The following is a 71,050-nucleotide window of genomic DNA, read 5'->3' on the forward strand; positions in this document are numbered from 1 at the left end:
ATTATACAATGTTCAACGCTTCAACCATCAAGCAGTCCCAGTTTCAACTCCCCCAAGATCTGAAGATGAAGTAAGCTTCTTCCCTCCATGTTGCCCTTAGCAAGTGAAGTCCTAGTTCCTAAGTTTCCAACAGTCCATAAGCGTTTTAGGGCTTTTCATTTTCAAACGAGTTCTTTTACATCCCTTATAGGGCTCAAGAATTGAATCAGCTAAGAATAGTCCTGCGACTCCACCACTGAACAAAGAGCAGCCACGCAACTTTGTGCGACCAACAGGAATGGGCTACTCTTCATCAGATTCCCTAGACCATCAACCCATTCAATCCCGTCAATACTATGACTCAGCTGCACTTGCTTCAACACCAAAACTCTCCAGTATTAGTGGAGCCAAGACTGAGACATCATCTATAGATGGCTCTGCAAGGAGTAGTTCATCAAGAGAAGCAGATCGTTCTGGAGAGCTCTCCATCAGTAATGCCAGTGACATGGAAACTGAATGGGTTGAGCAGGATGAACCAGGGGTTTACCTCACTATTAGAGCACTTCCAGGTGGCTCCCGGGAGCTTAGACGTGTCCGGTTCAGGTATGTAACTAGTTGATTGCTGTTTTCTTGGTTCCAGACATGAGAATGGATGTAATAAAAGCCAAAATGTTATTATGGTCTTATGTTTTCGTGCTGATTATTACCAACCGGTCATTTGATCCTTCTTTGCTCTGGAGTAAGCTTTGTACCATTTAGGATAGGCGTTATTAGTAGTAGTCTTAAACTCTAAAATTGAGATTAGAGGCCAAGATCCCTATTTGCCAAAGGAAACTGCTGAAATGCTTGAAATTCTGATTCTCTGACTACTAGAGGTAATGCTAGTGAATTAGTTGTTCTATGTCATTTGTGAGATGGTCATGGGTCAAATAAAAATAGCATTGCACTTTTCGAAACTATGATAAACAGATTGTATGTATGTTAAATCTAAAATGCAGAGTAGACCTAGGGATTCAGCTTGCTCTTTGTTTATTTGACTGAAGCATGAGACCCCAACTCTTCCTTGCTTTGAGTGAAGAAATGGAACAATGCTGACAGGAGCAAACGATTAGATTGATTAGTTTGGTTACTGTGGGAGTGCTACCAACTTGTGTAGTGCATATGATCCAAAAACCTAGTCCATATTATTGCTAGTATGAGTTGGATGCTGATCCCCTCACCTCCCTGACCCTGCTTATCCCGCTATGAGTTTGTGGGCCTTTTGAAGAGCCAGGAGTCAAATTTTCCGCTTCTCTACAGCTCCATTTGCAAACAGTAGAAGAGAGCTTAATATTTGATTCAAGTGTTAATAGTAATAAAAAGAAATCAATTTTTGTTTCTTGATATGTATGACTGATGCATTGCAGCCGAGAAAGGTTTGGAGAAATGCAGGCAAGGATGTGGTGGGATGAAAACCGAGCCAGGATACAGCAACACTACTTATCGTGAGATTTAGCAAATCAATGGATAGTGGCAATTTGTCTCCTTTTATGGTGGTACTGTTTAGACTATTCTGTGTGCTTTGGGCACAACTAATCACAAAAGCTTGTCTTTTTACATATATCAACTCTGCTTAGTGTGAGATTTAACAGCAAATCAGTGGGATAGTGGCAATTTGTCTCCCATGGTGTTTAGCAAATCAATAATTTGTCTTTTCTGGTCCATATCTGCCTCTTCAATGTTTCCAAATGTCAGCTCACTATTTCGTAATCGTCCAAGTTTAGTTCAACCTTACTACTTATTTTTCCTCTCACGCAACTATATTTTTTTCTTGTCTCCCAAGCCACTGTTTTTTGTTTTTATTTTTATTTTTTGCATTCTAAACATATAGAGAGATTCAACCTAAATGTGTGACATTCTCCATTTTGATCCCAAAGTTATATGATTTTGTCTCATAAAATATAACTCAAGGATACAAGTGATCATAATATATAAATAATATTTCTTGAAAGTTATTTGCTTATGTAAAAGATTCTCGGAATTTGGGCTCTTTGAAATCGGCGGTGAGATTAACCGGTTGATTGTGATAAGATTAAAAAGTAATATTGACGGTGAAATCAAAATTAGTAATGTAACATGTGTTTAGATCTATAAGCAGTTGGAGCGCAAATACGATAAAAAATGGATTCTAAATGTATCAGTTTAAAATATAATAATAAGTAGTTTTTTTAACTGTGTTATTTTGAAATATATATATAATTTATTTTAGGAAAATGTTTAAATTAATAAGTGATATTATTGAGAGAAATTTAAAATAGATACTTCAACATGAAATAAAAAAGATAGGAATATTTTAATTTATTAAACTGATAGAGCAAATTCCATAAATTGATAATATTGTATGATTATTTTTATTTTATTATATTATATAAATTATATAAATTTAACCATAAAATATAGACCAATTTTATTTAATAAATAGAACACACCACAATAAATAATGTGTGAAAAAGAATAAATAAAGAGACACGAGGGTTTACATTGTTTGGCTTCAAAGCTTACATCCACGAGTGACAAGAAATTTCACCATACCAAGAGGATGAAGATTACAAGTGTTTTGACACTCAAAACACAACCGGAAAAGCTTACAAGTCTCACTCAAAAAAATTACCCAAGAGCTATTATACATTTACTCTCAACTTAGCCACTCACTAGTTAATTCACTCTAAAAGATGGTGTATCTCATGGCTTAGAACTAAGGATTATGTAATTTTTGCTATAGTAAAAATTGGTGTATCTCATTAACAAGATAATTAAAGTGTTTTAACCGTAATATTTGAATTAAAATCCGATTTTAGCAGAAATTTATTTAGATCCAGGCATTATGTTCCTATGTATCTTTCTATGCTTTTGTTGTATTTTATCATTATAAATTACGTTTCTTTTTGTTTGTGTTGAAGTTTAATTGCATAGAGAGGGAAAAAAGGGAAAGCGAGGGGGAATCTAACTTTGGTGTGGGTATAGCCATAGGTGCTTTCTTCCTTGGGATCACCAACACTTTTGATGACATGCCTGCCTACTGCCATTACCATACATACCTTTCTATGAACTGAGCTTCGTTGATTGGTGGCCCTTACTCACAATCCTCCATTTAAGACTAAGCACGAAGCCAAGAGGCCGTACCCCACTCTTTTCTTCCTTTCTTAATTCTCTTGGATGTGGAGGAATAATGATCTTTTCTTTATGCTTTATCTCCTACCAATGCCAATTGCCTCTCCATCTCTTTCTTTCATGTGGAACTTCAAATTCTCACTACATTTCAAATGCACTCCAAACTAATATTTTCGTCCATTTTTATGCATGTAAGTAATATTTTCGTCCATTTTTATGCATGTAAGTAATTAATTGATTAATTTATCTTTTAAAAAGAAAAAGAGAAACCTAAACCTTAAAATGGTTGCAAAGTGTCAGATCCTCTGAATGACAAGAAAGGATTTAAGTGCTCTTTCTTTTCCCACCAATGTGTGTTTCACGTGTCATTGGCTTTACTATATGCTAAAAAGTTCGATTAAGGCAGCCAATAAGCAGATAATCATAGCTACTCCAGCTTCTTTCCATACACTGTGATTTGAACGTTTTAAGATTATGATCCACTCCTTTTCTTTTTCTTCCATTAATACTCTTACTAAGCTTTCCCTACTCCATGTATCATTTACACATCACAAACCCTAATTCTTCCAATTATATCCATCCCAACTAGCTCTCTTTCTTAATGAAACAGAAATTTGGTTCGCCCATTTCATGTTCATTACAACGAGATCAAATTTCTACTTGGGTTATGGGAAGGTTTCAACTCAATTGCCCAATTGTTGCTAGTTGTTTATGATCTACAAAAAGTGTTACATATTTGACAAAACATTAACATGGTTCGGCTAGGACTCTCAAGAGTTTCAATCTATCCTTGTGATGGACATGTGATTAATTGGATAAGGATTGAACTCTTATCATTATCACTTTGTTGAATGGGAGATTAATTAAGAGATAATTATCATATTTTCTCAATGAATTTTTCAAGGATTTATTTGTTTTTTAGAGGAGGTTATCTTGCTGGTATTTCAGCCTATAAATAGGCGTCATTCTCCCTTGGTGATTCACAGCTTGGAGAGCTAGAAATTTACAACACTTTCAACCCACTTTGTTCTTTTCTTGTGTTGAGGTTTTAGTTTGTTTTGTTGGTTGTTGGTGAAAACTCTTTAGTGGAGTTTGAGAGTTGCTTTTGATGTGTGTTGAGTGAACTATTGTTCTTTAGTGGGGTTGCATGAACTTATCTTATAAGGGGTTATGAGCTTTAGTCGATAGAGACGGATTGTTACAGTTGTTTGATTTGGTGGCCGAATAAGAGCATATCTTGAGTCAAATTTAACCCTCAACATTTACACATTGTGCAAAAAAAAGACCAAATTACACAATGCGAAAACTTTGAGGATTAAATTTTTTAGAATTAAGACTAAATTGGCACAATGTACAAATATCAAGGGTTAAAGTTGCTATTATGCCAATTTAAAAGTTGTCATGTCATCTTTCCGTCAACCATTTAACAATTGGTGATCAAAAAGAAAAAAAATCGAATAACTAGGTGACCAAATTTATAATTTTTCATAATTAGATGATTATATATGTAATTTACCCTAAATTTTAAGGAAATTAAAAGCTAAATTTTTGTGTAAAAAATTAATTAAATAACTGGACGTAACAACTTTCTTTCCATTGCTAAATTATCTTGACTCTATAAATTCTTTCGAGACATAAAACTTAAGCCAGTTCAATAAGGAATTAAGGTATGACCTGTAGTTTTAATGAAGCTGAACATTCTTCTAATAGACATAGAGTTATGACCTGGCCCGGCCTTAATAAAATTTTAGGCCTGGTTGATAGGTCTGGGTTCGATTTGGTTTGAAAAATGGGTCTAATTTTTCGCCTAAACTCGACCCGGATAAAAATGTTAAAACCCAGGTCTAACTTGCCCGTGTTAAATTTTTGCATTTTATTTTTTTATATAATTTTAAAAAATATATAATATGTAAAAAAAACTAAAAACATTAAAATAAATGTTTCTTAACAAATTGAAATTAAAATTTAAAAAGTTACTTAAATAACACTAACATACGTGCAATTTAACAAGCAAATGTCTCTAAAATAGTAGCAAAATTAACAATATAATAAGAGTTATACAATATCCAAATATAGTAGCAACAAAATAGTGAAATTACAGCAAAACAGTAGGAAAAAAATAGCAAAACAATGGGAAAACAACAGTTCTTTTTGCAAATTCGGGTCGTATGGACTTACACATATTTATGTATCGTAATTTGTCAGTCCAATCTTCATTGTACTGGAGGCTACACCATGAGTGTTTTCATATCATAAGATGCCATGGTCTCAACATCATGGTCTTACACTTGTTTTCATATTGTGATCTGCCAATCTGGTTAGCAATATAACTACCCTACCAGAGGTTTCACAGAGGGGCATTGCTCAACATTCACTTACCCAGAATTGTTTGCATTTCTGACTGATCCATACTTTTTGTATAACAAACTTTTCCTGCATGCTTATCAATCAACATTCTTTTCAAAGAAACTTTATACATACCATTATAACACATATCTCATCTTTACTATATTCATACACTTACCAATTATCATAGATGTCATCATCCTTTATATATATACTTCTACTTGAACAGTTCACATAGAAGAGTCAGGGTAAAGACTCACATGATACTCACCTACTGTAGTTCGAAGCTCCAGACTCAGACATCTATCTTGAACCAGCAGCAACAACTGCTTACAGAACATAGAATTACCAAATTAAAACTCATTTACATACAAATTACTATCATCTCAATCACTGATAACCTCCATGCAAAACCTTGTACTTACAACTTGTTGTTCATATATCTCTTACAGGTTTAAACCTTTTAGAACATAACATGTAGAGTTGTAATACTTACCCGGAGATGGAATAATCACTTATTAACTAAGAATTATAGCTTCCAGCTCAACGAGGAAGAGATACAATTAGACTTAAGAAAAAGAATCAGAGAGTAACGTTGAAGGAAGAAGAAGAACCTCTTTCGGAATCTTTCTCACACATATAAATATGACCCATCCTACTTAGTGGAACTTAACAAGTATCACAAACTTCATAATTTGTCTTTCTTAATGGCCTACAATTTCTGAGAAAAACATAAATAAGAATCCTACATTATAGATATCAAACTGGTCTATCCTGTTGGTTCCTAACTAGGTTACTTTACAACCTAACTAACATAGTATTTCAGACAAACAAGGCGTACTAGACATTAACTCGCACCATAATTACCTTTTCACTTAACAAAACCTTTCTTTGTAAATAGCAAAATAGTCTGAAATGGAATCTTTACTTACTTACACTACGATTACTATACGCCCACACGTATGCGCTGAAAGAAACAATTGGGCAGATTACACTTCGCCAAATAGATTATTTTACTAGAATACGCCCAAATATTGGACCCGCCAAATTCGGGATGTGACAATTTTAAGTTCATATCCCGTTAGGGAGGTATATTTTTTACTTTTAATATAAAAATCTAAAAAAAGATAAAAGGCACTCTTAAAATAATATAAATTACTTTATAAAATAATGATATTTTATTAAAATTTGACTTGTATTTTGATCATTTCCCCTAATCGAGAGAGATGTAGTTAAATATATTCTGTTTTATTAGGGTTAAATCACTATTTGGATCTTAAACTTGACAACCTTTTCCACATTGGAGTCTGAAATTTTTTTTTTGTCCAAGTTAAGTCCTGAATTTGACAATTGTTCCTACATTAGGACTAGATATTGGCAATTTTTCTCATTTTGGCGCATGAACTTTTTTTTGGTCCAAGTTAGGCATGGAACTTGACAATTGTTCTTATATTGGGGCATGAACTTAGAAATTGGGGCCTTGAACTTTAGGATTTTCAAGGACTAACTTAGACAAAAAAAAAGTTCAAGTTAATGTGGGAACATTTGTCAAGTTCATGGGCTAATTTGGACAAAAAAAATTCAAATCCCAATGTAAGAACAATTATTAAGTTTAAGACCTAATTTAAACCAAAAAAAATTTAATCCTCAATATAAAAATATTACCAAGTTTAAGCCCAAAATGTGATTTAACGGGTTTTATTACTACTCCGCAAATGTAATCACCCATATATATTAGGAGTGAATATTTTCTCATAAATTGTACTATTGAACCTAATTTACAAACTTGTTTAGGATTTTTTTTAAGAAAGAAAAATGAAAAGAAAAAAAATTATCATGTAAAATTAACTAATCAACTTTACTTATGTATCAAATAATCGATTTTTTTAATCTATACGGAGAATATTGAATACTGTTTAAAAAAATAGAAGCTTAAGCAGGAAATTAATACATACTAGCATTGCTGCAAACTATACATTTGAATGTATCAAAAAAAATAGGAAAATAGTGTGGACTAGACCTGTCCATAGGTCGGACCACTAGAATCGGAGGCCTGCCTGAAAAGTGAGAGGGTTTGGGTAAAAATATATACCCAGAAAATGGACTTGGGCAAAAAAAAGGTCCAATTAAAAAATGGGTCTAGCTTCGGGTAAGACTTTTTTGACTCAAGCCTATTACTAACGCGGACACAGGTTTATCAAAATTTTTAACTTGAGAAATTTGAATATTGATGTAAGTTAAAATTTATAGTAAATTTAAAAAAAAAATTAATAAACCTGAAAATTTTTGATGCACTTTTTGAAGCTCACGGTAAAACTTCCCAAAAGGCAGAACTTAAGCATGGTATGCATTATTGCTGATCTTCGTATTGTCTCGTAATCTTTTGCAAAGCCAAAAGGGTTATATCACATTTTGGAACTTGAATTTCGCAATTTTTCTTATATAAGGATTTGATTTTTTTATAGATTAAGTTCTAAACTTGACAATTATTCTCACATTAGGGTTTAATTTTTTTTTTGTCCAAGTTAAGCCTTGAACTTAACAAATATTTTCACATTGAGACTTCGGTTTTTTTTATTGAAATTAATTCTTAAAAACCCTAAATTTCAAACCTTAATATAAAAATAATGATCAAGTTTAAGTCACAATGTGAAAAATATTACCGAATCCAGATCTTAATATAAGAACAGTTGTCAAATTTAATATACCTAACTTGAACTAAATGCAAAAGAATTTGTGTGAATTTATAGTCCAAATAATGAGTTAATTACCGAAGTCAAAACACCCATTCAGCCTCATTACTTGACTGTAGACTGTAGAGACAACTAGTGCTAGAAGTAGAGCAGCAAAGGCTAAGGCAAAGCAACCACAAAGATCTACTCCTATATATATATATATAATAGATAAATGATTTGAAAGATTAATTTAAGGAGAATAGTAATAAGAAAAAAAGAAGGCAATTAAAATAAATGGACCCAGCAGATCAATCTTGGCTTTGCTGTTAGAATCAACAATCAATATCTATCCATCTATATATGCAAGCTTAACAATCATGATGCCCATTAATCACATTTATTTATCTTTTCTTTCCTTTTCATCTTTATCTTTTGCAAAGAAAAGCAAGGATCTTAGGTCACTTCATGTGAGGGGGGATTTATACAAAACTTCAGGGTGCATCTCATTTTTAATTAACAACACTTCAAAATTCATCTTTTAACATTTAATATATATATATAAAAAGTATTGATTAATCAATTAAGTCTTAATTTGATTGGCATGAACATTATTGTTAATGTAGGAGGATGTAAGTTCGAATGAGTTGAAATGCATTATCCTCCTATTTATGGGTTGGAGAGGGATTATAGGTAGTTCTAGGTATTGTGTAGAAAAAACAAATAATCAAAACTTGTAATAATAGTTAAAGTTAAAATCTTTTTATATAACCGATTGAATATTAGTTCGATTGATATAAATATTGTTATTAATACAGAAAAATATGAGTTTAAATATACTAAAATATATTAGCTTTGTATTTATGAATTTATGAATTGGAGAACATGCAGTAAAAGAAGAGTATGATTTGTTGCGGCTAGGACCCAGTTGGCCAAGTGTGTGCGAGGATTTACATGTGCTTGCGAAAGAAAGAGAAAACACAAATATTTGTTTGTATTGCATTTTAGGCTTTCAAATCATCTCCTCTGTATTTCTGTCTCGAGTTCAGGCCGGCTTTTGGCTTTCATTACTCTCTCACTCCTTTTTCATTTGGAAGCCACCATCAATGGAAATGTATGCTTTCTTTTTCTAATACTAAATATATGTCTCCTTTTTTTCTGCAAAGACAAAGAATGAAGTGAGTGAGTCGGTTGTCTTTGTTTGTTTCACATATGTAATATAAATAACTCATCGTTGCCGCTGCCGTTTGTAATCTCTTTCTTGTTTCACTTGGTATTCAGCTTATTTTGATTTCAACCCATAAATCAGGCATGAATACGTGGGATAAGCTACCAAGAGAAGATGGGTACCGAAACAGGAGAGAAAATCCATCCTTCTCTTCAACTCTTCTTGATGCCATCTACCGTTCCATTGATGAATCCAATAATGGCAGTACTAAGGGAGAGGGAGAGCTGATTTTGTACGGGAAGAAGCACGGCAGTAACCCTTCACTGAAAGAAGATAAAATGCAAAGTGCTTGCATGGTCCAGAAATGGATGGAAAAGAAAGTTTGTTGTGATAGACGACGAAAATCCATGGCGGATTCTGAAAGGATCTATCGAAATGAGTTTGATGATCCCATGTTCACTTCCAGCTCTTCTGATTCTAGCTGCGTTGGTAGGTTTTCTTCCTCAGAATCAGATTCCTTTTATCGTGAAAAATCAAGGTCATGGTCATCATTATCGTCAAGTCATTACACTACTCATAGTCATAGCCATAGCCATAGCCATAGGCCTAAGCCTATTCGGACGAGCGTTGAAGACAGTTTCCATGGCCATGCAGCTGCTAGTGCTACACAAAAAAAACCAAAGCATGAAGGGGGTTTTGTGAGAACAAAATCCAAGGCCTTGAAGATTTACAGCGATCTCAAAAAGGTTAAGCATCCAATATCTCCAGGTGGTCGGTTTGCAGCCTTTCTTAACTCACTTTTCACTGCGGGGAATGCAAAGAAGAAAAATATTACATCGTCGGCAGGAGGATACGAGGAAAGGAAGTCAAAATCTGAGCAACCAACATCGTCAACATGTTCTTCAGCTTCCTCGTTTTCAAGATCCTGTTTGAGTAAGACTCCATCTTCAAGAGGCAACGGGACAAAAAGGTCAGTCAGGTTTTGTCTTGATCATGAGGATTATTCCAGGCCCCGTGAGAATAAAAATGATCACCATCAAAGTCAAGCATCCATAAGAAAACCAATCGACAAAGAGCTAGAGTTGCGCATCATGGAAGAAAATCGTCGAGTTGTGGAAGCTGCTAAGGATCTTTTAAAGAATTACCAGAAGAAAAAGGAAGAGTACGGCAATATTGAAGAGTATAGTGATGATGATGAGGAGGAGGAGGAGGAGGAAGACGCAGCTAGTTACGCAAGCTCCGAACTTTTCGAATTGGATAATCTTTCAGCTATAGGTATTGAAAGGTATCGGCAAGAGTTGCCTGTGTATGAGACTACCCACCTCGATACTAATCGAGCCATTGCAAATGGTTTGATTGTGTGATTACCCCTAAATGCATGCATACAGCAACAAAACTATTAGTACTAGTTAACTAGCTAGTTTTATTAATTAAATTAGTTAAATGGTTTGGGGGGTTTACATCTAGAAGTAATACAAATTTCTGTTTTGGTAGAGCCGTACTGAAGTTAATTTACCCTCTTTTTTGTTGGTTTTATATGATGGTTGCTTTATTATGCGTGATTCATTTTGGTTTCCTTAAACAATGAGCAACCATTGATGAGCAGAAACAGAGAAAAAAGAAAGAGAAACGATATGATGATGATTGTCTAAAAGAGAAAGAAATTAAATAAAGTAGCTAGCTAGCTAAGATAGAAACAAGTGATTGAAGATTCTGAAACCGTGTTCACACGCAACGCAAACAAATCAACAAGTAAAAGAGAGAGAGAGAGAGAGAGAGAGAAGAAGATGAAGATGAGGAGAAAAGCAAGGGCAGATTTTCTACTCAATTATCATCCAACTGAAGCCTTTTTCTTTTGCTTGCTGTCAATATGAGTGGGTCCTTCATTGCTTCAACATAACACCACTCTGCAACCATACATCCATTTCGGGCATAGTGAAAGAAAGACTGTTCATGCTTCAATATTGATTATACTCATTCAAACTTTAAATAATAAAATTTTGCAATGGCAAGGGAAGGGGATAGATACATGGTCGCAAAAGCAGTGGACAAAAGGATATCATGTTTGATCCTCCAAGGCCTTCACGTCAAATCTGGTTAGCTTCCAAGTTATGTGATAGAAAGAGAGGGAGCACAAAATGCTTCGGCTTTCACCTGCTAATGTATTCCTACTCCAAAACCCCCCTCCACTTCAACCCAATGTATATTATTCAATAAATCTAATTAGTTTCTCTATTACTAAATATATCATTTTAATTTCTATACTATTAAAAATAATCAAATAAAGTAAAGGTGTAACAAAGTTAACATCTACAGTTAAAAAACGACATGAAAATTATTCCTTTTCATCAGTAGTTCATGTGACACCCCTTACCCAATCCGATCACCGGGTCGGAGTTACAGGATGTCACATTCGTTATTGGAGAAACTACAGTTGATTGCTATACGATATAACCATACCAACATGCTAACAAGTATAAACACATTCACAAAGTGTTGTGCAATCATTTCTAGATCTTATACAAGCTTACAAAAACTCTTTTGCTAACCCGAGGTTGGTTGAGGACTTAATTGAAAAGTTATCAAAATTTACAAGTTGGCTTTGCAACATCATGGCTATCACGTCGCGACTTCCTCAATCAGTGAGTTTCGTTGTGACTTCAGAAGTCTCGACGTCGCAACCCCTCTCACTATTGATCTAAGTCGCAATGTTGGGAACTAGTTGTTGCGACGTTACCCTTGTTTTAGCAAAAATCACATTGGTTGGAACAACTCGATTTTTAGTGGTGTCGAAAAAAATGATTTTGAAACCCCATTTTCGTAAACCAGGTCCATAAATATTAAATATATATTTATATTTAAGGTATAAAAGAATATTAAAGTTTAGTCCTTCAATTTTGCCTACTAATTGCTTAATTAAGGTATAGGGACTAATATTGGATTGAATTTTTTTTAAAGGTTGGATTGAATGTTTGAGTTATTTAGCATGATTTGGTAAGCTTTGAATCAAGTAAAAGTGATTTTTTGTTGATCAAATTGATAGGTATGTTTGGAAGCTTTGAAATATGTCACACCCTGAAATTGGGTTTAGTAGTTTTGAGGGTATTTTAGGAATTTTATATCTAGTGTACTTGAAAATTTCGAAGCATGGTAAACCGAAAATGTCTTTGTCCATGGTTTTTTAGAAAATCAAATCAATTTTTGAAAATGGTGTTCAAGAGATCTTTAATTTTAAAATAATGATCGTTTTAAAAATGGGGTTAAAACTAGGAGTACTAAAAGGGAAAATAACCCAAAACTTTAAAATCAAGCTAATATTTCCCCCCACCTACAGGAACTTACGAAACCGTTCCCTGTTATTTGTGTTTAGCCGTCCCTTGCTTACCCAAGTTTCATTATCTAATTTTAATTTTCAAACTTCAATTCCTTTAGATTTCTACCATCATTCTAGCATTAAACCTCTTTAGAATTCCATAAAAACCATTAAAAACATCATTGATTTCACCATTGCTCAAATTTGTGGATTTTTCGAATTTGCAACCAAACATTCGTTTTCCCCCCATAGGGGGTAACAACTCATTTTCCTATTAGTTTTGATGTTATCTAATCTTTTAAATAGAGTTTTTACCTATTGAATCGAATGTTTTGAATAAATGCCGAAAATTGGGTCATTAATGGTGAATTTCGGTATTTTAAATAAAAACGATGTTTCAAAGTGTTTTTCAATTAGTTTTGATGTGATTAGAAGGTTTCTAAGCATTCCTTAAAGTTTTGTTAAAGAATTCCAATGTTTTTTTAAATTTACGTGTAAAATTGTCATTAGTATGTCAAAATTTTGAAATTATGAAATTGTGTAGTTTTGAGTAGTTTAAAGGTTGTGAATTATTCTTAAATGTATAATAGGCCAATTGGAATCGGTTTCATGTGATAAGAGCGAGTAGGTGTTGAGATTTTTATGTTTCGACTAAGCTTGTCGAAATATTAGTTTCATGAGAATTTAGTTTAGACTTGTGTTTTTAGTTGATTTTGGTGAGTCCTTGGCTGAATGATAATTGTGTGTATTGTGTGAACTATTGTGGTGAAGCTTCGAGTAAAGTGAAAGGTAAGGAAAAGCTAGTTTAAGCTTTCGGCGATAAGGCAAAAACACGAACGGTGATTGTTTGGAATCGATGCTTGTAGACACTATTCATAGTGTTAATTGGGAGCTTAGGAGTAGTCTAAACCCCTACTCTAAGTTCCGAGCGTAAGCTTTTTTATACCCCTTATTTATTTTGTGTGATATGTGGTAATGTGATGTGGGTTGTGTAACATGATGTGCTAATATGATATGTGACACATGCTAGAGATAGTATTTGTGCAATATGTTAATTATGGGCATGATTTTTATTTTATACAAGATTTTCATTTTATTCAATTTAGCCCCTAAAATCGGGACTAACATAACTTTCAACTTAAAACTTCAAATTGAAATTAGATTTCACTATTGTCCATTAGGGAACTTCTATTTCTTATTTTTACATCTAATTTTAGAATTTATTCAATTTGGTTCGTAATGTACGAAACTATCAATTAACTTTACAGTTTTATCTTTTTTAACATCTAAGCTTAAAATCTATCAATTTTACACCTAAAATTTTCAATTCTCAAAGATGGAAATTTTCAAAACTTTCATAGTTTTACAAATTAATACACGAGCTAGCTAGATTAAGCTCTCATAATATCAAAAATATAAAAAAATACAAGAAAAAGACTAAATTATACTAACAAATTTTTGTTGAATAAAAGCTTGATGTTCGGCTATGGCGTTTTTTTCCTTCAAAATTCTCTCAATTTCGGTGGGGAAGAAGATATCTTCTCTCACTTCCCACCGATTCCAATATATATACCTATATTAACATTATTATTATTAATTTAATGAGTTATGTTTACTTTTCATTAATTAATTTTAAGCATAGCCATGTTATACCTCCACTGAGGATTAATTTAACATGGTCTATTGGACTTTACAATTTTTAGCTATTGGACTTTACAATTTAGTCCCTAAACCCTAATTAACTATTAATTGAGAAAAAAATACCTATCCAAAGTTCAATTCACCTATAACAAATCCCCGTATATATTTAACGGGATCCTGAAATTGCATTTTCTGACACCACTGACTTTTGGGTCGTTACATTGTCTCTTATATTAATGGGTTATTTATAGTTTGGTCCCTGAAGCTCAACACTGTAAATAACCTATCTATTTTAGCATTTAAAATTATCTCAATCCCAAAATCATTACGCATCAGAGAAGTTAGATAGTTTTAGAGAGTGTTATTTATAATTTTCATTGTTTTCTCCTTGTTAAAGTGAGAGAAGTTGTAATTCTTAGTTTTCTCATAGTAAAACTCTTCTATCCTTGCCCGTGGTTTTTTTCTCTATATTAATTAGGGGTTTTCCACGTAAAATTTGTGTATTCTTTATTCTCACTATTATTCTCTCAAAATATCAGTTGCAGTTAATTTGACGACCACATTCGCAACATTACCTAATTAAAACTTTTATTTATATTCATACATTTTTAAATTGGTATAATGAAAATTTTACCTCCTAATTTTTGCTTTTTTTTTTCATTTTTATCATAATTCTTTTTCTACCATTTTGGTTTCAACCTTTAAAATTTAATCAAACTGTTTTTTGTTAGACGAAAAACTAATTGAACTATCAATCCCGAGTGATATCTATGTTTACATCATTTCTGACGTGGATAATTTTTTAAAAAATTATGAATTTTTTAAAAATTCGTTGAGTTTTTTAAATATTTATAAAAAGAATTATGAAATACACTTGAATTAAGTTGTCATGTTAGTGTAATTCAAATTTTAATAATTTAGTCGATTTTTTATCTAACAAAAAATAATTTGACTAAATTTTAAAAATTAAACACCAAAGTAATAACAAAATCAAAATCAAAATCAAAATCAAAATCAAAATCAAAATGACAAAATAGATAAACATTCCGGTTAAATTAATCATTACATATTTTAAATCTAAATTGATAAAATAATTTTATTTACTAAGTTGTAGTTTGCCCTCAAAAAGTTTAGTTACATAGGATAGAACGATCCTAAAACCATTGTGCATGAAAAATCTCTCTCTTTCTCTCTGTATTCTATATGTTGGTGTTCTCTCTTTTGGGTACAAATCATTACCCCTCTAAAAATTTAAATAAGCGTTGAGTGTTTTGTTGCTTGTCTTTTCGGTAAGGGAAATTGAGTATTTATATGATATGATAATTGTTTATTGAAATGACGTTTTAGGCATGTTCTATGCATGTCAACATATATACTGTTTTAGACTTAACATGTGTTCATCGAACTACCCACTTGACTTCGTATCCTCTGTGTGCGAACATCCAAGAACATGCGAGCCTGGGGTCCAAGTTCCTCCATATCTGCTCGAATTATAAATTGATATAGTTCGAAGTTATATTTGAATCTCGGATCGGTAATGAGAAATACCATAACAATAAGCAAGGTGTTGAAGATACACTTAATTAAGAGAACCACCTAGATCTTAACAGTATTGATATCCTAATTGATTAAATTAAGGCAAAATTTTTGAACTTAGCTTAAAGAAATGAAAAGGCTGTTCTATCCTACCCTATATTCAAAAAGTGTTGTAGGCTCTATATTGCCTATGCAACTATATATATATTACCAACAAAAAAGAAAACAGTAGTAATTATATTCAGGGGTCCATCAATTTTGTATGGTAATAACTAAGCATAAGACATGGCATTGTCAAATTAAAGCAATTTATCATGCAACCACCGATGTGTTGTTGGGGGGTTTCAAAGAAAATAATATTTCACTATTACTTTACATTTTTTAATAAAATTAATTGATTGAGTATCTAATTAAGATTTTCTTTGAGTTTAATAAATTTTTAATTAGTTTTCCTTCATGAAATATTTCTTTACTTTACAAATGGTTAGTGAGGTGGGGGAAATAAGTAGATGACGACAATCATGAGATGGTGGACGTGCGTCCTTCAAGCTTCAGCTCTAACCATAAACCTTAATCATATATTTGTTGAGTTGAGGCCAACTAGTTGCTTGTTTTTAGGTGCTCCAAAGTCCAATGCTTGTTTTCATATATACATATTGAGATTGATTCGAATTGTCATTATCGAAACATATTTTTATTTTTAGTTTGGTTGTGTTTTAAAATATATTGATCGGGAGAATGAAGGGAACCCCTTTGAATTTATTCGGATAGCGAAACAACACAAATCAACTAATAAATAGAAGGATGGAATTGTAACTATCATCAGCTTAATTAGGGCTAGGTAGATGTAGACAAGCCATGTCACTCACCAACCATGCATAAACATATATTAGGCACCGGAGGGGTAGGTGGCACCTTGGCTTGTGTAGCCGATATGGATTAACCAGTCCCAACCAGTTTGGGATTAGATTAGGGGCGGAGTTCGCCACAAATTGCTTTCATAATTGGCTCGACAGCCTTTATAGCTGTCCATGCAAAACGGGTGCATAGTGTGGTAGAAATCGTTTTTTGTCTCCAACCACGAGTGAGTTTGAGCCTTAGATTTTGTTGGTATTTTGCTTTAAGGTGTTAGGTAATTTTCTGTTCCCCTCCTTTCTTCTCAATAATTTGGCAACACTTTGGAGGTTTTGTTAAGATTCAAGTGGTCAGCTTTGTATTTTTCTGAACTCAACATAAAAATATTAGGTTTAAACCATAAAATTATACTGTTTTTCTTAAGTTGATATTTTTTTTATCACAAATCAGCAGTGGAGCTAAGGGGTTGGCAAAGACCTCAGCTTCCCTTAAAATAAAAAATTTCACCTTTAGTCTTATTATAATTTTAAAAAACTTAAATTAGTATATGATAAAATTACACTTTGACCATTAAAAATGAGAAAAAAATTAATTTAGTCCTTTAAAATTTTAAAGATATAAGCTATTAAAATGGTAAAATTTCACTTTTGCTATCGTAAAAATATACAACTTAATTCCGGCCCCTGTCACAAATGGTACCCAAACTATACTCTATTACACCAAGTGGTACCTAAACTATATTTCATTACACAAATTACCTCAGCCATTAAAAAATATTATTTCATCAATCATTTTGTGACATGTGATATTTTTAAATTAAAATTAAATTAAAAAGATAATTACTAATAAAGTAATTCTCCTCAATTCAAAATTGCTTTTATATACATATTATAGATTATATAAATTATAGATAGATTTAGCTTGCCAGCGGATAGCAGGGAGGTGCATTTGACCCCCTTTTTTTCAGTCAATTACATCGTAGAACCCAAATCCGTGCGCATTGGATCATCAAATCAATTCCATGGGCTAATTTAGTTACTTGTAATGGCCAAACACATGCATGCGGGCTATGCTTGCTTAAGATCGAAAAGGAGTGAACCTTAAGCAGAGTAATCATGTAATGCAAAAATAATGCACAAGATTTCCTCAACTTGGCACCCAGCTACAACCAGGAGATTTCCTCTTTCCCTTTTCAGAAATCATCTTCTTCAGTTTCTCTGCGTCCTCCCATTTATTTAATGAAGCATAAATATTGGCCAAAAGCACATAATTTCCAGCATTTTCAGGCTCAATTTCAAAGAGATGACTAGAGGCAATCTCACCCAGTGCAGCATTACCGTAAACCTTACAAGCTCCAAGCAAAGCACCCCAAATTCCAGCATCCCAGGCATCTCCATATTCAATGATAAGATTATATGCCTTCTCAAGGTGGCCAGCCCTTCCAAGGAGGTCAACCATGCAAGTAAGGTGTTGACTTAAGGGCACTATGCCAAAAACAAGTGTCATTAGCTCAAAGAGTTTGCATCCTTCCTCAACCAATCCACCGTGACTACAGGCATTAAGGACGCCTATGAATGTAACTTGGTTTGGTTTGATTCCTTCCTTGTGCATCTTTGAGAATAAAGCCAAAGCTACCTGGCACTCTCCATGGTCAGCAAGGGCTGTGATCATTGTGCTGTAAGATACCACATCCCTCTGCTTCATTCTACAGAGTTCCATCCAGGCCTGCTCCATGCATCCACATCTTGCATGCATGTTTATTAACGCATTTGACACAAAGAGCGTCCGACCTGTATTTATCATGCAATGAGGAAAAAAAAAAGCATTTAATTATAGTACCACACTAGCAATTACTAATACATACAAGCACGACTTACCACAGCATCCTTCTTCCAATTCCTTAGCCAATGCCTCTGCCATACTAATATCTCCAATTTGAGTGCAAGCAGAAATAACACCCACCATTCCAACCTCCGTAATTCTGACATTTTGACCTCTCATTGCCCTATAAATCTCTATAGCTTCCTTTGCATATCCATTCTGTGCATAGCAAGCCAACATTGCTGCCCAACATGAAGCGTCTGGCTTTACTATTCCATCAAATGTTCTTCTAGCCTTACTAACATCACCGCACTTCCCATAGCCTGCGATCATAGCAAGCCAAGCAACCGAATTCTTCTCCATCATCCTGTCATACAAGTCCTTAGCTGCTTCCATGTCACCATAATTCGCATATCCAGCAACCATAGTTGTCCAAGAAACCATATTGCGTCCCTCCATGTCATCAAATAAGAACCGCGCTTTATCCATTAATCCCACCTTAGTGTAACCACAAATCATAGCTGTCCAAGCAACCGCATCTTTCTCTTCCATACCATTGAACACTCTTTCGGCGTCCAACACGAATCCACACTTTGCGTACATATCAAGTAATGCTGTTTGCACAACCTTGTTCCCCAAGAGTCCTGATTTTTCGACTCTCGCATGAACTTGCTTGCCTTCGAACACTGCCGGGACGCGAGCACAGGCATTAAGAACAGAGGAGAAGGTGAACCCAGATGGGGAAATGCCTTTACACAGCATTCTAGAGTACAATATGATAGCTTGGATAAAATAACCGTTGAAAACATGGGAGCGTATGAGGGAAGTCCAAAGGAATTGGTTTCTACAGTTGGGTATTTGATCGAACACGTGGCGGGCGTAGCAGAGATTGTCACCAGATACATGTAGTTGCTTATCGAGGAAAAGAGTTAAGAAATGGGAGCACTGGGGCTTATGCACAGTTTTCAGAAAGAAAGCATGGGTTTGCTTTAGTTGGTAAATTGAGTTGCTAAATTCGAGGTAATGGAAAACGGCTGAAAATCGTTTTCTTGTTGCTGTGAATGAGCGTTGGGACATGACATGTATCCTGAGTTCATTTACATGGATTGGGTGGGAAAGTCGTTGGCCTGGCTTTCATGGATATTGATGTTTGATTTGATGATCTTTCACCGTAAATTCAAGTGTAACTATTGACATTTTTTATTAAATTTTTCAAATAAAAAAAATTATTTGGTAGTTATGTAATTAAAAAATAATTTTTTAATTAACTTAAATTTAATAAAAAAATTAACAACGTTAACTGTTAGACTTAAATTTTAAAATTTAAAAAGTAGAAAAATTAAATTTTATAAAATAAAATTATAGGGATTAAATTCTTAATTTTTGAAAAATACATAAACTTACAACATATTTTAACCTTAGATTGAATTGTTGTCTTAATTTGATTGAGAAATTTTCAACTTTTTATAAATTAAATATTTAAAATTAAAAAAAAAACCTAATAACATCCAAACTTAAATATCAAATTTAAATATTTTAACTTTACCCTAACATTTATTACATAATTTTTTTCTTAAATGTGTCATAATTTAGTAGTGTTTTGTTAAAATTTAAAAATTTAACTTTTATTTAAAAGAAAATTTTGACCCAAAAATATTCGTAAGAAGTAATATTAATCTAAACCTTTTAACAGTTCCCGGAAAAAAAACACCTTAGCCTTAGCAGGAGTGTGGTCCTTCCGGATCCCCAAACAAGTAGTGCATTGACGGGTTTGATGGACTCTTGACCAGTTGCCAAATATGGAGCAAGCTAGTTATCAACTGATATGGGCCGGCCCACCGCCTTCAATTTTGTATCCATCGGATCCGGTCCGGTCAGTTCAGGATCTAACTCTCTCTCTATCAGACTGACTTCCTCGTATATCCCGTGTCTATCTCCCTCTAGCTCGCCGTCTGAGGCGGACACTGCTGCAAGCCAACTGGGTTTTGTCTGTTCTCTTATTAAAAAGTTGTTCTTTCATGGTCGTGCAAAACTGTTTACTCTTTTGGGACTTCCAAAGAGCAACCGACCAAGATGGATTCCATCATCACCTCAGCTCTGGAAGAAATATGCTTCCAGGGCCAGCAAGGCATTTCTCTTTCCTCTCTCTGCACCAAACTCGACATCCCTCCTCCTCTCAAAGCCTCCCTTTGGAAAAATCTCCTCTCCATCCCCGTTCTTCGGTTCAAGCCGCGAAACGCCGAGTTTCTTAGCCCTACCGATGCCTCCATTCAATGCGCTGAAGGTGCCGAGAAACTCGATATCATAATCTTAGCCCATGAAACGCTTAGAAATAACTTCGTTGGCCTTTATGATGAAAATGTTCAAATCTCATCTCAACAACGTCGCACTCTGGAAAGACTCGCTATTGCTAGGTTTAGTTTCCTTTGGTTATCTGATTTTTCTTTTTGGAATCTTGTGAAGTTACTTGTGATGCTATGTTTTTCTGATGAATTTAGAGGATAAGATTTTCAATTGATTAGTTGGACAAATTGCGAGAACAGAAAGCACATACTATGCATAAATTAGTTAAGGGGTTATATTCCCTCACATTGCAAAAGGTATAAGAAGGTGAATTCCAAAATCTCAAATAATACTTATTTAACATTTACCATTCAATAGGCATCATTCAGGGAAAATAAATTTGAAGGTACTATTTATGTTTGTCTTGTCACACAATTTATACTAAATTTGAAATCTAAATACCTTCTCTCAAATTGAAGTTCTCAAGGTAAGCTAATTTAGAAATTGGTGGGTTTATGAGAATTTTGTATTTAGATTGTCTAGGATGAACTAATAAGTTATGCAGATTATTCTGATTAATCACCTTGGAATTCAAAATTCGGTGTATTGCAGCTATATACTCTTTTAATTATTAGCTACATGACGTGATTCTTAAAGTACTACAATGTAAAGTGAATTCGTCCTTTTTATTTTTATATGAGGCTCATGTAGTCCTTTATGACATGGATTGAAAAGTAGAAAATTGATGGAAAGAGGGGAAGACTAATAACTACTGGAAATAGATAGAGATATATAATTGTTATGGACTTCAGAAAGTGTTATTGCTTTAGGGTTTATGATTTTGCAGTTAGTGAATAATATTGGTACGCGTAATTTGGTTGGTAAAATCTTAAGTCTTATTCACTTCTTTGTGAAGCCACATTTGTAGTGATGTTAAAGAGAGATAGGTTATTAACAGATGGTACTTGCAGAACAAATGGAGTGACACAAAGTCAGCTTGCAAAGGAATTTGGTATTGAAGGGAAGAACTTCTTTTATATATTAAAGAACCTTGAATGCAGAGGGTTGATTGTGAAACAACCGGCACTTGTTAGGAAGAAAGAACATTGCAGTGAAGGGGACTCCAAAAACAGTTCATCTGTGACCACCAATTTGATATACTTGCATAGATACGCGAAGCGTTTGGGCTCTCAACAGAAGTTTGAGATTAATAAAGAAGAACAAACTGTTGAAACCCTTGCATATGGTGAAGAAAATGCTTCTGATGACTATGGATTTGCTTCAGAAAATGGGAAAGAAAATGTTTCCGTGACTGATTATCTACCTGCAATGAAAGTTGTTTGTGATAAACTGGAAGAAGCCAATGGAAAGGTGAATAATATTCAGAATGCTGTTAGATTCATGCATTTGATGTTATGCCATTATGCTGATTTTCGTTCTATTGAAGGTTCTTGTTGTCTCAGATATTAAACGAGACTTAGGTTATACAAGATCCAAAGGCCACAAAGCCTGGAGAAACGTAAGATTTCTATCTTTACTTCTCTCTCTCAAAGGGGCCGGGGGGGGTGCTTCATTTTAATTTTGTCTAGTCCACAATCTGCTCCTCTCTAGTGATTTTTTGAATTTGTCTTCCTCATACCATGTGCTGCATTGCATATATGCCATTAGATCTACCGCAGGTTAAAAGATGCTGGTCTCGTCGAGGATTTGCATGCTGTTGTCAATGAGAAGGTGATGTAAACTATATAGTTCTTAGTTCATGCTTTTGCAAGATTCCATTTTACTTTTTCTTCATTTATGCTGAATAGAAATTTCCAGAAAAAGTTATGTTGATGGGCTTACACCTTGTGAGGATTTGTAATAAGCTTTTCTAGAAAGTCTTCTTCCTGTCTCTTTTCTTTCTCTCTTCTTTTTCTGGTTGAAGTTTGTCTATTTTCAAATCATGCTCAATTCAACTCATCTAAGTTTTAAGCATTTTGGGGCAGTTAGTTAAAATGGATTCTTTCGTTCTATTCTCCAACTGGTGAGGAGCTGCTGAATCCTTCTTTATTACAACCTTTTCTTATTTTATTCCTGTTTATATATGTTCCCTAATAGCTGATATGTAATTGTTTAACCTTCTATTCCTGATTATGTCTTTAACGTTGTGTATTCTTTCTAACCTTATATAACTTTGTTACTGTTGACTAATTAATAAAATTTATTCAATATCATAAACTTTAAATATACTAAGTGAACGAGGTTATACATCTTTTATGAAGAGTATTTTTTGCCTTGATGCGCAATATAAGATTTCTTTTATATGAAGTTGATGAAACTATTCCATGCCTTTGGTCGTGCTTTCTTGGCCAGTATTACCAATACAGATCCTTGCAGTCAATTATACCATATAAAATCATGTAAAACATTCTAGATTATATTTTATGGAAAAATATTCTGTCTACTTCTGCACTATCTAAGTGAGTGTTCATTTGTGATTTGTTTCTATTTTCTTTAGGTTGAATTTTGCCTAAGGTTGGTGAAGAGCTTTCCTGAAAAGAATTTTGAGCCAAAAATTCTCGGGTGTGATGATAATCTTGACAAAGGACAACAGCTGAAGTTTGGAAAGTCAATTCTGAATGTAGACCAGATTGTAGAGCTTCCCATTGATAATCAAATTTATGATATGGTCGATGCTGAAGGATCTGAGGGTTTACCGGTTATGACGGTGCATATATATTTTCTTGACTTTTCTTTGTTATGATCTTGTTGATCTTAATGGCTATGATGCTGTGTTTTTGACAAATATTAGTTTGTTGTAAGCTGAAGAGTGGATCTTAAAATGTAAATCGAGGCCTTTAGATATTTACTAATCATGCTTTAAGAAAGATGAAATTCAATTCAAATATGTACTGCATGCTGTTAACGGAGTCGAAAAAGCATAAACAAGCTGTTTGTTCAATCAAGTCTTAGCAACTCTTACAGCTTGTTCTTTTTCCAACTTAGCTGAAGAGATTCACTTGGATTTATGGTTATCATCTAGTTCAATTATGTTAAGACTCTTACTTCCATCAAGATGATGATATAGTTTTTATTTTTCTTTTGGTACATTGGTTAATTGGGGGATGGGTTGGGACACTAGGGTTCGAGCCTTATCTCTAATACCACACAAGCTTCTTCCCACTAGGCTAAGATTTTGTTGGCAGGGAATGGTGATATTGATCAGCAATATACTGCCTCAATATAATTGTAGTGTCTTTGCGTTTGATGCCACACGGATGATTCAAAACTCGAAATGCATGTATATTATGCATGACATGTGTGTGCTTGGCAGCACTAGTTGCTATCACTCATTTGTCCCAAAGAAGCATACTGATTTTAATGTACTACAGTATACTGATTTATGCCTGAAAATGCTGTCACTGGTAGATAGCTGTAATGATCTATTTTATAGTTATTTCAGCTTTTTACTAGTTTTCTTTTTATGTTTTAATCATATTATTGTGTGTAGTTTTAAACTTTTAATTATCTGTGCCTTTTCAATGTCTGATTTTGCATGAAGTTCCCTCAAATGTATGTCATTTGTTTCCAAACTGGTAACTCTCTCATGTTCATATATGGTACGAGCAGGTATGTGAGAGGCTTGGAATTGACAAGAAAAGAAGCTATTCTCGATTCTTTAACATGTTCTCTAGGTTTGGGATGCACCTGCAAGCTGAAAGCCACAAAAAGACTACAGCTTATCGAGTTTGGACATCTGGGAATTCTTGTAAATCATCAAATGCATTTTTGATTAAAGCAAAAAATGCTGATGATGAAAAACAGACCTCTAATCTTGATGTTGGCCATTCAGGAGTTCCTGATGAACTGAACCAAAATCTTCTAGAGTATAATCCTTCAGCTTCTGCAAGTGATTCTTTTACTCCCGTGAAAGTGAATGATTTGGAAAATGATACTGAAATTTCCTGTGGCTCCCCTGGAGAAACTAACCATATTGTTCTGTATTCTGACAACACACAAGGGCTTCCAACTGAGCAAAGTAATACTGCCTGTGAAGCAGAACTTGATTTAGTTAGTACTGAAAGTCAAATATGTGCTGCTCCACCACAGCCTATAGGACTTGATTTGTTGAGGCCTCCTGATTCTGGCTCATATCAGACATATTCAAGTCAAGTTCTGACTGCTGATGGTGCTCGAAGGGAGCAAAGGATGCTTGGACGTTTACAGGTATTTTCTCCAGGCACTTGACTGAAGGCTTAAATCGAGATCTATGTTATGCGAACTCCTCGTTTTCCCTTGGTACCTTTATTTGACAGCTCTGTCTGACACATATTTGGGCTTGAGTATGGGGGTATGATCCTCCAAATATATGAAAAGCTAAGGAAAAATCAAGCATACCTATGTTTGAGACATGCCTCTATTTTACACTCACCTCTGAGTCAGGCTAACGTAGTTTGAGATTATAAACTTGTTTACCATCCTTAACAATTTCTAGAAATACAAATTTCATTCTAGTTTTCTTATACAGGATGAGAAGTTTATTTTAAGACCTGAATTGTATCGATGGCTTGTGGAACTTGAGAAGGACAAGAGCACAAAATTGGACAGGAAGACGGTTGATCGAATGTTAAAGAAGCTTCAGCAACAAGGGCACTGCAAATGCATGCACATTAATGTGCCTGTTGTAACTAATTGTGGACGAAGCCGTATTACTCAGGTGGTTCTGCACCCGTCTGTTGAAGCATTACATCCGGAGCTGCTGAGTGAAATTCATGACAGGTTGAGATCATTTGAAATGCAAGTCCGTGGCCATGCAACATCGAAGTTGAAAAGCAATGATTCAATTCCTGTATTAGATGGTGTCCAGAGAACTCTGAACCATGTTGATTTAGAAGCCAAGGCTGCTAAATTAGAAGCCATGCGTGCCAATGGTTTTGTGCTGGCAAAAATGGTACGCTTGAAACTGCTTCATAGGTTTTTGTGGGGTTTCTTGAGCAGTTTTCATGGTTGGAATGATGTTTTATCACTTGAGAGATACCTGCATGGTCAGAAAAATCTTCATGGTTCATGCATTTTATTTTCACTGGAAGCAGCCATCAAGGCCATTCCACTTGAACTTTTTGTACAAGTTGTGGGAACTACTCTAAAGTTTGATGATATGATTGAGAAGTGTAAGAAAGGCTTTTGTCTTTCTGATCTTCCCATTGATGAGTATAGGCTTCTAATGGATACTCAGGCAACTGGAAGACTTTCACTGCTCATTGACATCCTAAGGCGTTTGAAGGTACAATTACTTAGCCAAATTTCCAGGAGGTTAATCGTGTAGGAATATTTCATTCTTCTGGAAACTTTTGCATCATTAATATGTTCACTGTGATTTCTCTTTTGAAACCATTTAGTTGTTTTTTACCATGAAAAAGCTGGGTTTTATTCTACCTATCCAATTATGAGGTTTGACATGTTAGTGACATTGTTGTAAGACAATGATGGCTGTTCTAAGTTATTGATCCTAGAATGTGAATTTTAACATTTGATTTTTAGATAAACAAGGCTCAAATATTTTCTTGCCTTGACATAAAGTAAGTGGTAGCTACTGTGGAAGAATGCCTTTTCTTGTAGACACTCTTGTAACTGGTGCAACGTTATATTGGTTAAATATCTGCTTGAAGAATTCCCTTTTCTTTATGTCTTGTTTCACGGTTGTTGTTTGTATGAACGTAGGTTATTAGGAATATTATGATAGCAAAGTTGACATGCATTAGCAGAATTCAAATTTGAAGCTGTTCAAATATAATGGATTTATGCTAGAATTCAATTCTGAGCAGGCTTACTTTGAATTGCTGAAATTCAAAGTAGCAGCATATTTTATTTTAATTGCTGGGAAAGACGAGAGATGGAATATGTTTGAATGGTATATTGGTAGAATGAAATATTATTAGAGCATGCAAACTCCTGAATGTATTAATATAAAAATTCCTGATCAACAAAATTAAAACAATTTCTAGGGGATTATACGTTTTAATCAGTACTTTTGTTTTAAATTAGAATAGTTAGTTCTGTATAGATTCTTTTTTGATGAATTTCTCTCTGCACTTGCATTGCATATTACTGTTTCTTTGACTGGCATTATTTGGTAATGTAGTTGATTCGGCTGGTACCTGATGAATGTTCAGATAACAGATTAAAGGCACCACATGCCATTTTGACCCATGCTATGGAGCTTAAACCTTACATAGAGGAACCACTATCACTGGTTGCCACATCTACTTCTAGTTCTCTTGACCTTCGTCCTAGAATCAGGCATGATTTCATCTTTTCTAACGGAGAAGCTGTTGATGACTATTGGAAAACTTTGGAATATTGTTATGCAGCTGCTGATTCAAGAGCTGCTTTGCATGCATTCCCTGGGTCTGCTGTTCACGAGGTATGCACCAGACAGAAATGTAGAGTCTAAAATTCATGGCACATATCATACTTGAAAAGGTAAAATAAAAATTATTATTTAGAATTTTAGTTCTAAGAATAGATTGTAAAAATAGGAGATAATGTCTAACTGAATTTTATTAGATTTAAACTTGTTTTAAAAATTTACAATGATAATATAAAGTCAGTGTGATGCTACATTCAACAGTCAGTGTAAGTATTAGTGTGTGTATTACTTTTTGCGGATGATTAGGAATTTCCTATTTATAAGCATGGTTAAATTCATACAGGCTATAAGTGTTAGGTTTGCAAACTTTTCTGTTATTTATAAGTTATAGCTTGCTGCTGCTTTGCATCTATATCCATTGTAATAGCCTTCTACGTGAAATGTAAAAGCTAAGTCATAATTGCAGGTTTTCCTTAATCGATCATGGGCCTCAGTTCGAGTTATGACATCTGATCAGCGTTCTGAGCTCCTTAAGCGAATCATGAAGGATAATTTACATGAAAAACTTTCATATAGAGACTGTGAAAAGATTGGAAAGGATCTTAATCTGACCTTAGAACAGGTAAAGTATGTTTTGCCTATTGTTATTTGATCCCCCCCCTCTTCTCTAGGGCAACCATTAGTGTCCAATTGGTTGTAATAATTTGTTTGGTTTAAACTAATTTATTTTCTGTTTACAGGTACTTCGTGTATATTATGATAAGCGGCAAAAGCGTCTTAATAGATTTCGGGGTGTTCCAAATGGCAATGGAGAGCAGTATCAAGGAGAAAGAGATAAAGAGTCATCTGCTCGGAAAAGAAAGAGATCAACTGTCAAATCAATAGAAGGAATAAAAGCTGATGCAAGAGTCATACAATTAGATGAAAAGGAGGGTGGTACACTATCTGATGGAAATGATGAGCCAAAAGAAGATTATCGTTTAGCTTCTTCAGTGGGACCTGATGCCTTCCAAGCATATCAGGAAGCTGATCTAGTTGAAGCTGTGAATAAGCCAGGGTCACATGAAGAAGATGAGGAGCGTTATTCCTTAATTATCCAGAATTCCTTCTTGAAAATGAAGCCAACACGTAGAAAAAGAATCTTATGGACAGATGAGGCAGACAGGTAGACTGTAGTATATACTCTTAAGACTGTGGAAATGAGAAGCATATCTCTACAGTTAACATTGAATTGAAAGTGGGCACAGGGGCACTTTTTTAAAATGTTAGATATATCATATTCTTCGATTTTGGTTCATGCATAACATATCTCCAACTAATGATGCTTGCCTGGCAGTAATTTTGTTAAGTTATAAGAAGGTTTGAGAACATGATAATTGGGAGAATTTTCAGTATGTCTCTAACCTCGTCAGTTGCTTGTGTTTAACATTTATTTTATGCATTTGGTGGTTGTCTATCTGCTTTACTTGATGATAGATATAGTATAGGGACTTTGAAGAGAAAGATGTTTACAATATATTACGGTTCTGTGTTTCACATTATTTTGTTCTATGCAGGGAATTGGTAACCCAATATGCAAGATACCGTGCTGCCCTTGGGGCAAAATTTCACCGTGTAGATTGGACTTCACTTGATGGCCTACCTGCACCTCCTAGAGCTTGTGCAAGAAGAATGACAAACCTAAAACGAAGTGCAAAATTTAGGAAAGCATTAATGCAACTATGCAATGTGCTTAGTGAACGGTATATGATGCATATTGAAAAAAGGCAAAATAGGTCATCCAACAATAGTGATTGCAGACTTCTCCGATTTTCATCAATTGAACATGGAATGGAACATGGTGAAGATGTAGGCTTCGAGAAAGAAAGATGGGATGATTTTGATGACAGAAAGATAAAAAGTGCTTTGGTGGATGTTCTTCATTTTAAACAGATTGCTAAACTGGAGGCCTCTAAAAAGGTCAGACCTTTATCTGCTGAGTGGTCTAGTGTAAACATGAATTCAGAAGATTATGTAGCTCCTCCACTTTAGGGCTGACAAATATATTCCATTAGTGCTCCTAAAGTTCAAAAAAAATTATCAAATTGCAGTTGGAAAGCTTTTATTGATTTTCATCATTGGGCATTCTTTCCCAATGTTTGGTATATTATATTTATCTTGATTTTAAGTACACTGAAAGTTTTTATGCTTTCTTGTTTCCTAGCAGAAGCAACAAGGACCTGAAATGGTTCTGGCAACTACCCAAGATGGAAGTATTGGAATTCCTGGTGCTAAGCAACATAAGGGCTCTAATCAAAGCTTACAACACCGCTTTCATCAAAAGTTAGTTAAGCTATGGAATATAGGAAATGGTGTTGGCAGACAAGTACACGAATCGTTGGCTGTTTCTAATGCAGTTGAACTATTTAAGCTTGTTTTCTTGAGCATATCCATAGCGCCACCATCTACAAATTTGCTGACAGAAACTTTGCGCCGATATTCAGAACATGATCTTTTTGCAGCTTTTAGCTATCTTAGAGATAGAAAAATTATGGTAAATATCAGTTTGTATCTCCTATATTTTTAAGTTATTTCAATCTATGCAATTTACATAGAGGTGTTAATGTTTTGTACTTAAGTAGAAGAGCAGTATTTCATAAGATAAATCTTATGAAATAAGATGCATTAGGATGCAATAAAGATCTCCACTCACTAATTTGTCTAGAATTCCTTTTCATTTCAGTCAACATCTTATGATATTTGGGACGATATCCTTGGAGCCTTAGTGATAGGCTTTCGGCACCATTGGACCACTCCAACAATTTCTCTAGAGCTATTTTGCATTTCAATAAAATCCGATATATTCACAAGGACATCCTTGGATTCTTAATATATATGGCTTTTAGCACCATTTCTCTGTTTAAATTTATAGCATAATATCATCTCCTGCCTTTAGCTTAAGCAGTACATCTTGTGAACAGGGCTGGGCAGGTTGTACTTTTTATCTTATTAATCAAGTAGAACAGTGTTATATTAGTGTGCTCTTTTCCTGTCTTTCTTTGGCGACAACTCTGGTATTAGTAATTCAACTCTTTCCATTGACTTTATGTTAAGTAATGTCTTCTTTCCACAGTACCAAACCATCTGAGATGACTTCACCTTACATTCCCTTGCTGTCAGTGTGCCAGCTTCTTGATCTGCATTATTTCTTTTCTCTATTGTGCTGTTATCAATTCAAATTCCACCCCTGTTTACCCTTGTTTTCCTGATTCTGAATTTTCTTCAACTTTTGGCAGATTGGTGGTACTTGCGGTCAACCTTTTGTGCTTTCTCAACAGTTCTTGCACAGTATTTCCAAGTCTCCATTTCCTTGCAATACAGGAAAGAGAGCTGCTAATTTTTCTGCTTGGATTCGTGAAAGAGAAAAAGATGTAATGGAAGGGGGAATTAATCTTACTGCAGATTTGCAATGTGGTGATATTTTCCACTTGTTTTCTCTTGTTTTTTCTGGTGAGCTTTCTGTTTCCCCTTGCTTACCAGATGAAGGTGTTGGAGAAGCTGAAGACCTAAGAAGCTTAAAACGTAGAGCTGAGGATAATGAATTGTGTGATGTAGATAAGGCTAAGAAATTAAAATCCATTGCAGAAGGTGAATTTGTTTCACGACGAGAAAAGGGCTTTCCTGGTATCATGGTATCGGTGTATAGCTCAACATTTCCTGCAGCCAATTCTTTAGAATTGTTCAAGGATGAGGAAACATTCAACCCTGAGCTTTTGAATGAGGAAAGTTCAACTAATTTGGACCATATGAAGGAAATGATTGAGTTTAGAAATAGTGTCACTACGGCATCAAAGTCGGCTGAGTCACCTTGGGAAGCTATGGCTGGTTACACTGAGCATCTATTGTCAAAACCTTCTGATGAAGGGCAAGGCAGTCACTTTGATTCTGAGATCATCAAGGCTGTTTGCACTGAAATTCAGAAGGCTGGTGACCAAGGTTTGAGCATAGAAGATGTTTATGGTCTTGTCAAAATGCCAGGTATTTTGTTTTTTGGTCATGTTTGCACTTGGGGTTCATCTTCATATTTATGAAAGAGGATGTATGCATGTAACTTCCAGTTCTTTGAATGTGTTGAGATATTCATCTTGCAGGAGAAAAGACACCTGAAATCATCATTGATACTCTCCAAGCATTTGGAGTAGCTAAAAAGGTTGCTATACTTGACCATTGGAATATAAATCTTGTCTATTAGTATGTAATTTTTTTTCTCATATATGTATTCCCTGTGTCGCTTCTTGCCAATAGTGCAAGGAAGGGGTTATGGTAGAAGGTGCCTTAAATTATTAGTAGCCGTGTTCCAGTATTGACGGTAGAATGTTAAAACAGATCTGGCAATGGGGAATCGATGACTTCATCTTTAAGACATTTGCTTGTACTAGTATATCTTGAGAATTCTTCATTGGCTGCTTATAAATAGCCCTTGGACTATGGAACAAAGGACTATCCTGGAGACCTACACCCTGGTGTTGACAGTGATTCTCAAATATCACAGAACAGAACATGATACGATGGGTTAGGGTGCTATAGAAACGAAGATACAAGCAATGGTTACCTGATCTTAATGGTCCTAGTGAATCCTTTCATTCTGACATTCTGAGTTCTTTAATTTGGAATGAATTAAATCTCCTCAAGTAGGATTTGAACTTAGGATCAGTCAAGTTGTATTGGTTTTTGTTAGGTTGTGGAATTTTTAAGGAAAGAGGGAGAGAAGATCATGGCTTGGTAGTTTATACTATATTTTCAAAGTACTAGATGATTTCTAAAACTTCCCGTTACCAAATTCATGTGCACTGATGTTGTGATCTCTTTCATGCAGGTCAATGCATATGACTCTGTTCGTGTTGTTGATGCTTTATATCACTCGAAATATTTTCTTGCCTCAGTTTCAAGTTTCCATCGAGATCTTAAAACACCTTTGTTGCTAACATCCCAAGCCAAGGATGGTGGCAACTCTGTCCAGCAAGACACTAAGAGTCTTGATGCTGCTAAGTTATTGGGCAGCTCAAGTGTTAGTGATGTGCACAAAGTTACTATTCTTAATCTTCCCGAAGAGCACGCTTTACCTTCCAATGAAGTTCCTACTAGCAATGCAAATGAAATCTGCATGTACGGAGAAGTTGGTTTATCACAAGGGGATGATGAGGGTATGATTTGTGAGCCCTTTTCAGGTGAGAGATTGGTTCCTATATTGCCATGGTTAAATGCAGATGGGACCATCAACAACATGGTCTACAATGGACTTATACGACGTGTTCTTGGTACTGTGATGCAAAATCCTGGGATATTGGAGGTACTGCCTTTTCTGTACATATTGATTTAATTTCATGGTTTTCTGAAAGCACTTGATGAACAGGAATTTCTTAATTTAAAGTGATATGAACTTTTAGAACTCTTTTTTTAACTTCATAGAAGAAGGCACCTTTTAAAGCTGTCAGCAAGCTGTTGTATTACTTAAAAACTTGGGGAAGTTTTTGCTTGTCATGAATTTAGTTTTCTTCTTCTACCTTTTTTTTTTCTTGTTTTTATTTTTTTTGTGGGAAAGTAAAATTTTTAACTAAACTGAAGTATTTGGTTTCTAAAATAGAAAAACTGGCCTTGTTTGAGTTTTAACAGTTTGGTTCACTGAGTTATTTCTCAGTTCTTGGATGTTCCAAAGGACATTCTACTTTTTAATTATTCTTGTTAAATGGTGTTATAAAACACTTAAATTATAGATTTCTTTTGGTACAAGTTGAACTTCTTCACCTATTGTCTATTGGTTTTAGGTCGGATGCATAACATGATATTAGAGCCTAGTTTCTCCTGTTCTGTTATTAACCCATGTAAGGTTTTCCACGCATTGGCACTTGTTGAGTTACACATGAGGAAGTATTAAGTGGCATTATGCCATATTGCTTTAAACTTGGGTTTCCTCTGGTCTTATATTCGAGTTGTCTCCCCACTTATTGTGAATTGGTTAAGTAGTATGCTTAACAATTCTTTTGAGTGTAGCTATGATGACTTTGGACTATTTCAGACTTCAAATAACAAAAGTTGGAATCAAACTGAAATGAATGGTTTCCTCTGTTGTTGAATTGAAGTCAATAAGAAGATTAAAAGATTCGATTAGTTTGTGTTTTCTCTATTTAGTTTTCCCATATTTTGCACAACCCTTCTTCTGGGTGGTTTGCCCATTGCTTTGGGTATGACTTTTCTTGATGTTGGTGTTTACTGGTTTGGGCAATAGTTCTCCAGGTGGGGTAAATGTGTTTTCTATCATATGCCTTTCTGACTTTCTTTTTGTTCCTCTCTTCAATCTTTGGGCCAGGAGGACATTGTCTGCCAAATGGATGTACTAAATCCCCAGGTATGCTGTTCTATTTTCCTTATGTTGAGGGTGGAGGTGGAAGATTGTAGTCATGATACTGAATGTCTTGCATCCCCACCTGATCGCTAAGATTAGAAAATGGTTAATTGATGATCATCATATAATAAACGAATTAGGTTTTTGGACAAATATTTTGCACGGTTTGATCTGACTTTTTCTGCCCATAACCTACAATCATGGTTGGTGAAAACTTGGAAGTTCCAATACAGATTTGGAGTTCTTTTCTTTCTGACTTTTGATAAATAAGTTACCTTGACATGGTCTTGGCGGAAGTAGGATCCTAGGATGCATACTTACCCTCAACCCTAATACGCACACAAAGAAAAGGTTAACAATATGAGAAAAAAAAATTCATATATTTATGTGATTGCGTTGATCATCCATCAAACATATAGAGTCCACGATTTGGTATGCATACAACCAGTAAAGATTGCCACATTAATGTGCTTGTATACTGTTATGAAGACTTAAAAGTTTATTTATATTCCCTCTAATGTGCATCTCTAAACTTTCTGTAGAGTTGTAGAAAGCTACTGGAATTGATGATATTGGATAGACACCTGATAGTGAAAAAGATGCTTCAAACAACAGGTAGTGGTCCTCCTGCCCTTCTGGCAACCCTTGTCGGGAGTAGCTGTAGAAAATCAAAGATGGTGTGCCGTGAACATTTCTTTGCAAACCCTACGAGTACATTTTTCCTTTAGCAATGTCAGCATTGGTTTGTGTAAATAAACATCATAGATCCTGGGCAGCATAGGTTAGAAGCTGCATTTTTTTTCTTCTGCTTGCTATCCTATTGAAGCAGAAGTGTATCCTACTGATGATTTTAGGGGGTTAAATGACTTTTTTATTATTATAATTTTCAGTTTTTTTTTATAATTTATCATATTTATTTATAAGTTTTTTTTATGACTTTTATGATTATTTATTTAATAACTTTATATGAATTTTGAGTTTTAATAATTTTTATATTTTTATGATTTTTTATTTTTTATTTTTACTTTTTAATGATTATTATGATAAAATATAATATTAAAGTAGAAACTGCCACGTGTTATTATCTAATTGATTTTAATTGATTCTAAAGGTCAACGTGATCAAAGATAAAAACTATTAGCGGTCAAGCTTAATTGATCTTTCTAAAGTAGTGTTTAGAAAGTCGCTTGATAAAAACCATTAGTGGGCAACAACGGTTGTTTCGTGTTTCATCTTTTCTACACTGTACAATAACTTGTCCTTGTCAGAAATCTTGTTGCCCCCAACTTTGTCACAAGTTATAGTAGTGTGCTCACCATTTTTGGTAGAGATGGATAAAATGAATTACTTGATTATACTGAAAAGTCCCTATGTTTTTCATCTTTGACTTATGGGTTTTAGAAAACATCCTCCTTTGATGAGGTAAAACTCATTGTCCTGGTCACATAACCATTGCCAATTGGAGCCCCATTTATGCTACATCCCTTGATAGAATAACTTTTGTAAATTTGAAACCCTAGTTACACTTTAAATTGAGACCGTATAATCACTGTCAACTGAGATTTTGAGTTGCAATGTGATCCAATTTTTCAGGAGTTGACTCCATGTTCACATGACAGATAGAATTTGTAGGTCATTGAGCCTTATTACATTACTGTAAATTCAAACATACCTTAAAACTATAATAATGTCTATATCAAACATAGACAGAAATAAATTTACAAACTTTTTATTTCCAATCGCAAGAAAAAAAATAAAAAGTGAAAACACATCCTACAGAGTGTCTTTTCCTTTCTCTCCAAATTCAACGTATATCGGTAAATTTCAAAAAAATTCAGCCTATATACTTAAATAATAGTCGTTTTTAGCATATTTTGATAAATCGACCACATCAATTGAGTATAACATAAAAAAAAAGTTGGATCGTATTAGCATGTTGCATGCTTCATAGCTTCATTCATAAGTAGATTTGAGATGATCTATACTTCAAAAAGTATATGGAAGAAAGAGATATTGATAATTTTAATTATACAGATTTAGAGTCAAATGATAATGAACTCGGTCAAGAACCAACATTTGATGAAAATGAGCTTAATTTAAATATTAAAGAGGAAATAATTCAATAAATATGAAACATTAAAATAATTAGATAAAATTATATATAATGCCTATTTTTCTTGTTATTTTTATTAGTAATTATATTATCAACTATTTTTTTAACTAACATAATATATATGTGTGTTTATTTGATTTTAATTTTGTTCACTTGTTTAAAATTCTTTTATGCTAATAATTTTTTATAATAATTAATATTTTTTTAAAAATATAAATTATTTAATTATTTAATTACCATTTATATTACCAAAATTTAAGAAATTTCATTTTTATTGCTTAATTAGTTGTGTAGAGGCTAAATTTATGTTTTTAACCCTTATTTTTTAAAGGGATTCGTGCTTTAGCTCAGGTAATCATGGCAGCTGAGTCTCCCAGTTCAGCACGAAAAGGTCAATTATCGAAGGCAACCGTTAAACCTTCGTTTCTCGATGTCTCGTTTCGATGATCATACTCTGTACTTGGGCGTAAAATCTTGGGGTTTTCTTTGTAAAGTGATTTTCCCCTAACTATTTCATTTTATTTTGGTTTTCGATTTGATGCAGTTGTTGTCCATTTGAGAGCAACTGGGGATGCCCCCATACTAAAACAAGCCAAATTCAAGGTATTTCTTTGTTTTCTGTTTGCATTAGTTAATACCCTCGGACGGGTTTCGTCATTCGTGTTCTTCAATCTAGATTCTAGAATAAATTTTGTGATCAAAATTGCAATTTTGATAAATAATAGGATAATTCTGGATTCCCATTAGGGTTTCGGTCTTAAAAGTGGACCCTTGATGAGGATTATATTTTGCTTTGAATGATAGTCTAATTAGTTCTTAAACATATGATATTATGCGCTACTGATGAGAATTTTCTTTCTCGCAATTTAGGCATTCTCTTTGAGATGTGAAACGCTTGGTTTAGTTACCTAGAGACACAATTTACTTTACATAAAGTTTTGGTAATGTCAATGACCATAGGCCAGAAACATAGTTTAGAGTAAGCATCTTAATTCATACATTCTTAGACATGCTTTCTGTCTTTTATTTTTGAATCCTATGCGGTTAAGTATATCTATTCTGGGGCTTTTATCAATGACACGGCTTTAAAAATATGTAAAGCAATTGCAAACAAATGAGTGTCTTTGATGGTGCACTGGGTATGGAATGTTTACTACAAAGCTTGCTTTGTTTGAACTTAAGTAAGTTGTAAGATTGTAGTTGATATTGTAATTGGTGTTTTGTGCTTCAGTTGAAAAAATGCCTTAAATTATGTTCTTGAATTTACTTTAGTCCAATATTTCAGGGTTTAAGTGTGAATAATATAAATTATGTATAATACTTCTTGCTTGTGGTGGTGGTCATCAAATAAAATTTATCTTTCTTGTCTTAAAAACTTCGGACTGGACAGATACTTGGAACTGACAAATTTGCTAAAGTAATTGATTTTTTGCGTCGGCAATTGCACCGTGATACACTGGTAATTGATCTGTATTTATTGTACTTTTATCGAAGTAATTTCAATCTGCGGTTTCTTGTTTGTTTAGTATTAATTCTTATCCTTTGTTTTGTAGTTTGTGTATGTAAACAGTGCCTTCTCACCAAACCCAGATGAATTGGTGATTGATCTGTATGATGTAAGTCATAATACTTAGACACTTCTTCTTGCTGATGTTAATTTTGTAGAAAATTCTTTCGAGGCTATCATAGATTCTATATTGTGGAATTTTTTTGTTGTTTCTTTCACGACTAGGTGTTTGTCCCAAAACATAAACCTCAAAAGAACAAAAATATTTAGCTGAAAACCTTTTTTATGCAAGCTTGTCGTTATCAAAGGCAACATGTTATTCATATACTCCAACTCTATGGCATTTAACTTGGTCATATAATACATTTTCTGATGACTTAGATGGGATGCTTTTTCTGATTGTGTGTATTATCTTCATGTATAGAGATGATTATTTATCTTAAATCTGCAACTATTTCCCTTTATGTAACATTAGTATTGAGGCCTAGAATGGCAGAATCAGATGAGATTTCACATGAAATGGTCCATTACTTCTCAGGCTCAGTAGCTTGTCTGTATATTCTGATAGAAATATTTATTACAGTGGAAGTAATTCTTCTTTATGAACATAATATATCCACCGTTACACACTTTTAGGTCTTTATGATGTCTGCTATATACCAGCTGTTGCACATTGCGATTGAAATGTAGAGAAGTTTTCTTCATTGTATTTAATGATTACTGAACAATGGAGTGAGCTTTTTTCTTAGAGGAGGATACCACTCCGTGTTGTGCTTGTCCCCTACTAGAGTTCAAAATACACATAAATTACATAGTTACATTTTCTATGTTTATAAGTTGTCTAGTCCAACCCTTGCTGCTTTTGCATTGCAGAATTTTGGTTTTGATGGCAAACTGGTGGTTAATTATGCCTGTTCTATGGCATGGGGCTAACTCTTGATGATGGATCTTCAGAGAGATGAGATAAAAACTGTCAACTCTGTAACTGTTTCCTACAATTCTCCATTATGCATATTCCTCATAGAACCATCTTCTATAATTTTCCCCCCTTTTTCTCTGAGAAACGGGTGATCCTGTAGCAGATACTAACGTCTTGCTTCTACTCAAGCAAGGAAATATTGGTGTTCTGAAGATTCTGATAATGGCGACATCAATTTGAACTGCAGTTGATGTACATCTATCACACTGTTTTTTATTTTCCTTTTTGTACATTCCACTTGTACGTTCCAACTTGTTTGTAATTCAAATCTGGAAAACTTCTCTTGGTTCACATGCATCGAGCACGTAAATTTCTCTGTTGGATTTGGAGCAGTTGCTGAATGTTATTTGTTTTTCTTTTGGTTCAAAGCTGAATATGTTTTGATGTCAGAGAAATTGTCTTTGGTATTCTTGCTGCTTACCTTTGCTCCCTTGAGAAATTATTACTCTTCAGTGCTTTTGATCTATATCCTGACCAGATGTTTGCCATGCATCGGAAACTTTATTGAATGTGCTTCAAATGTGTAAGATCATTGTACCCATTATGGCTAATAATTTTATAGTTCTGAGATGCCATTTTAGACTTGCTTCTGTGGGGTTAACTTAGCTATTTATTCAGACATTTATTGAGACGAAAATTCACAGGGAATGCAAATTTCTACTACTAATTCTCTGCTATGAAACTAAATTTGGGGTTAGCTTGAGTCATGGTTCTTGACCAAGTTCAGATAGGCACAGCACGACCCACTATGAACCATCAAATAACTAGCATGGTAGAGTTTCGTAAATCCGAGTCTAAATGATTGAAAGGCTTCAGCTTCTAACCAATTTAATATGATAAACATACATTCTTTACTTAAGCTGATATCTTCCATGTGCCAGCAAATTTTGTTGTTCATGAGTTCACTCGGCAGCATTGTCCTTTCACAAATATGTTTTTTGTTGATATTCTTTCAGTGCTAGAGTGAATATGAATTCACATTGCATCCAAATAGCCCATCTGTTCCAATGATTGATAATTAAAATTTGTTCCTTAGATGAAAGGAATAAACCATGTCTTGTAAAATGATTAAAGCAACAAAACAATCTTTTATCATTCTTGGCTGCGAAGAAGTTGGTTGGGTGAGTTGCAGTAAGACGTATGAGAAATGGTCAATTGTCGCATTCGCTTGGCTGAATGACTGATGCATGAACTCAGCCGGGGTCTCAACTCAATCCCTACTTTTCTTGTTTGCTTTTCAGACTTAAGCAATCTAAATTGATAGGTTTTAAGTAAAAGGAAAGAAAAATCTTTTGAACCCAAACACATAACTTAAAACTTTTAGCTTTGCATTTGTTAAAAAAAAATAAAAACTATTTTTGAAGTAAAATGACATTTTTAATCATAATTTACGATTTAATGTATTTTATATAATATTTATGTGAGATATACAATTATTTCTTTTATTGAAATTTGTTTCCAATATATAATATTATATATTTGAATTTGTAATAGTTATATTTTAAATATTAAAATATAGCCTGTATTATTTGAATTAAATTTTACAAACAATTGACATTAATTGTTTAAAAATTTTAAAATTTAAATTTTATATATCAAAATATTAATAATGAATTATAATAAGTTATATATATATATTAAAATATTAAAAAATAATGGATTATAATATTGTAGAAACAATCTTTTGGCCTAGTGACGGAGTATTATGTTGTAGGTATGAGGGTTTGAGTTTAATCCCAAGTAACCCCATTCTTCATCCCCAATTATAAAAAAGAACAGGAAAATTGTAGATGCCAATAGTACTTTCTGTAAATATTGTTCACTAGAGGAGCGTCTTAGAGAACATGTTGGAAGGAACTACCTTTGGGAACATCATAATAGGAACGACTTTTTGTTGGGAACAACCATGGAAGGTTGGTAGGATTCTTGAGTTGTTCCACTTTTAAGATGACCTGGAGAGCATGCTTGGAGGCTCGGATATGAAAACTATTAAGAAGTTTCTTTCTTTGAAATACAAATGCTTCCTCCTTATTTCTTTAATGAACATACAATGCATTTACACTTAAACCCTTTCTTATTAAAATAGTTTAAGTGGGTGTAGCTTTCATGTAATCGTCATTATACCCATTATCTATATAATTTATCTTTTATTATTCGTTCAAGTAACCCTTTCCAATCTCACTACCCACCATTTTAGCACATTCATGCCTATTTTCTCGTTATAATCGTTTCTCTTTTAGCTTCCTTTTTCAGAACTTATAAATAGATGTTTGAACGTCTCTTTTGAAACTTTTTGGATCTTTTGAAAAACTTAACACTCTAAAATTCTCTTTGCGATTTTCTTTTTACAGTCACTTGCTACCGCATTTGTTTTCTAAGGTTTGCACCAATCTTCCTCTTTACCATCTCTCCACGACTTCTCGTTTTGCTAGATTGTAATGTCTCCTCACCTAACTAAAAGAATCCTCTACAAACATCATTTAAAAATGCATATTAATTTTTACTTTACAATACCATGTTAAAATAGACGTTTTATTTTTTAAAAATATTTTTTAACAACAATACTAAATATTTAAATTTTAAACTGAAATTTTTAAAAACATTTTTCAAAATCCTTCTAGTGTTATTTTGAGATGGAAGAAGACACTTTTTTTTTTGACCCAATAATACAAATAAATTAATTATTTTTCGAAATAATATAAACAACTTTTTTTGACCGAAGGGAAAGACCAAATTGATGGGTGAGATACCGATTTGAGGTGAGAATAAAGGGGTTATGAGAAGTGAAGCTGCCAGACAACCATCCCATCCTCACAGCCTCACTTCCTTGTAACTCCATTTCTTCAGTTCTGTCAATCACCCACCAAACCTATGAAACAAAACTCTTAACCTCGCCTATTTCCCACCTCTACCCTCCCCAAATTGTCACTTTCAGCACAACTTTCTTCTAATCCACAAAATTCAAAGCCACTTATTTCAACCATAACCCACTATACCATTTTGAATATTCATTTAAAGTGTGTTTTAAGATTTTTAAAATTTATAAATTTAAAATGCTAACATTTGCAATTGCATTGTTTAGATAAATAATTGATTTTTTAAAAAAATTATATTAATGAAATTTTACAAAAGAAAAATATAAAAAATTCAATATGAATACAGTCATATTTGTAAAAAAAAATATAATTAAATAAAAATAAGTTTTGAAGTTTAAGTTTTTCTCTTATAATGAAACCATGTGTATTAAATCAAATCAAATCAAATGGAAGGAATTTTGAAAAACCCACCTATTTAGGTTGAATTTAAAAAAGAATTTTTAGCTATTAAAATTCCCTCTTGAACGTAAAAACTAACACTTACAAGGCGTATAAAATGCATATAATGCTGAATGTAACACACACAAGGCGTTGAATATAACATGCAGAAAGTGCTAAAACTCCCGCCTATCAAACGGACCCTATGACATGCCAACTATACTTGTGACTCTATCTAAGAACGTTAATAGGATAAATTCATGATTATTAAACATATATCACCAAGCAAGCAATATACATATACAAATCACATACCAATTATCACAAACCACATAGTTAGGTATATTTTCAAATACAATCACACTGATAGTTTACCAATTTTGAACATTTAACGAGTCGAACATATGAACATAAATAATTAATGAACTCGAATTATGCAAGCACAAACCAGATTAACTATTTATCGACAATTTTGTCTTTCCCTTTGTTTTTCGATGTCTCAGCATTGTTTTTAGCTATATACAATAAAGTCGAATACGGTAAATCCATTAGGTATGTAATTCGAACATAGAAATATAATAGTTAAACATGAATGCACTTTATTCATTTTAGTCCCTATAAACCCCGATATTTCAAACACTCGTTTCTCACAATTTACTTAATCAAATTTAAATTTGGCTTTATAAATATAGTACATGGGCCTCCTAACAATCATTATTTATTATTAAACCTCAAAGATTTCATCTCTTACAGTTTAGTCCTTATTAACAAATAAGATAGCTATAGGATATAAACTTAAGTTAATAATTCCAGTCTCATTTCTAACATGTTTTTCCATCATTGAACTCTACATCATTCATGCATGAGTTTAATCTACACAAAAATCAAATTTTATAACGCTTTTCAACTAAGTCCTCAAAACTATTATCAATAGAAAACGAAACAAAACTTCACAAATCGATTAATTTGACAAATGGGCTATTAATAAGTATTGTTTCTCATCAAATTTCTCAAAAAAATTAAAAGAAGAAACTCACCTATGCTTGGATGGAGGCTAAGGCTATGGCGAAGGAATGAGGAAGAAAATAGGTTTTCTTTTCTTTCTTTTTCACTTAGTTTGGATGGTGGAAGAAAGTAGAGAAGATAACTTTCTCTTTCCTACTTAGTTTATATATATAATTTGTTAGTTAATTAACCTTATTAATTACTAATCAAGTGAAATAATAACCTCAATCTTAGCTAGTAGAAAATGATTACTCTTTTGGTAATTAATCACATGTCATAATTTACAATTGGTTTAATTGCTAACATGACCTTTGTTTAGTTGTCATTTAAGGCACTTGCCAATTTGAAAATCACTTTCCTTTCAATTTTGTTGGTAATTAATTTAGTCCCGTACTATTTTCATTAACTGATTTAATTTAATAACACTTAATTACTCGACCTCTCCGATTTGTACGTGACTTATAATTATTCTATTTTAAAATATTACTAACTCAACTCAATTAATTTAGTTTGAAACGAATTTTACGACACTATTGAAAATCGAGTCGTTACAACTATTCCAGACGCATACTCTTGCATTATTGCTGACCAATATTGTAACTCATTCTATAAGGCATCCCAATCATCGCATAGGTCTGTCACCACTATCTACTTAGCATCCCACGCTTTTCGAAATGATAGTTTGTAACCGTATCAATTTTGAATTTTTGGCACCAAGACAACTATCAGAATAGTGAGTTCTGTCTCTGTAACGCCCCAATTTTTCTAAAGTTTGAATTGCCAAATTATGTTAAGTGATTTAATCTATTTTAGTGATTATGTGCTTGAATGTGTGTTTTAGGTTTTGAGTTCGATTGCCTTCTCTTTGAAAAAATTCCATTAATTTTGAAATTATGTCTAGCTTGGTTTGTAAGGGTTAACTTTAATTTTTGTTAATTTATTAATAAGAATGAGCTTGTTGGTTTAGTAGTGAGGCTTTTGTTAACCTTTAGGTCCCAAGTTCAAATCTTATGTATGTGCAAAGTGGAATTATTGTTGCCTTTCTCTTCACATTTCTTCCTTCGTGGTGTGGGTGTTCTTTTCTTGTGGGGGTAAGTGTTGTCTTAAGTGTTTTGGTTGGTAATTGATTTTGATAAGTTTTTGTGAACTTGATAGGTGATCACTGTAGAACAAAGGATTTTTCAGCGAGCTAAGTACGGTTTAGAGTTGTCGTTATTTGTAAGGGTAAGTGACCAAACATTGAGTATAGGGGCTGTTTTGTTAAGTAATCTAGTGTCAATGTTTTAATTTGGTTTCGATAATTGGTTGCTAATCGGGTTTGGTGTAGACGTCATGTTCCGGACCGAGTTACTGATTTAGTGTCGATATTCCAAAATTATTAAGGTGTGCTTCTAACCCGAAAACACTTAAAACGATCATGAAAATATGGAATTTCGTGAAAATTTCAAAGTTGGTAGACTGTGTCACCTAGCCGTGTGGCAGACCGTGTGGGCCACACGATTTGGACAAGGTGTTTGGGCCACACGGGCATGTAGGCTCATTTTGGGCGGATTGTTGGGCCCAATTTGGGTCGGAAGTGAGATTTTGAAATCATTTTTGTAGATACTTTGTAAGCATGTAAGACCATGAAATTTGTAATTTAAACGTATGCATGTTAGTAAAGCATGACTCTGATTAGTAAAACTTTGTGTAGGCTATGTGACATAATCTATTTTGATGACACTTATGGAAGCATGTCATAAAATTTTTTCCGCTGTGATCACATGTAGCATGAGATGTTAGTATATTTTTGCATGTGCATTGGGGTGGGATATATGATAATATGACAGAGGAAGTGTGTTTCTGGCAGTATTACTACAATTTTGGCGATATATCCGCAACATATATATTCTAGCAACTTAGCTACATATTATCTGAGTGGCACACAACCACATATTGGTATGTTGGATGGATGGGTTATTGTAACCCTATTTGGTGTGATTGGTTGGACAAAGTGGTGTGTAGCGGATGGGGGTAGGAATTATTTTGTTCTAATATATGTAGTTATGCATGTAAATATCGTCTTTATCTATTCTGATGTATGTCTTTAAGCATGCTCCGATATGATTTTTGTTTGTGGGCCAAGACTCACACACTAAGCTTTTTAGCTCACTCTGTTGTTTAACATTTTTCAAGTGATCCTCAGACTTAAGATTTGGCGACGTTCCCAGAGCTTGGTTCGGTTTATTGAATTTTAGTATTTCTGAACTTACTCACACACTAAGCTTTTTAGCTCACTCTGTTGTTTAACATTTTTCAAGTGATCCTCAGACTTAAGATTTGGCGACGTTCCCGGAGCTCGGTTCGGTTTATTGAATTTTAGTATTTCTGAACTTTATATTTCAGACTTTACGGACTTTTGGACTGTTTTATTTTCTGGACATTTACTTTGGTTTCTGGTTTTGCTAAATATTTTTACTAGTTTGTTATTTTAAAAGTTGGCATGATTCCTAATAATCTAAATTAATCAAACAATTTACAAAATTAAACAAATCTGAAAGTTTTCTGCTGCAAGGTTTTAAATAAGATCATGTGTTTTGCAAAGCAAGTAACTAAGTTTATTTCGAGATGGTTCTGAAAAAAAAATGAGTTTCAAAGAAACCAATAAGATTACACAAAAACTATTTATGTATGTCAAATTTCTCCTACCAATAAGTCGTGACTAGTTTTTATAAAGTCTTCAGTGTTTCAATTTCGGAATTAGTTATTTGAGGTGTTAAAGTCTTCAGTGTTCAGTGTTTCAATGGCTTGATACATCTACTAATTAACTTTTCATCTAATTTTTTATTGTCTTGGCTCAACCTTGCAACAGTACAAGTATATGGTCTCTCATACTTTTGTACCTTCCACATCTAAGATTGCTTAATAAATGCAACTCTAACCCTCCACCTATACCCATCAGTTGCATTCCAACACTCCTCCACGTATAGCGTTGGATTTGAAATGGTCGTTTTATAGTCCACTGACACCTTTAAGCTATATTCCTTTATGGTAGAAATATAGGATCCTTATCTGGATATTGTAGTCCAACACGAAGTTCTTCTGTTTCCCTATCTTCTGGTAATATATGACTAGATACTATTTTTGGGTATTTCGAGAACTCAACAGCATGCACAACATTAGGGTCAACAGCCATTAAATGATTAGCGGGTTGAAATTGGATTATTATGCCACCCAAATCTCGCCTAGGTTGGGGGAAGTCATGATAGTCATGAACTTAATCTTTATCACAATCGTCATCGGAAACTTCATTTGAATCTTCGTCGTTAAATTCCTCAACATTGGCTGGGACCTCATCATCATCATTTTTCTTGTATACTATCTAGTAACCCTATTTTGTTCTCAAATCCAACGACCAATGGTTGGATATAGTTAGGGTTACCACTAGATATCGATGTCACACCACATTCAATGAGATTGACCAAACAGATGTTAAGATTGAAATCATAATGGCATTGAGCTGTAGGATTATATTGATTTACTAGAGTAGCATCCGTTACAACATCCATTGATGAAGTCTGTTGAATGTCTGCCTCCACACCAACATTATTACATTCTAACTCGAAATACAATTCTGCAGCATAGAGGTCCCCATATTTGGCATGTACAGATACTGTTTTATTCACATCTTCATCATCAAACAAGTTCCAACGTATTATAGGCACGAGGATTGGATGATATTGGGCATCTATAAAATAGTCTTGATATCATCCTACCACAATGACGAGATATTTTCACGTCAATCTTTCTTCTTCATCAATTTTAACAAAACGGCTGAACCTTACGCCCACCTATTGGTTGGATTAAAAAACTACACCAACTTTAGACCAGTAAATTTGGCCATTGTAGTATACATATGCAACGAAATCATTGTCCATTTTCACAAATGGTGTTTTTTTAAGATCTTCACAATTGATTTTTTCCTGCAAAGTGGGTTTTTCTTTTGGTTTTTAAGATTGTTTGGAATCCTCCCTTCTGGTTCTTATTATACAAAAAGTTACTTTTGTCTAAAATTCTTGCATTTCATCCAGGATTCCCACAATGAATAGTATTGTTCGTGTCAGAGGAGTAGAATGGTGATTTGGTACTAGGATTCCTGCTCTCCTGACACAAACAAGACTACACCAAAATGGGCATATCAAGTGGCGATTTGATATGACATTTTAGGTTCTCCCATAAAATCGAAATCTCACCCACCAATTTAGCCTTCCTCAACTATCGGTCGTATTATTCTGATTAAAAAAAGTTGATTTATATTAATTTGGTAAATAATTAATTTATTGTATTATTGGGTCAAAAAATCTCCTTTATTGGAGAGTAGGAGTAGGAGTAGGACTGAGGTAAGGGCATAGCTACCCTTTTGGTTAGATGGTAGAATTCTAACCTTAGTCCCTCTCAAATATTAATTATTTAAATCGATCCCTTTTATCTTATTGATTAAATAAAAATGTATTTTTGGCTCTTATCAAAAGATAAAAATTCAATTAAAAATTTTTAAAATTTTATTATGACTCCTCACTGACTTCACTGGATACAGATTTTTAACTTGGAGCCTTCTCTTCTCATCAGACTAATCTGATAAAATTGTGTGCCATAATGAAAGAATCTTACCCTCTGATATAACTATTAATCTTAGCAAAGCCAAAGTGATTAGGCAGTTTCATGATTTCATCTGACACTAAGCGCCAAATTGATGAATAGAGAAGAAAGTTTTACTGATTTTACAAGGATTGCATCAAACAAAAAGTCGCACTTCCATATAAAGTTTGAAACAAAACCCTCCCTCATCTGTTCATCCACTCAAATTTCTCATCCGAGAAATCAAAGAATTCATCCACATCGAAGCTGATATTTGAGTCCTCACCTCCTGCTGCACATGTATTCTCTTGTCTCAATTCCTCTTTGCCATTCTCCACTGATCTCTTTTCATCTTTGCAGCCTTGTTTCTCTTTCTGCTTTATTTTTTTGCTCAAATGAGAATTCCAGTAGTTCTTGATCTCGTTATCTGTTCTTCCTGGTAATCTTCCCGCAATCAAAGACCACCTGTTTCCAAGGAGCTTGTGAAGCCTAAGGATCAAGTCCTCTTCTTGCTCTGATATATTTCCTCTCTTAATATTAGGCCTCAGATAATTCATCCATCTCAGCCTGCAACTTTTACCACACCTCTTCAAACCTGCAAAAACAAGGTTAAAACAAAGGAAAAAGAAATCTATTCAATTACTTGGATTAGTTACCTGCTTTGCTTGCAATAGTGTTCCAACTTTTAGCACCATGAACTGCAATAACCTCAGCCAATTTTGTATCTTCTTCTGATGTCCATGCTCCCTTGTTGATTTGTGGTCTTTCCTTTTTAACGCCCATTATTGTTTCAAGTATTGGGTATGTATGATTAGAAAGGCGGTAGAGGTTTGATGAGCTGTGGGGACGTAGGTTAGGATCATCAAGAGACTGCGTTGCTTGTTTCAGCGATAAAATCACCTCAACAACCACTTCATTAATATAAACGCTCAGTTTAGCTCCATATTTAAGGAGCTTACACCAAAAACAAAATGTGTACCTCGGATTTAAGCCCCATTTTTTTTAAACATTATTCTTATATCTACTCTTTTCATCGGACTTAAACCCATATTTTCCTACACTGGTAACAATGTCGATACCAATCGACCTAAGACTCAATCGGCGATTTAAGCCCGAATTAACTATACCAATTTCTTACATGATTTCCACATAATTTTAAATTTACCATTTCAGTAAATTTTTTAACTTAATTGAATAGAAGTCTTTTCACATATTAGCAATTGGATTTCAATTATTAAATCAAAAGAATAAGTAAATAGAATTAAAAAAAATTAGTGAATGAAATTCATTACGAGAAACTACTTAAAAATGCATCCAAGCCTTCTTAGAGGCATTTCAAAAAGTTGAGTACTACCATTATTACCAACAGATATTTTGATTAGTCTATCAGCCTCTTTATTATAAACTCCTGGGAGTGCGCTAAATCAACCATTACAGCAATTTTGTCATGAGTATTTTGATTCTTCTAACTAAATTTCAAATGTGCGAAGACTGAAAGCATTATTAGGCTTTTTATTAATATTTTTAATAATGATTTTTAAGACATGGTAGCTAGACCTCCATAGTTAGCATAATTTAAGGGTTAAAATATGTTGTTAATTCCTATATTTTGATAAATTTTGAGATTTACTTTCTATACTTAAAAAGTTAGAAAATCATCTAATAGTTTTGATTTAAAAATTCCAGTCCAATCATTAAAATCGTATGTATTTTCTGTTAAAATTTGTCAATTTGACATGTTGATTGAGTTGTCTTCATGTGACGTGTTATGTGATTAACAAAAAATAAACATGTTAAGTTGACAAATTTTAATAGAAGCTACCAACGACAATAATGATTAGGTTATGATTTTTAAATTGAAAAAATAAGAGATTTGATTTATTAATTTTTAAAGTAAAGAGATTAAATCTCAAACATATTTTAACTTAATTTAAAAAGTATGATTTAATAATAGTTGTATAATAAATATAATTATGTTCTTAAAAGTGTAAAATCTTCCCATCCTGTAAAATTTCACAATCATGTATAATTATTTTATTATGTATTCACTTATTATAATTTAATCCCTGAATTATTAAATAAAATTTTATCCTAACAAATTTTAGTTTTTAAAAAATCTAAAAAATTATAAATTGATGACTAAATTTTAAGTTAATATACTATATTTTAATTAAAGTAATGGATTTTGTTTTTATATATTTATGTCATTTAATTTACATAAATTCAAATAAAAAAATAATTAAATTTAAATTAAATAAATTAATAAAATTATAGATTTAAAATTATTATTTTAACATATATTAATATCATGTGATTTTTTAAAAAAAATATTACTTATAAATTTAAATAAAATAATATATAAATAACACAAATTTATTAATTTAAAAAAAATTATAAGTTAAGTATGAGTTTGTGAAAGATATATTTCAATTTTATTAATTTTAACATATAAAAAGTACATTGATGGCTTTAATGATTGAGTAATAAGAAATTGTCAAAAGTCTAGATTACTGCAAAGACTGCTGGCAGCTACAGTATTTTGGCATTTTCTTAATGGGTCAATATTTGGTAAGTAACGTAATTTTTTATTTTACAAGTAATTTTTAAAAAAAAATATTAAGTATTATATATTTATATTTTATTATTTTATTATATTGATTTTATTCATATTATATCAAATATTTTGTTTTTTATTTAGTTGGTATTTGAATTTTTAAGATGTTAAAATAAATTAATAAATATATATTAATATATATTCTTTATTTTTAATTTTTTTATATCACTTGATTAATGAATATGGCAATTCATATTTCTAGGTTTATTCTAAAAGTGTATTTTTAATATTTTCATAACTTTTTTATAATTTGAAAAACTAATAATATAATATAATTTATTTTGAAACATTTACAGGTGTTTGTAAAAAGTAATAGAATTTTTCATAGAATTTTAAATTTTCTTATAATTTATATGATTTTTTTAGATTTTTTTTAAAAATCATATATATCATATCATATATTATATTATATTACAATGTCTTAGGTTCCAGCTTACGTGGATAGTCTAATCTTTTGACACATAGCATATCTATTTTTGTCTGACACGTGTTAATTCTTTATACAATCAATTTGTAATCTTAGAGAGACTAAGAGAACACTCTCATAGCTCACACTTACCCTATAAATAAGTGTAAATTTCTTCACTATTTTTATAAGCTCTCTAAAGTTTCTTCCTTTGAATAAATTTATGAGAAAGAGTTTATAGTTTAAAATTATTTATATATTATTTGTATATAATAATATATATTATATGAAAAAGAGAAATAATAATCTTTCTATTCAAATACCAAAAATGAAAATTTTCCAAACCAATCCTCCGAGTTTAAATTAATATATAGTGAAATTAAACTTTGTCTCCATCAAAATGAAAAAAATTCAATTAAATCCTCTTATAAATAAAGAAATTGTACGTTAATATATAATAAAATTGCACTTTAGCCCCATAAAAAGGAAAAAAATATGTTTAATCCCTTAAAAATGATGAAATTATAAATTAATACATAATAAACTTATATTTTGATCTATGGAAAAATTATAATTGAATTTCGGCCCTTGCGAAAATAATTTCTAGATTCGCCCCTATTTCTATTGGTTCAAGAATAACTTAGAATTACCATTTATTTTTTCTAGTCTAAGAAATTTTTTAATATAAAAATCATATATCATGTATGTATATATATAGGGGAGGGATCCAGTTACACCAATGTAAAACTTAAGTGTTTCGTAACTTTTTATACGATTAATATTATAACAATCCGACCATCATATTTCATATTCCATTCATGTAGATCATGTATATCAAGTTTGGTGTAAATTAAAAATTTCTAATTATTCATTTTATGTTAAAAGAAAAACTTTCAACCGTTAAATATATATTAATGTATACAATATTTTAGATATATGTGATAAAGATATCGGATCGATTTAAAATTTTACAGGCATAAGAATTACAAATATATTTCAAAATTCAACAGTTAGATTATTAAAATGTTAATCATATAAAAAGTTAGGGGATGGTGTAAAGCCACTTAATTTTTACACCGGTATAAGTGGATCTCTCATTATTACAAGATCTTATGGTTCCAACTAATGTGGACAATCTAATTTTTGACACATGACATACCCAGTTTGTCGACAGGTGGCAATTCTTATACAACCAATTTTTAATCTCACATTAACTAGAAAACACTCTCATAGCTCACACTTACCCTATAAATAAGTGTAAATTTCTTCACTATTTTTATAAGCTCTCAAGAGTTTCTTCCTTTAAAGAAATTTATGAGAAATAGCTCATAGTTTAAAATTATTTTTATATAATAATATATATTATATGGAAGAGAGAAATGAAAATCTTTCTATTAAGAGGCAAATTTGAAGGGGGTAGGTAGGGGCTTTGGCCGCCCAGAAATGAAAAATTTTCAGTTCAGTCCTCTTATAAATAAAGAAACTAAAATATATGGGTTTAATTGCAATGGATAGATAATAAATAAGACATAGGTTAATGGTTAAGTGATAGTGCATCCATCTTAGAAGTCCTAGGTTTAAACCCCATTCCTTTGATTTTTTTATTTATTTTTTTTTTATTTTCAGCAACCTAGGATAGGTTAACATGCTAGTTCCTTTCCCATTTACCCAAGTTTGAGTCACACCCTTTCCCTCCCATTTTCCTATTAATTTCGCCCAAATTTTGGATAAATTACCCTTGCCACCCTTAGGGTTTACAAACCCTAGCTATTTAGTCATTCATACTCCTATTTTGATTAGAGTAACTATTTTTTTTCACAATTTCAGTACTTATTAAATTATTTTAATTTACTTATTAAATAACTTATATCACTTTTAGCATTTACACCAGTAAGAAAATTAGTTTATATATATTAAAAGTTTTTTTTTAGATTTTTTTATTTTCAAATAATTTTTGGAGTCACGCTGCCACATCACATAGATTTATTTGAAGTAAAATATAATAAAAAATCTAAAAAAAAACTCTAAGAATATAAATTTATAAATATATATAATCTATAAAAAATATAAAAAATAAGAAAAATAAAAAAATTGAAAAAAAATCTCAAAATTTCTGAATATATCATATTTTTCTAAAAATATAATATTTTTATAATATTATTTTCGAAAATAAAAAACTACTAAAAGTACATGTCCAGAATGTATCTGGACATATGGACGTCTAAATTCATATGAATTTGAACATCTATATATTTAGATTCATCATGCACATGAAATAAAAAAATAAAATTAAACAATATTCTTTATTTTTTTAAGATAATTGTTGCTATTTTATTAGCTGCAGGTAAAAAAAATTATCGAGATGAATCAAGTAGCTAAAAAAAAGTAGTCCCTTAATTAACATTTTCAAGTTTAGGTGTAGATTAAATTCATAATAATTGAGATGCCAATTAGGAAGAAGTTACCAACATCATCCCTTCTGTATGATAATATACTTGATTAATTCACGGCTCAAAAACAAAACATTGTTTAATCCATTGTGCATCTGTCGTTGCTTTTCGGAAAAAGGGGTAAAGATCAGATGGCTTTTGGTATGGAGTAGAAATCAAATGATTATTAAACTGGGAAACGATGAAATAAAACAGTGATACCATATTATCTGTATATATTTTTCAATAGTTTAATGTCAAATTAATATTTTCATCATAAAGAAAATCAAATCTAAGTGAAAATCTCGAAATTCAAGATAAAATGTTGATGTGACATTAAACTATTAGAAAGGAATAACACTCCTATTTCATACAATCCTTTCTCATGAAACAATAATCAGAATTTCTGATTTAAAAGGTAATTTATCTACATGTAATTATCCTTGATAAATAGAATTTTATAGGTCTAGATTCAATTTATAGTGTAAGTAAGTAGGGGTTCTTTTTGGTTTACATTTGAAAATACCTTTCTTTTTAACGTTTGTAGAAGAAATATTATAGAATGTTGAAATCATGAAGCTTTAAGCCAAATGGAAAAAGGGTAAACCTATGGATGATTAGATAATGAAGTAGACAAGGAGGTGAAAAAATTAAGTAGATTTATGTCTTTAAAGGAGTTTTATGCTTTTCAGAGCAAAGATTAAAAAGTAAATTAAAGTTAGTGGGTAAAGAATAATTGTGAGAGGTTAGTGGTTAGTGTTGGGTATAATATATTGATATGATACCTTTATTTATCTTTTCATATTTTGAACTTCGAAGTTTTTGTCCTCACCTTGTAATGCCCCACTTGAATTATAGATTTGGTCCCAACTAAACCTAAGTTCAATCATATGTCATTTGCCAGCAGCTTGCAGGCATGTTTGGAGATAAATTCATGAATCAGACTAATCTTATTGTTGTAACTTACTTAATCGACCTCGTGGACTTCATTGCATATAGTCCTACATATATTTTATCATAGGAGGCAACATTATCTGTTAAGAGTATCAAATCTGACCTTTATGTCAATATTTAGTATTTTAAATATAGTATTTTCGTCTATGTATACTTGTATCTTTTAAACCATTTGGTTTAATAATATTATTGTATATTGTTTTTAATGGTTTTTGCGTGCAAAGCAAAATGAAAACAAATATTGGTTTAATGATTATCTAAGGTTTAACTAATACTAAGTGGTATTACATGGTCGAATCGTAATACAGAAAGACAACTTGTGTTAATAGATGAACCTAAACATGTCCTTAGTCTAGTTTGAAATGAGCAAACCGATTGAAAGACTAATATATCGTCTATCAAATCCAATTGAGAAAATACTTTGTCTTGAGTATCAAGTGGATGACTCCTAGAAGATAAAGATATAGATGTGACTGAATGGACTGACAGCACATTGGATAAGACCCAAATAGAATAGATCATGAATCTGCTTATGGATTTATTGATTTGTAAAGTTCATGGTGTGACATACCTTAATCTTGAGTGGATGATGTTGGACTATGTATGCTGACTTGAATACTTTGATATAAATAAAAACTTGATTTCAAATATATAATGAACCGAAAGCTGGTGCTTTGGGTATACGACTTTTGTAGTATGTATCATTATTCACAAAAGTAAATGTGGACATGAGTCGTTTGTCTTTGTAATAAATGACTTAATTACTATTTGATAGTAATTTAGTTTTCATGAAAGAAGATGTAATGATTACCATAAGATAAAATAAGATCATATTAGGAGAACAAATTTATCCCAAAGAGATTAAGGATATCCTATGAGAGTAGCAGACTTATGACAAGGTCATTGGGTAAGCACTGATCGAGTAACTTTCGTAATGATAAGGAATTAGAGAGAGCTTAATCACGATACTATAGTGGAATGATTTCATAACTAAATAAATTTATAATTAATAGGCAAAAAGCTAAAACTTAATTATAAATCATTTGAGCTCTAATTTTATATATTCAATTGGTCCTCTGCTAGCTCACTTCAACTGAAACCAAAATGAATTGTATAAAAAATCAAATAAACAAAAATGGACGGAAATGATAAACTTAGAGAAATTGATTATATTCGGAAACGAATATGTTTTCTCACTAAGAATGGAAATGACCTAAGAATTAATTTAAGTTTTTCAAATTATTATTTAATTAAATAATTAAAGTTTGAAAATAGAATTAAATTATTTGGTCATTGTGAATCCGTTGTATATGAAAATTAAATATATTTATCAGATTTTTTATCATAAAGTTGCTATTACTTTAACGAAATTAGAATTGAGTGAAGGAAATTATTTAATTGGAACATTAATTAATTTAAATTAATTTGGCAAATAATATTTATTTTGGAAAATAGAAAAACATGTATTAGATTGGATTAAATTATAAATTGTTGGGTTAGAAACCCAAGAAGCACATATAATTGGACGCAATACAATAAAGGTCTAACTATCGGATAAGTATTATTTGTATTCTATTAATTCAACTAGAATTTTTCTATCTCTTCTTATAAATAGATGACACCGGTAGAGCTAAAAATACATAATTTTGAGATATTGTTATTTTGCTCAAAAATAGTAAGAATTTATTTTCTAGGTATAAATTATAATTTTTGTGAATTACAATTCTACCTGTTTTTATAGAGAGATTTACTTTCCTACCAAAAATATGAAAATTGTTTCTAGTTTTATGTTTGATTCGTAATTGTTCGAAACCACTCTTGAAAAGATTCGTGGTACAATAGAAAATCGCTTGATTCGTAATTTTTCACTATGACAAAAAATCGTTTTTAAACCATTTTTTTTTCAACATCAAGACGTAACTAAGCTTATCTTCCATTATAAAAAAGATCATGCAAACAACTCGCATGCACACTTCTCCTTCAACCCTAAACTCTCTTACAAAAAATCTCCTCCTTTACCTTCACCCAAGGTGCTCTTTCGTACAAAGCATCACCTACTTTCATCTATTAATCCAATTGTACTTAATGGTTAACACTAATTGATGATATCTTATCCTAATTAAGTTGAACATTTTAAAATCATTATGATACATCTCAAAGCTTTATGTAGCAGCAACCAAACGAAAAAGATTCAATTTTCTTAGTGAAAACGTTTCGACTATTAGTTTACCTTTGTTCTTCATTAATGATAGTCCATATGTAGAAAAGGTCATGAAATTTTTAAAAAGAACTTTTATATTAAACACCACTACGCAAGCAAATATATACCGCAATTACTCAAATTCAGAATCATATTGTTTGTACTTAGCCTGTAATGAATTTTCTACTCAAAGTAAGCATGCATTTTCTTCATTATAATTAATTAAACAAGTTAACCAAGGTCCAAGGTGGAGTTAGGTTAGACATTCGTCTTTATTTTAAGGGTTAGGTGAAATAACAACCTTGTTTTACAGATTTTAAGTAGTATATAGTATACTAGATTCAGCTATTTAATTGTAATGGTTCCATTTATTAGATACATATTACCTAGAGTGGCTAATAGTTCGGAACCTTGTGGCATGCTGGATCTTTCTTACAGATTTCAGCATGCTCTTTTCTATTCATTGGAAGGAGGACAAGAAAACTATTAAGTATACACGTAGTAAGTGGAATCATTCAAGTATAATATTCCATTTAGCTTCTATCAGCAACTCTGTCACGTGCATGACAGATATATACTTTGTTTAAGTTTGATAATCAATCAATTATTACGTAAAGAAGAACAAAAAAAACTAGTTTAATCTGTCTGCATTAATCCAATCAAATTTATTTTTGCCAGAAAAAAACTCATTCCTTCATTCATTCCAGTAACAGAAACAAATACGGAAACATCCATACAAAGTACTTATCACCTCTCTTATACCCTACACCACCATGATAAGTGGCAGAACATGGGACAATTTAGTAATGACCCTTTGCTGTATATAACTCACGGGCAATTCTCCGCTAGATACCCTTTGTGATGTCTCTCCATCTTCTGTGATCTCTTTTGAGTCATCTTGGAGCCGTCCTAGACACCATCCGCTATGGACCCTCCATAAGGACCACAAAGAGACCATTATAGCATAATAAACTCGTACAATCATAGCAAAGAAAATGTCATTGCAGAATCACGCAGTACTACACATGGCGACAACTAACCTGTAACAATCTTACCACATGGATAGACCTACCATCCATATTTTCAGTTACAAGGAATTACCAAACAAAGGGCACCCTCCCTTTCCCCAAGAAAGCCTGAAGGGTGAATTTGAAAACAAAAAAAAAAAAAGAGAGAGAGAGAGGAAAAAACTAAGCTTAAAATGTAATTGCATACTAGGACTGAAACTATCAGTAGCAGCAGCAAGCTCTAAGTAAAATTTTTCCATGATGGTCTAGGCACTGGCATGAAGTTAACATCAACATGTTCTTCCTCAGAGGCATTTTAAAGTGATCCATTTTATATCCAATTAAAGGTAATTTTGCATTGAATATACTCAACTGATGAGTGGTTTGAATTTATGTCAAGGCCCTTATCTTCATTTTAGCCTTAATGTGGAAAATGACTGATGGAACTCGACTTCATTTTTGTCGATGTCAAAAAATTCAGTTGTGGGGGTAGAATTTCTTAAACTAAGTCGTTCTGAAAATTAAACAAAGAGGTTTTCGGAGCGAGAACTAGAATTGAAAGGGAAATTATTAAGTAATTATTTAAAGAAGTCAATTATCAAAGCACAAGGACTTAATTATAAGATAGCAAAACATTTGAAGGATTTAATAAGTAATTAATCGAAGCCCTTGGGTGCAATTTTGCAACCACTTAAAATCACTGGATGACATTGAAAATGGCCATTGATTTCCACTAATTAAACTTAATGAACAAATAAATAAAAAAAAAGATGAAGTAGTCATCTTCATCACTACCAAACGAAAACAATAAAGAAAAAAACGAGAAAGAAAATTTGCATGAGTTCTTCTCCTATTGCCGTGAACCATCTTGAAGGCAAGAAGAGCATTTTCTTTTGACTTTTGTTAAATTATTAGCTATAGATATAAGTAGCCTATCCATTAGATGTAAGAATTGTTAAGGGTTAGATTAGCTACCATTGGTGAACACTTGGACGCTAGAGAGAGAACGATGAGAATTTTGAATAATAGTCGTGTTTTTGGATAACTTGAAGTTCCTAGATAATAGTTCTAAAGTCGGAATTAGATTTGAATAGAAAAATTGTGAGTTACGAGAATTTTGGATATTAAAATCTTAGTTGGTTAAGTATGGGGAAAATGCATTTCATGTTTTGTTTAGATGGTTTTTATGTTTGAATGTGTGTGACTAATTTCATTTTAATATTCAAATTATTCTATGTAGTCAAAGACGAAGCCAAAACCTCTAAAGGCAAGGAAATAAGAAAGTGATCGTTGAGTGGCGACTTTGGTTTCTGCTAATATAATTTGGTTTCCTTACATAAATCTATTAAGTAGCTAAGCTTATGCAATTGTTGTTGATGATTGTTGGCATGAAAAGTATGATTATGTTTGATGACTTTGGAATTGATTAGTTTAATGGTGAACATGAATATGCAATTGTGATTTTGATACCATGATGAGAACTATGTTGAATTATGCTTCTATGATAGATGATAATGAGAATGCCCAATTAAAAAGTGTCAGATAGAATTTCAAGAATAGTTGGCATGCTATAGAATTCGTTTGTGTCAAAGGAAGTTTTAGCATTGAGCTCATTTTATTTGACAATTCTCTAATTCCTTAAGTGTCAAGTACACATTCTTAACTCTAATTCCTTCAGGGTCATGAACATACACTATGGAGTGTTAGAGGATAATAATGCATTTATGCTATAACGCCCTCAACCTGATCCAATTCGCTAGGTCTGGGTCTTGGGTGTAACCACGCAAAATCCTTAACAATTTAACAAAACAGATCACAATTTCTCATTTCTCTAATTATTTTATTTAACATTTTCACTGAAAACTTATCATATGAAAACAATGGGAAGTATTATAGAATATCTTGTTACATCAGACTTTATATAGATCTTTACAAAATAGAAGTTTATTAAAAACAGACTCATAAATCATAGTCCTAACTATGCTACATATCCACTGTAGGCATAATAACCCACTTCGCCGCTACCTTGGCGAACACCTGACATCGTCCCTCTTGGCGCAAAATCATACCATACACTTGAAACAATAACAAACGCTGCAAGTTCAGGAGAACTTAGTGAGCTTAATAACAAAATTACCTTGAAGGATAATTTCTTTTCTTATGACAACTTCTGAGCCCAACCTTACTTCCGAACCATTTAGTCTGGTGGATACCACTACAATTTGATTCACACATGTTCGCTAGCTATCGTACTCTTATGATACCACTCCTTTCTTACCTAACTATTGAAGATTCTTTACTACATTTCTTGATTCTCTTTGTTGTTCAAGAACTTCTCAACAAACCATACCCTCAGGATCCATTTCATATGGGCTAGATTCTAACATTTACACACTACTCAAATAAATTGTTCACGAACATAGTTCACGGCCAGATACGACACATTTGGTGAATACTTATACATAACTTATTATAGAATATCTTGTTACTCAAATTATTCATTAATTCAATATCACCCCAAACCCACACTTATGATATACTACATAGATCATCAAAAAAGTTCCACGTCGATTACTTTCAAAACCACATATAATCAAAATACCCATATTCCAAATTTCATATGATTTCAGGAAAAGTCATTAAATCTCAGACACAACCCTGATATGACAAATTCCAATTAACTCTGATTCAATCATTTCATAACACAGATAAACTCAAAATAACAGATCCTTAAATTACACATATACAAATATATACCCAACATTTTCAAATCATTATGGCAGATACCTTTATCATCATGCAGATACACAGTTCTTTTCAATAACTTATTCAATTAATTCACAAATCATACTCAACTCTTAACCTTGAGCATACCAATACCTTATCCTAGCCATACTTATTACAAAACTATCAGAATTTATTCATACCTTACCATAAAAAAGATATTCAAATCTTACCAGACATTCTGGACAAATCACATGCCAAATAAAACACGCCATACGGACATCATACAAATCTCGTGTTTACTGTCCCGGTGAACTTCATAGAAAATGCCATAGGTCTTCCCTTCATGGTCTTATACAGAGTTTCATGTATTGTGATCTGCCATTTCGATTTACACATCATCAAAGGCTACACCATGAACATATCTACAAACATATCATATCATGCCATGTGTCTTAACCACATGGTCTTACACACATTCATGTATCGTGTTCTGCCTTTCCATCCTCATCTTACTAGAGGCTACACCATGAATGGTTCCAAATCATACCAAGCTTCCATGGGCCTCTACCTCATGGTCTTACACTTGTTTTCAGTCCGTGATATTCCAGTCTGGTTAGCATTATAGCTGTCGTACCAAAGGCTTTATTATGAGACATTTCTCATTACTTACTTACCCAGAAGTGATCGTATTCATGTCTATGTATGCAAACCAACTTGCTATTTACCATTCATTTCACAAACTACCAAATAATACGCATTGTCATATTTATGTAATTAATCTTATTCATTTTCCAACAACAACATTTGTATACTCATATTCAATTTCATATATACTTATCAACCATTTTCGAGCCTAACTCCTCTTTCATATCATTTGACCCTTAGGACTTGTTTTCAATTCTTTCGCACATTGTCAAAGATCACATTTCAATTTCATTTCATTTCATTCATCATTTAATGAACTTGTATGTTTATAACCCTATTAACCAGACATGGAATCATAACAGATACATGGATCTGTCATCTTGGGTTGTCCGACAACGATGACTTTATATGTACAATCAACCACCCCGGGTTGTCCAACAATAGTGGTTTTCAATCAATAATCTGATCTTATGGCATGCTAACTATATTTGACTCGGTTTAAACAGTTAATAGGGTAACCAAATTTCCAATTCATAGTTCAATTCATACTTTATCACATCCAATTAACCATCAATTCATCATATAATACAACATGTTTGAACTTAATTTCATACCGATTATCATACATCAATGAAATCATACAATTTTCTATTCTATTCAATTTAGTCCATGTCTTGATAATTAATCCCAACCATACCAATTCAATTCAAATAACCATTGACAAATCACCTCAACATTATATAATGAAAAATTTCATCAATATGCAATAATTAAATTGATCCTAAATCATAGAAATGTAAATTGAATTTTCGAGCTACTCATTGACGACTTTCGATTTTCTTTTCCTTCTGAACGGTTCCATGTCAACGTTAGCTAAATAAAATCACAAAAAAAACATATAATATTATCAAATTAAATTCAAATCGAGATCAACCACAATATCAAGCACATTTTATAATTTATTCAATTTAATCCCTAAATTCGGGACAAACATAACTTTCGATCTGAAGCTTCGGATTGAAATCTGATTTCACAGTTACTCATTAAAGACCTCCTATTTTCTATTCCTACTAAAATTTCATGACTTTTTTTATATGTCATTCAATTTGGCCCCTAATGTACGAAACTAACAATTAAGGTTTACAATTTAGTCATTTTCTTAATCTAAATTTAATTTCTAACAATTTCACACCAATTTCATCTAATTCTTAACAGTGGTGACTTTCTAAAACTTTAATATTTTTACAAATTAGTACATGGGCTAGCTAAATCAAACTCTCATGATTCAATTTCCATATAAATAAAAGAAAAATGGCTAGAGACTTACTTGAACTAAAGGCCGAATAGTATGAACCCTAACAATAGCGTCTTCCTTGGTTGATTTCTTTGTTTTGTTCAGTTGGAGAAGATGACATATCATCTCTCCATCCATCAATTTTACTTTTATACTAGGATTACTAGTTAATTAGTTTAATCAATCATGTTTTCACATGAATTAATCACAATTTACTTAATTAATCAACTAACATCATTACCGTCCACTAATTCTTACTTATACATGGTTTAATTGTTTTTTCGAACCTTTGGCTAATTGCAATTGAAGTCCCCAAGTCATTTCCTAATTAAAAATATATAGCAATTAGATTTTACAATTTAGTCCTTGGGCCCTAATTAAACACAATTTTGGCTAATTTGACCATCCAAATTTTAATTCATCTATATAATAACTCCATAAATATCTTTATTTAATATTTACGGACTCAATTTACGGAAATGGTGTCCCAAAATCGTAATTTCCGACCCCACTGAAAATCGGGTCGTTACAAAGAGATAGCTCTTTCATCGGTCAAAAGGCATCTCGAGCGAGAAATAGTTGGATCCCATAAAAAAATTGTCGCAGATTGACTAATCTTCTAGACTTGAAAATTGACGGTTTTGGTGAAATTAATTTGATAAATTTTAACCCATCCATGCATGCATTAGATCCACAAATATTTTATTTATTATTTATCACATTAATTTAATTAGTTAGAAATAAAATAATTATTTAGTGTTATCATTTAAATAATTTAGTTAGTGGTACTATAAAATTTTATTATTTACCTCTTAATTAATTTAAAATAATCAATGAAAAATAATTATAGCAAAGTACACGATGTCACCATTTTAATTCAAGAAATTTTCAACTTGACACGTGACATTTTATAATTGGTCCGAAAAGTTGTCCTCTACACCATCAATGAAATTACATCTTGATTAAAACCCGATCCATGCTTCGCTTACATCTCTAATTTCAAAGCAAAGCTTCAACAAGTCCCCAATCTTCTGTGTGCAAAATCTCGAATGCATCCAAAGCAGTATCTGAAATCAACCGTACAGGAACAAAAACATTATGTGCCTCCCAACACAATTTTGAACATATTAATAATCACTGTAGAAACTATTTTGTATAAAACATTACACAACCTAAACCTGGTTATGCGTAGTGTGTTTTTTACCTTTGGGATTAAAAGAAATCTAAACAATACCCTGTAACATCCAGACCAACCACATTCCAAGACTTGGATAGAAAAAAGCCTGCATACCAGTTGGACCAGTGCCTTGAGACGATGAAACAGGAACACAGCCTCGACCAGTCGCCTATGTGCCCATGTACTTTGATCCATAAGGTCTATTGGACATAGTTTCCAAAGTTTTGGGCCTCTTACTTGGACGTCAAAACTTTTGATATTGGACGAAAGATTTTGGACATCAAACATTAAAGAAAGAATTACTGTAAGTGAATATATTATTTAGATTAGATGATTACATATTTACACAAATATAAATTTCATTTTTTACAGAACATCAAATATTTACATTGACCAATTGCTGAAAAGCTCCAAAACAATTTTTTACTAGAGGTTTGGTGCTTTTCAATTTGGAAATGGACCACGGCTATCCTCATATCCTGACGGTCCAACGAAATCACATTTAAATTTCAGTGAACCATCGGTGTCGAAAATTTAAGAATCCATGGATCAAGGATGTAGCGAATCAGAGCTCTAAGGACTTTGGCCATATCCCAAGTTCTTTTATTTTGTTTTGTCACCATAATGATATATTTATGTGATGGTCACCTCTGCAAAAACTGAGAAGGAAATGAAAGAGAGGGCACTAAACCCAATGCAACCATTAGCAAAACAGATGCAGATACAGTGCTGAGAATCAGAATATAAGACGAGAGAAGAGCTTTGGTCATGAGAAGAAAATTTTTCTTTGTTTTTGAAGTTCGAGTCCCAAAGCCACAGTGAAAAGAGAAGAGAACAACATACACTCGATAACATTTTTATAGAGGCAGAAAAGATACAGTTTTTTCTGGTTGAATAAGGTTGTGAAAAAAGAGTAATAGATTGTGTTGATAAAAGAGATCGTCGTCGTCATCATCAGCACCATCATGAGTAATTGGTTGGGGTTTTCTCTGACTCCAGACCTTAGGATCGATGAAAGCTTTGGCAGAGAAGACCATGGAGATTTCCCTTCTGTCATGCCTTTGCGTTCTGATGGCTCTCTTTGTGTTGTTGATCCTTTTCGTCGCTTTTCTACTGCTGCCGATGAAGGTCTTTGCTCTTTCTTTCACTCTAGTATATGTTACTTTTTAACTTTGCACCATGCATGTTTTCTTTTAATGGTTAAATTTTAGTTGCATGCCAGAAAAGAGATTCGCTCTACTCCCAAAGATCTAAAAAAAAAGAAATGGGTTCTCTTTGTCACTTGTTTTCCGACACTGATTTGCAGATTGGAGATATGAAAATGGTATTGGAGCTGCAACTGCAAACGAGCAGGGTCCCAAACTTGAAGATTTCTTGGGTTGTTACTCAAACTCTCCATCTCAGGAGACCAAAGCTTATTGTGGAACACACGAAAACCAAAACACTGTTCCTAGTCCTACTAGAATCAACGTGAATGTAGCACCAAATTATAGCAGTAGTGGGGATGCGGACGCTGCAGAGAATTTCACAAATCCATCGTCTTTCATCCAAACTTACCGAAATTACAACGAAAACCCTCAAACCCTAATGGCTGGTGGTCACAGCCTCCAACAGTGTGACCCAAACCCTAACCACAACCAGAGGAGTGGCGTGTACCATGTTCCTTTTGAGAGTGCAACTTCAGTTTCAGGATTCAAATCCTGGTTGAGACAAACTCCATTTCCTGGTGGAAAAGCTTCGGGTAATGAAACAAATAATAACTTTAACTTTCAGGCACTCTCTCTTACCATGAGCCCAACCTCTCGAAATGGGTTCCCTGCTACAGCACCATTGGAGGTGGTTGATAACCGTAAACGACCTGTGGGAAGGACCCTCACCAGGGAATCAGTTCCTCGCAAATCTATTGATACTTTTGGTCAAAGAACTTCTCAATATCGTGGTGTTACAAGGTATTTTTACCTTTCAATTTTCATTGTTATCCGAGTTTAATAACATTCAGAAATTTACTTCCTTTTATTCAATAGGCATAGATGGACCGGAAGATATGAGGCTCATTTGTGGGATAATAGCTGTAGAAAAGAGGGACAAACAAGGAAAGGGAGGCAAGGTGAGCGCAGCAGTTCATTAATTCTTTTTTTTTTCTTCATTCCTTGATCGTTTTGGTTTCTGATTCTTTATTTTCATTTTTCGGTTTCCTGGAAAGAGAATTAACTAATGCTTATGTTTCATTCACTTTCTGGTTCTCATCCTTCCACTCTGCAGTTTATCTTGGTAAGTGAACTCGTATATTATATCCTTTTGCATGTCTCTTCGGTATTAAACATTTTGGGAGTGCATGATTCTTTTAACTTTATAAAGATTATTCAAGTATGAGAACAAAGAGCATTGGGCTTTGTGCAGTTTCTTTTAATCGTTTATTCTTTTTGTTTAAAATGTTTGTGGATATGATCAGGTGGTTATGACAAGGAAGAAAAAGCAGCAAAGGCTTATGATTTAGCTGCTCTCAAGTATTGGGGTCCAACAACTCATATAAATTTCGCTGTAAGTTTGTTGGTGAACCACAACACTGACATTGTTCTTTCTAGGGTTTCAACAGCTTATTTCATTGACAAGTACCAAGAAGAATCAACATCCAAATTATAGAGTATAAGAAAGTAATCTTGACTACTTTTGTTTTAGTTGAGTACTTACGAGAAGGAGCTGGAAGAGATGAAGAACATGACCCGTCAAGAATTTGTTGCTCATTTGAGAAGGTGCACCAAGTCTTGTGCATTTAAATTCAAAGATAGAGTGGGAAAATTTAAAAAAAAAAAAAGGACAGACAAAGGAAGTTGTAACATTGATTAACATCTTACTTTTTTGACAGGAAAAGCAGTGGTTTTTCAAGGGGAGCTTCAGTGTACAGAGGAGTGACAAGGTAATGGCAGAAAACGACCTCATTGATAAAGTTTTGCCAGTATGTACTGCAATTTTTGCAGCCTTTTTCAATATGATAGTAGACAATAGTAGGCAAACATTACTATACACATGCAGATAAAATCTCAAATTCTAAAATGTGTGTTCTTACATGATACATCATTTACAAGGCAATCCAACTTTATATCTATCTATCTTTCCTCTTACATGTCAAGCTATTTTCTGTCTCCGGCTAGGCACCATCAGCATGGAAGGTGGCAAGCTAGAATAGGAAGGGTTGCGGGAAACAAGGACTTGTACCTTGGAACATTTAGTAAGCTTAACTTCCTCTCTCTTTTCCACTCTTTGTCTCAATTCAATTAAATGAGTTTTTATATAGACTTTTTTAACTGAACACTCAAACAGTCTTAACTGTGATATATATACAGTAATAATGTGTGTTACTTACACATTGTAGGCACACAAGAAGAAGCGGCTGAAGCTTATGATATTGCTGCAATTAAGTTTAGGGGAACAAGTGCGGTGACCAATTTTGACATAAGTAGGTATGATGTAAAGAGAATATGCTCAAGCTCTACTCTTATTGGGGGCGAACTTGCAAAACGCTCTCCAAAAGACACTGCCTCCATTGCTCCTGAGGACTACAATTCATGCGCTTCATCAGCATCTCCTCAACCTCTTCTAGCTATACCAAGCGGTGAAGCATCAGATGAATTGGCGGACATGGTTTGGACTGCAAATTCAGATGAGCAACAACATCAAAATACTAACACAAATAATGATGCATCCTTGGCAAACTCAAGTAGCCGCAATTCCTCTAAACCGCAAAGCCCGAAAGGCTCCATTGGATTAGCTAGTGATCAGTTTGGCATTGGCGGAGATTACTCTCACCAGGGCTACTTCTCATTACAGGGTTCAAAATACGAAGATGGCAACAGTGAGACTGATAATTCCAATGAAAATCGGCTAGGCAATTTAGGTTTAGTTCACAAGATCCCAATGTTTGCACTTTGGAACGAGTGAGGTAGTGAATTTCTCAAGAATTTGAGACACTTATCAGCGATAGAGAAGTTTAGTTTTAGTTTCTTCACTAAAGAAAACTGGTTAGAAAGAGGGTAGGATATGTAACACAGGATATCATGGAATTCAATGGTCTCTAATTAGTGCTTTAGTTCCGAATGAAATTAACTAACTGTTCTCTACCTTATCAAAATGTCTAATACAAAGATGAGGCAATTGGTTTGTTATTTGCTGTCTGACTCTATTTATGTATTTAGTGATTTTTTTCTTTTGTAACTAGATATATTTTCGGTGTTCTAATAGTTGATCATAAATGTATTTCATTCTGATTAAAGAATGAAGTGAACAATCATTACAGTTCATGGTCAATTCAAACCTTCATTGCACCATTAATACTCCCCCGCAAGGAATCTAGTAAAGTTGAAAGCGATGCAACATTCATTCATTGAGCTTGAAAGGAAAGGACATGTGTGATACTACCTGATGATGTACCAAATATTGGTTGGCTTAATTGTTTTAAGATAATGATGTTTTTGACATGAAAAAGACAAAACTGATGGCAAGGTCGAAGGAAAACCAAAGTACTAAATTCAAAAGAAGGGGTGAATTTGTAACAGGTATGCAGTAGGGAGAGACAGGAAACCAGTCAAAATATGGTTTTGGATTTCATAAGAACGGGTGCTGTTTTATCAAACCTGTTGGAGGAGTGGGTGCACCGGTAATGTAGTGAACAACATCTTAGGCACCCATAGTTCCCTCTGGAACGCCTTGAGCAGTTTGACAATCAAAGGGAGAGATCGATAGCTGGGTTGGTTCTAACCTAAAGCCTCTATGGCCTTTAACTAAGCAAACGGGATGTGCCTTAACTTGCGTGCCTTGTAGCTTTGTTTTTTCTTTAATTCTTTATTCCAATAAAGTAAAAGCTTAGTTTTGTTCATTGCTAAACCCACGCTCTGTTCGTTCCACGCGATTGCACCTCCCACCAGCATACAAAAGTATCTTGTATTGTTGGTCTCCTCTTATTTTTGCCACGTCGGTAATCACCTCGTACTCATGACAAAATAAGCTTATATATGTAATTCTCCCTTCAATTTAGTATTTCCTCTCGATTTGATATTTATAATTTTTTTATTCCAACTTACCACTCGAATTTTTTATCAATTATTTTAATAACTTTTTAAAATATAGTTTGGATGAGTGATACATTTATCTGCGGTTAATGTAAAAACAGCGGTGACAATGAAATTAGATACTATAGCGATACTGTAGCATGAGATAAAAATTAAGCTAAATGTATCACACCGCACTACCCATCCAAACCAACCCTCAATCTCATTTTTTATTGTGTTTAGGCTTTCAACATTACTGTTAAAGAACACATGTTTTTTTTAAGTCAAACTAACCGTGGAAAAGTGTTTTTTAAGTCAAAATTACTTTCTAATGGACTATTGGAGGATGAAATTGAGATCGATTTTGAAATTGAAAACTCCAAGTTTAATCACACATATAACTTTCACCTGTGTACAGAGTTTTTTTTCTTTTACGAAGTTTTATCGGGTAGAATTGTGAATGAAAAGGTGATGATATGCCATTGGATGTTGGCAAAATAATGTGCATGATTTGGATATAAGGTACAAGTTGATTTGAAATGAAAATGTGAACAATTGAGGGTTATATGTGTGATTGAGCTCAAAACCTTTATGTTTAATGATGTTGTTTGAATCTTGATAGGTATAATATTTGTTTTACATAATGAGTTTGTATGTGATAGGAAATTGAGGTAAGCAAATGTTTATATTGTATGAGCTTACTACGTATTTTAAATACTTACCCGTATTACTACTTTTTTTGTAGAATTTGGATGTTTGAAACGTGTCGACCGGATCAGCGAGAAGCACCCACCTATCGTCTTTCGATTCGGTAGACTTTTTAATGTTTCATTTTGGTTAGTTGTGGCATGTACATAGGTTGGATTAACTTATGTAAGATATTGTGTATTTTTGGTATAATAGCCTTGTATATAAGCTTATGTTTGTGGTTTGATTTATGGTGTATGGTTAACGCCAAGTTTGGTATTTTTAATGGCATTTTGCATATGAATTAGATGGTGGCATGAAATGGCTATAGATTTTGGCTTGTGTTAAGCAAATGTTTATGCTTCCATGTCGCGACATTAAGTTCAATTTCTAGCTTCTTAATTTTTTTTTCGGATCTGTCACCCTACTATGTCAACACCTGCTATGAAAAACAAATAAAAACAACTAGGATTAATACTAAAAATAAAATAAACAAACAAGAAAAATTAAAAAAAAAACAAAAAGTAAAGAAAATCATAGAAGTCCTTTAAAAAAAACCAAGACAATCCATACCGTCACCATAAATGAACTTCCATCTAGTTCTCAACACTTTTATTCGTCATTTGTTCTTTCGTCGACAAATACAAACCAACCTCCTCGATCGAATCCACTGGCAATGTTTTATCTTTGACCGGTGTGACATCCACATTACGAGCCATTTGATACAAAATTCAAGCCAATCCCACTATGTTTCGAGGTATTCTTACCTCGCGCATCTTCACCCTAATGTCGCGTGAGGCTTTGGTTACTTAAGCTATACCTCCATCTTCGAATGAGAATAGAATGAACTCGTCGATTTCTTTGGTTGGCATCTCTCCAACTATAGCCAGAAAGTGTTCAGACTCTATTAATACACATTCATTCAGAACTGATTTAAGCTCACTGTTAGTGGTTACTCCTACATTTACTCCTACTCCTACGTCAATTGGATCAAAGACACATTCTTCCATCTTCAACTCCTGATCATGGTCTCCGATTCCAATCGCTTGTTGAGTTTCATCAGTTAACTTAGCTTGGTCATCAATGATACAGTGGCTCTCATCATCAAAGTTAGGAATATCATGCACGATCTCTTCCATTGGAGCCTGTACTTTATATTGATATTGGAGAAATTCCAACCTTTTTGCAAATTTATTTGATATGGACATGGCCAACACGGTAGCTTCAACAGAAGGCATTGGAACATCATGCATGACTTCTTCCATTGGAGTTTGCGCTTTCGATTGAGATTACACAAATTCAAACCTCCTCGTAAACCTATTTGATATGGACATGGCCGACTCGAGATTATTCAAAGCACTAAAATGAACATCTATTTATGGGCACTCGGCATATCCGCTATGTTCTTCACCCCAATCCGGATAGGAATATTGAGGCTGGGGGTAGTTCTGAGGTTCTGGATCATTAGTTGGATAGTTGTTGTACCATATCGGTTATAGCTCTCTCTTTCGATTGCATACTCACACGAATCATAAAGAGGTTCGTATGAATATTTGTGCCTACCATATTCTTCATCATAACTTTATTGGTTTGTTGAGGCTCCGTTTAACCAACTCGATCTTTAATTGTTCAGGTGTTGCATATAATACCATCTATACTTGTCATTATCCATGATTAAGTTAAACTTCCAACAAGGTGATGAGTCCTGATTATATTATTATTTTGGGATATATCTTACTTACGTTTTCTTAGTTTCTTGTTTTTTTTATATTTTTTAGTTTATCTGACTTTTTATGTTTATATTGTAAATATTGTGTGTTTTCACGCATTTAGTTTCAATAAATTATTCCATGTGGAATTTGTAAGTAAAACGGGTTTGGGAAAAAAGATGTCAATAATGGAACCATGAGATTAAATGCACTACGCCTAAAGTTAATCCAAGATGATGAGTGAAAGTTCATTGCTCAAAGATTTAAATTTTGTAATTTGGACACATTCAAAACTTCTAGTCGGAACACTTATTAGGGTTTCAATCATTTTTAGAGCTTCAGGACTCCATTTTAGGTGTAATTTATATCGTCAGAAAGGGAATTTGAAGATATATTCAAATATTGGAACACCAATACCAAAATGAATCGGGAAGAAATCCAAAAGTAAAGGTAAATTTACAGGTTTCATATTGATGGACAGTTTGACGACGCCTTTTCGTGTTTGGATCATATCTCCTAACATACTTAGAGTTTGGAGTTGAAATTTTTACAGTGAATGTACAAGATCCGGACCATCAATTGACTTTCCTGTATTTTTTCGATTGGGAGATGTTAACTTAGACAAAAGAAGACATCAATTAAAATGTGAAAAATGACTCAAAAAATGACAAAGAAGTGGGCCTAGAAATTTATTATTTGCAAGTCCTTTGCATTGTCATTTTTCTCTTCACAAACCTCTATGAATAGTCATTGGTTTTAGAATAGGAGGCATCTTGGAGTTGGGATCAAGATCATTTCCTTGTTAAGTATTTGTTTGTTTCTTTATTTGTGTAAAAGCTCAAGTTTCTTATATCTAATCTATCTTTTTTATATAAGTTTGAGTTGTATAATTTTGTTATTCTAAGTTTTCAATGCTGAGGTGAAATGGTGAATCTCTTGGAAAATATTAAGGTAAATTTCATACTCATCATTTGAGCTAGAATTAATTATCAACCACTATTCATAATCATACTTGTAAAGTAAGATCTTTTATTTGTTCTAGACAATAGATGACACAATGAATGCTTGGATAAATTAACCTTGATTTTTTGTAGACATAAAAAATTGGCATAATAAATATTAAAAAAAATTATAAGGCTTGAAGTTATGAAGTGATTATAATACCATATGGTATATTTTTTTACTG

General features: G+C 33.0%; 7 protein-coding genes and 2 long non-coding RNA genes across 15 annotated transcripts in view; 6 read left to right on the forward strand and 3 right to left on the reverse strand.

The window, feature by feature from the left end:
* LOC107931552 (protein Brevis radix-like 2) overlaps positions 1-1,682 on the forward strand; it is a 4,382-nt gene extending 2,700 nt beyond the window's left edge. The window contains exons 3-5 of the mRNA XM_016863474.2: positions 1-70; positions 191-582; positions 1,386-1,682. The exon at positions 1-70 is cut by the window's left edge and continues 66 nt beyond it. Coding sequence (XP_016718963.1) covers positions 1-70; positions 191-582; positions 1,386-1,467 — 544 coding nt within the window. The 3' untranslated portion in view covers positions 1,468-1,682. The remainder of the gene's footprint in view (positions 71-190; positions 583-1,385) is intronic.
* A 7,447-nt stretch (positions 1,683-9,129) lies between these two features.
* Positions 9,130-10,851, forward strand: LOC107931555 (protein BIG GRAIN 1-like A). 2 transcript variants are annotated; one of them, XM_016863479.2, is made up of 2 exons: positions 9,130-9,325; positions 9,429-10,851. In XM_016863479.2, exon 2 carries the CDS (start codon positions 9,459-9,461, stop codon positions 10,677-10,679), a length of 1,221 nt encoding a protein of 406 aa, XP_016718968.1. In that variant the 5' UTR covers positions 9,130-9,325; positions 9,429-9,458; the 3' UTR covers positions 10,680-10,851. The 2 variants fall into 2 exon arrangements, with proteins under 2 accessions (XP_016718968.1, XP_016718967.1); XM_016863478.2 differs by having other exon boundaries at positions 9,132-9,261.
* A 6,648-nt stretch (positions 10,852-17,499) lies between these two features.
* On the reverse strand, positions 17,500-19,654 carry LOC107931569 (putative pentatricopeptide repeat-containing protein At5g37570). The gene is made up of 2 exons (XM_016863489.2): positions 18,538-19,654; positions 17,500-18,450 (listed from the first exon to the last, which is right to left on the reverse strand). Exons 1-2 carry the CDS (start codon positions 19,556-19,558, stop codon positions 17,807-17,809), a joined length of 1,665 nt encoding a protein of 554 aa, XP_016718978.2. The 5' UTR covers positions 19,559-19,654; the 3' UTR covers positions 17,500-17,806.
* A 537-nt stretch (positions 19,655-20,191) lies between these two features.
* Positions 20,192-34,428, forward strand: LOC107931588 (uncharacterized). 5 transcript variants are annotated; one of them, XM_016863517.2, is made up of 17 exons: positions 20,192-20,895; positions 21,736-22,135; positions 22,212-22,283; positions 22,433-22,495; positions 23,262-23,471; positions 24,374-24,970; positions 25,272-26,027; positions 26,886-27,167; positions 27,580-27,735; positions 27,854-28,278; positions 28,670-29,072; positions 29,317-29,646; positions 30,389-31,130; positions 31,244-31,302; positions 31,969-32,442; positions 33,460-33,498; positions 34,038-34,428. In XM_016863517.2, the coding sequence occupies exons 1-17, from the start codon at positions 20,555-20,557 to the stop codon at positions 34,221-34,223; spliced, it is 5,535 nt and encodes a 1,844-aa protein (XP_016719006.2). In that variant the 5' UTR covers positions 20,192-20,554; the 3' UTR covers positions 34,224-34,428. The 5 variants fall into 5 exon arrangements, with proteins under 5 accessions (XP_016719006.2, XP_016719007.2, XP_016719008.2 ...); XM_016863518.2 differs by having other exon boundaries at positions 29,320-29,646; XM_016863519.2 differs by lacking the exon at positions 22,433-22,495.
* A 1,442-nt stretch (positions 34,429-35,870) lies between these two features.
* Positions 35,871-38,385, forward strand: LOC107931547 (ubiquitin-like protein ATG12). Its single transcript, XM_016863469.2, has 5 exons — positions 35,871-35,999; positions 36,153-36,211; positions 36,999-37,067; positions 37,162-37,224; positions 37,989-38,385. Exons 1-5 carry the CDS (start codon positions 35,966-35,968, stop codon positions 38,046-38,048), a joined length of 285 nt encoding a protein of 94 aa, XP_016718958.1. The 5' UTR covers positions 35,871-35,965; the 3' UTR covers positions 38,049-38,385.
* Positions 38,386-46,844: 8,459 nt separating this feature from the next.
* Positions 46,845-48,138, reverse strand: LOC107931571 (transcription factor MYB23). The gene is made up of 3 exons (XM_041092110.1): positions 48,098-48,138; positions 47,627-47,949; positions 46,845-47,565 (listed from the first exon to the last, which is right to left on the reverse strand). The coding sequence occupies exons 1-3, from the start codon at positions 48,136-48,138 to the stop codon at positions 47,177-47,179; spliced, it is 753 nt and encodes a 250-aa protein (XP_040948044.1). The 3' UTR covers positions 46,845-47,176.
* Positions 48,139-56,459: 8,321 nt separating this feature from the next.
* LOC121216217 (uncharacterized) lies at positions 56,460-58,121 on the forward strand. Its single transcript, XR_005912310.1, has 2 exons — positions 56,460-56,927; positions 57,821-58,121. It is a non-coding gene; the product is annotated as an uncharacterized lncRNA (long non-coding RNA).
* A 4,950-nt stretch (positions 58,122-63,071) lies between these two features.
* Positions 63,072-66,586, forward strand: LOC107931554 (AP2-like ethylene-responsive transcription factor AIL1). Of its 2 annotated transcripts, XM_016863477.2 has the most exons (10): positions 63,072-63,551; positions 63,730-64,164; positions 64,249-64,372; positions 64,448-64,530; positions 64,686-64,694; positions 64,876-64,964; positions 65,103-65,176; positions 65,290-65,340; positions 65,576-65,652; positions 65,797-66,586. In XM_016863477.2, exons 1-10 carry the CDS (start codon positions 63,389-63,391, stop codon positions 66,360-66,362), a joined length of 1,671 nt encoding a protein of 556 aa, XP_016718966.2. In that variant the 5' UTR covers positions 63,072-63,388; the 3' UTR covers positions 66,363-66,586. The 2 variants fall into 2 exon arrangements, with proteins under 2 accessions (XP_016718966.2, XP_016718965.2); XM_016863476.2 differs by having other exon boundaries at positions 63,730-64,372.
* On the reverse strand, positions 65,920-67,225 carry LOC107931551 (uncharacterized). Its single transcript, XR_001693265.2, has 2 exons — positions 67,055-67,225; positions 65,920-66,072 (listed from the first exon to the last, which is right to left on the reverse strand). It is a non-coding gene; the product is annotated as an uncharacterized lncRNA (long non-coding RNA).
* Between the last annotated feature and the right edge of the window lie 3,825 nt (positions 67,226-71,050).

This window comes from Gossypium hirsutum, chromosome D04, assembly GCF_007990345.1.
Source record: "Gossypium hirsutum isolate 1008001.06 chromosome D04, Gossypium_hirsutum_v2.1, whole genome shotgun sequence".
Taxonomy (NCBI): domain Eukaryota; kingdom Viridiplantae; phylum Streptophyta; class Magnoliopsida; order Malvales; family Malvaceae; genus Gossypium; species Gossypium hirsutum.

What these genes read in the sequence shown, in the direction of transcription:
- LOC107931547 (XM_016863469.2), top strand. Translation starts at nt 35,966, where the DNA reads ATGGCAGCTGAGTCTCCCAGTTCAGCACGAAAAG. An exon ending in TCCCAGTTCAGCACGAAAAG is followed by an intron (nt 36,000 to 36,152) that starts GTCAATTATCGA and finishes GATTTGATGCAG; the next exon opens with TTGTTGTCCATTTGAGAGCA. An exon ending in TGGTGATTGATCTGTATGAT is followed by an intron (nt 37,225 to 37,988) that starts GTAAGTCATAAT and finishes TTTGCATTGCAG; the next exon opens with AATTTTGGTTTTGATGGCAA.
- LOC107931588 (XM_016863517.2), top strand. Translation starts at nt 20,555, where the DNA reads ATGGATTCCATCATCACCTCAGCTCTGGAAGAAATATGCTTCCAGGGC. An exon ending in GAAAGACTCGCTATTGCTAG is followed by an intron (nt 20,896 to 21,735) that starts GTTTAGTTTCCT and finishes TGGTACTTGCAG; the next exon opens with AACAAATGGAGTGACACAAA. An exon ending in ACATCCTAAGGCGTTTGAAG is followed by an intron (nt 26,028 to 26,885) that starts GTACAATTACTT and finishes TTGGTAATGTAG; the next exon opens with TTGATTCGGCTGGTACCTGA.
- LOC107931569 (XM_016863489.2), bottom strand. Translation starts at nt 19,558, where the DNA reads ATGTCCCAACGCTCATTCACAGCAACAAGAAAACGATTTTCAGCCGTT. An exon ending in ATTGGAAGAAGGATGCTGTG is followed by an intron (nt 18,451 to 18,537) that starts GTAAGTCGTGCT and finishes TGATAAATACAG; the next exon opens with GTCGGACGCTCTTTGTGTCA.
- LOC107931571 (XM_041092110.1), bottom strand. Translation starts at nt 48,138, where the DNA reads ATGGTAAATTTAAAATTATGTGGAAATCATGTAAGAAATTG. An exon ending in GGAAATCATGTAAGAAATTG is followed by an intron (nt 47,950 to 48,097) that starts GTATAGTTAATT and finishes CTTAAATCCGAG; the next exon opens with GTACACATTTTGTTTTTGGT. An exon ending in CACTATTGCAAGCAAAGCAG is followed by an intron (nt 47,566 to 47,626) that starts GTAACTAATCCA and finishes TTGTTTTTGCAG; the next exon opens with GTTTGAAGAGGTGTGGTAAA.
- LOC107931554 (XM_016863476.2), top strand. Translation starts at nt 63,389, where the DNA reads ATGAGTAATTGGTTGGGGTTTTCTCTGACTCCAGACCTTAGGATCGAT. An exon ending in CAATATCGTGGTGTTACAAG is followed by an intron (nt 64,373 to 64,447) that starts GTATTTTTACCT and finishes TTTATTCAATAG; the next exon opens with GCATAGATGGACCGGAAGAT. An exon ending in GTGTACAGAGGAGTGACAAG is followed by an intron (nt 65,341 to 65,575) that starts GTAATGGCAGAA and finishes GTCTCCGGCTAG; the next exon opens with GCACCATCAGCATGGAAGGT.
- LOC107931555 (XM_016863479.2), top strand. Translation starts at nt 9,459, where the DNA reads ATGAATACGTGGGATAAGCTACCAAGAGAAGATGGGTACCGAAACAGG.